The sequence below is a fragment of the Emydura macquarii genome, unplaced genomic scaffold (genome assembly GCF_026122565.2).
Source record: "Emydura macquarii macquarii isolate MOO-44397 ecotype Brisbane River unplaced genomic scaffold, CSIRO-AGI_Emac_v2 contig_3671, whole genome shotgun sequence".
Lineage (NCBI taxonomy): Eukaryota > Metazoa > Chordata > Testudines > Chelidae > Emydura > Emydura macquarii.
This window is the reverse complement of record NW_027133808.1, coordinates 5,615,230-5,687,318: the sequence shown is the minus strand read 5'-3', so window position 1 is coordinate 5,687,318 and position 72,089 is coordinate 5,615,230. Positions and strand designations below refer to the sequence as shown.

The following is a 72,089-nucleotide window of genomic DNA, read 5'->3' as shown; positions in this document are numbered from 1 at the left end:
AGAGTATAATGAGCCAGATTCTGATACCCCAGCGCACATTGTTTTCAATTTGAGTAGCTGCTTCGCAGGGGGAGCAAGGAGTTTGTGATGCGGCCCACCATGATTAAAGGCATCAGTGTCCCCGAATTACATTGTGAGTGTTTCTGTTTTTGATTATGTAGAAAAAGATTATCTGAGTATAAAGTGAATACATTATATTGGATGAGCTGATTTCTCGTCAGTTGTTTTTACTGAGCAGAACCTGCACTGCACATCTTTCATCTAAAGGATCAATCAGCTTAAAGTTTAATTTTTTCTTTAACTGTTCTGTGCACTCACCTAAAAATGGCTGTGTTCATTAAGTCCATGAATAATTCTTTAACAAACACTGCAGCATGGTCCATAGTTAAAACATTGATCCACATATTGGAGAGCATACCTCAGAGCTGCTGAGTAAGTGATTAGATGGATATGATTCCCAACAGACCATGTGCCTGATCTAAGTCTCCCACTGACTCCAATGGGTTTAATTCAGGACTTGTCTGTCTTGAAGGCACTCTCCTTACATATTAAAGCCATGTCTACACAAGCACTTATGTTGGCAAAATTTGTCACTCGGGGTGTGAAACTCCCCTCCCAAGCGACATAAATTTTGCCAGCCTAAGTGCTCATGTGCACAGCTCTATGTCGGTGGGAGATGCTCTCCTACCAACATAGCTACTGCTACTCATTGAGCTGGCTTTATTACGTCGATGAGAGAGCTCTCTCCCATCGGCATAACACAGTTACATGAGCATTCTTTCAGAGGCACAGCTTTATCAGTACAGCTATGCCATTGTAAGCTTATGTGGCCTAATCTATTTTTATAGGTGACAGTGATTTCAAAAAAGGAGTTAAAGTTGGTGTTTAGGGCTTGTCTACACAAGGAGTTGTTCTGGAACAGCTATACCTGATTAATTCTGTGTGGGGACACTCTTATTCTGGAGTAAGAGTGCCTTATTGAATATTAGTGTAACCCATTTTAAAATAATTCTGAATAAGGCACCCTTATTCCAGAATAAGTGTACACATATGGCGTTGATCAGGAATAGTTAATCTGCTTTAAATTCATACGCTATCTTATTCTGTATTAACTTTCATGTGTATACAAGCTCATAGGTGCTTTGGAAAATTTTACCTTAAGTCTTTCATTTTTGAAGTAGTCTTCTTTGTATGGCTGACATAAATGTAGAGCAACAGCTATAATTTTACATTCAGATGGTTAAGCCAGATAAATGCATCTGGCGTAGCAGAGTATATTCCTGCGATGCATCCTTTGTATTTGTGCATTGAGTTATTACACGTTCCATTTTTTTGTTCTAGGTGACCACAGTCTCACACTGGAGAGTATTTAATTTTCCATTTGTGCAGCAACTATTCACATCTGCCATGGTTTGTGCAGATGCAGTTTAGGGTTCCCTATAAGCTTCATGGGAGATTGAAGCCAGGGATCTTCTGTGTTGGGTCTTTTACGAGGTGCTTATTTGTAACTTCTTGTAAACTCCATTCAGTTTTGCCAAGCTTCATCAGGTTTGAAGTTGCATTGTTGAAGATTAAATGTGTGGATCCAAAAGGTCTTACGCATCTTCCTTCAAGTGGTGGTGAGGGATATTGTTAAGGTCCTGGTGAATGGGGAGATGTTTGTTTTCCATGATCCTCTGGAATTCCCAAAGGGTTGTGGCATCGCGGAGAATGGATGGGGGAGCAACGTGAGACAGCACTATCAGCCAAAGTATTGGGGTTGACTTGAGGGTTCCAGTGAAGTAGTTAGGAGTTGAAATTCTGTCCATGAATTAAGAGTGAAAACAGCTGGTGGCTTCACCAGTATCCTCATATTTACATTTTACACACTTGGTCATGATTTGCTATCCCTGCTTTGGAGAAGCCCTGATCAAACCCGTAAAGGTCAATACAGAGGTGCACCAGCAGGTACCTGCACAGGCCTCACTGTGAGAGCTGTTTGAAAAACGTGTTTTATTTCCTATCAAAACATCCAACAAAAGCAAAAAAATTCATTTCTTCAACTTCTTTTGCTGATTTTTTTTTTTTTTGGGGGGGGGGGGGGAGGATTTTATGAAAGGAAAATTTTTGAAGAAAATGAAAAATTTTCACAACAATTTGTTTAATCAAAAAGCTATTTTTCAAAAAAGAAGTCTTGACCAACTTTACTCACTGCATTATGTCTGGTTTGTGTTCATAGCTATTAGATTTTCATAATAGAAAGGGCAAAGAGACTTTCTGACTTGAACGTGATAGTCCCCCTATGAGAGCTTTTGCATATATTTAATCTGATCACTCTGAGATTCTGTCATCCTCTGCATCACTTGTATGGCAGGACAGTGATCATTTGTGGGTGTCTTTTAATCCTAATTTTAATTTTTTCAGGATAAATCCATCTAAAACCCATAAAAACCTGTAACAAGAGGAACTGCTGATAGCACTACATGAACCAATACATTGTACAGTATGTGTATTTGGAGCCACACTCAATTAACCTCTTTATATAGAAAATCACTTCAAACAGTTTTACTATAAAAAGCAAAAAGGGCTGGATGTGGGACAGAAGAGAGAAGCTGTGTGCACAAAGGTGAGTTTACCTTTCTTTCTCTCCAACTTGGCCCACTGCAGCACTGGGACAGTCCCTAGCATAAATCAGAATAGTTCAGGGCTGGTCAAAATTATACCCAGTTTCCCACCTCTCCAACGGGTCTTTCTGATAGCTGGGAATCACTGGAGCACAGCATCCCTCTTAACATGCCCCAGCCCCACACACCCCTTTTGCCAAGGACTGAGGGAAGCGGCATACAGCCCAGCTGCATGCTGGTTCCAGGATATAGTTCTTAAAGGAAAATGTCCTAACACAGTAGGTACTGTTTTATAACACACTAAAGAAATGGCATATCTTGGAAAAATGCGTAATGCTGACAATGAATCTTCTTGTCTTTCTTGTTCATTAATTACTTGATAAATTCTCAAGAGCCTAAGTATGAAAGCAGCCGACAGGTAATGCATGGCCAGCATAATTTTCATTATTGCTTAAGCATAACTCACTGATCTCCAGGGTTTTTTATGATTAGTTGGTTTCTTCAACATGCTTTTCAAGGCAGTTCAGCGATGACTTGGCAAAAAGCATTTAATTCACCATTTATGTTTCTGTCCAGCACAAAATGTTTTCATATTACATTTTGTAAACCTGAGCGGGTCACTTGGTGTTTTGTGTGTCTCTCAAATTTGACTATAAAAATAAAACAAACTTACAAACCCAGATACCTGTCTGGTTCTTTTAATCTTTTACATTTCTGAACATCAATATATCAGTGCATCCATTGTGAAGGGATAGTATGAATAAATTTAGCGAAGGCAAACTGTTCTGGTCTATTTTAGCTCATATTTATTGCAAAAATTTATCTGATCTCTGTAAAATACTAGTTACAGTTGCTTTAAATATTAATTCTTCACAGAATGAGGCATTCAGCAACTATCACAGCTCCAGGCAGTTTTTCCACATTTAAATGCTAGGGAGAAACGGGGGATTTATTTTCTGAAGCAGAGCACATTTCAGAGTCCAGTTTTAAGAAAATCCTTGTACCCTGTTATTTGGGCAAATATCATGCAATGTATTTTCTGTTGAAATATCTATTTCTGCATTGTAGCATCATTTTTTATTCTTCTGTTGAAAATATACCAAATTTACTGCATGCATGTTTAACTGCTGCTTATCTAAAATACTACTGACTAGCTTGTTTGTTTTTTTTCTATTCAGATTGTAGCTGTTAAGTGCAATTAGTTAGATAAGGTATCTGTGGCAGAGTAGAGGGTGATTAGCCCCTCAGGGCCTGTGCCACCCCCAACCCAGCTGCCTGGGCTGGGGTACAGTGGGCCAGCAGGGCCCCTGATTGCAAGCAAGGAAGCCATAGCTGACTGCTCTGATTAGAGCAAGCCAGAACCTCTCCTAAGGAGGCAATGGAGGACAGCTATTTCCTGTGTGTGTGTGTGTGGGGGGGGGGGGGGGAGGAGTACATAACCCAGACAGGAAGCAACTGAGAGAGAGAGAGGCATGTCCAGGGAGGAGGGTGGTGGATGCCCTGCTACGCAGTTTGTCCTGTTCTTCCTCTCCCCCCTCCCACCCCATTGCCAAGGAAGGGTGAGCAACCCAAAGCCTCATGGCCAAGTGGGCCTGGTTTGGGAGTAGGGTTTGCATTTGTACACTGTAAATAAACAAGCACAAGTGATTGTTTGTTTCAGAGGGGGAGACTGCTGAGAAGACCCAGAAAAACAGGGGGCCTCTGGCAATTTGCTACAGTGTCCCAGCATGCTAAAGTCCAGTGTAGAAGCCCTAATAACGTGGTTTAATTACCAAGACTATTGGCCATGTATGAAACTAGAGGGTGAGAGAAGAGGCTTGATAGTTCTGGATCTCAACATGACCCGTAGTAAGGTTGTTTCTGGGACAGTACTACCTCTTAGAACAAGCCAAATAAACCAGCATTATCTAATCACCATAACAATAACTTTAGGAGTTTCTTTTTTTTTTTTTTTTTTTTTGGTCCTGACACTGCATCTGTCCTCATCATTTGCTGGTGCATGTGTTCATATTCTATCCAGTGTTTTATCCTTTGGAAGTATATAAGGCATGGGCTGTGTCAGCACTTGGACCAACACCCATTTTTCACCTAATAGGGTAAAGAGGCAAATACTTGTAGTTAATGTACAGAAGCCATTACTGTGATTGTTATAAATATACCTGGGAACCAAAGGGAAAACCTAAGAGGGAACTCTTTTAGATGCTGTTAGGGCCAAAGTGGAATTTCATTAGGTACTGCTTCAAAGTTCTTATCTATTAAGGAAGTTTAAATTATATCGCATGAGCTGCTCTGGCCAGCTGCACTACTACATTATGTGAGGTTTTGGAGAACAACGCACTCCACAGTGTTCAGTGATTTGTAATTTTGTGCTAAACTTGGCAATGTTTTACTATAATTTAATGTATGATCATTTTGCATATTTATATTGCCTTATGCAGTTGCGATGATATGTTGAGATGAGAATAAAGAATGCTTCTATAATATTATATTATCTGTAAAGTAACACAGAGTCACATCACCCACAGTATGAAGTTTGCTTTGTACTCTTACATTTGCTTGGTAATTTATTAAATTTCCCCCTGTTGTGTGAACGGATCAATTTGGTAACTTTATTGATTGACTTTCTGCTGGCTAGATCCTTTTATTTCCCTTAAGGAGAGTAGCAAGGTTGTGGAGGAATGGGGGATGATCTTAAATATCTTTCATTAGGAAGAAATGACTATTTACACATATATTATCAGGCCATGGCCAACTACCACCAGATCACTGTACGTGTATTTTGTGTCCCCTTCTCCTGTCCCAATCCTGATTCTGAGCTGTACCATTCTGGAGGGGGGCAAGGATGATTATGCCATCCTTGTGCTTCTGGGATTTCTATGTTGCTAGAGGCCAGCACAGTTCCTGACATACAATGTGACACAATCCCAAGGGCTGTTCTAACATGCCCCAGCTGCCAAAGTGCTCAGAGGACTGCCTAGCATCCCAGAATAGTTGGAACACCGAACAGCTGGAACATACCTGGCCTCATCCTCTCCCATAATCCCACCTGTCCCCTCCTGACCCCATGCCAACCTGTACTATGCCCCTTTGTAAGTAAGACAAGCAAGACTCCTTCCTATATCTTTTTGCCTAAACAGTAGGTGTTCTCGTTGCATAGGCTAGTTGTTATACCTGCAATGTGCCAAGTACAGCACAAATATAAAAAAAGCACACGCTCTACCATAAAAGCTCACACCCTAGAAGGACAAAAACAGAGCAGTGGAACTGTGGCCCTGATTCTGAATCCAGGGGCTTTGAATGGGGCCAGTATAGCACTGGTGAAGTAACAGCTATGTGAAGATACACCCCTGCACCACAATAGGTCACAGGTGGGAAGAGTCAGCTATTTTGTGACTCATTTATACACCTGGAGCATCATAAAGAGGCCAGAACACAGAGCAGAACCTGGGCCATACTTCTCCATCTTTGTTCTTTAGAGTGTGAGCTTTTTATGGTAGGGACTGTGCCTTTTTGTATTTGTGCAGCACGTTGCAGGCATGATAACTCGAAAATAGGACACTGATTGTTTTGGCAAAAAGATACAGGGAGCAATATTGCTTGTTTTACTTACAGAGGTAGGTCCTTTAAAGTCTATGGGCCCACGTGTGTGAGTTAGAGAGAGAGCAGGTTTTGGCCCATTCTTGCATAGATTTGTTCTATGTTTAATTAAATACACTTGGCCAACCCCTGGGGTTCTGCTAAAATGCCCAGAGCACAAGGGAGGTGAGTGATGGGAACTGTTCTGATCCTGGTGCTGCTCTATGCATTTCTTCTACTATGCAATGTCCAGAAGCAGCCTGAAGAGGCTACAAGGGCCAAAACATTAACCCAGGACCAAGAAGGCACAGGGACATCCCATTCCTCCCTCCCACGTCAGACATCCTCAAACTTTTTCTACTATGCTCACACCGTCGAGTGTGTGTAGTATGAGCCCCTATGTCAACTATATACCACTGCAGGATCAACCTTACACTGGGCTGATTCTCTGTGGGTCAATTGCAAAATTTTTGTGGCCAAACGTTGCAGGTGGTATTGCTCAAAGCAAGACGCAAGACACTCAGGAAGCCGGATCATTGTGTTTACAGTGTGCCAATATTTACTCTGTTTACAACATTGCCGAAGTATTCAGTTTCATGTTACTAAATATGCTGTATAAAGCAAACATAACACAGTAATGCTGAAAATAGAGGAGACTTTCTAAGCTAACTATTATGAGCCAGAACATCTTTTATGGGGGAGGGAAAAAGCTCTCCTAGGAGAAAAGAAACGGTGAGTTCTAATTCATGGAGTTCCCCCTACACCATTCCATCACAGGTCTGGGCAAAGAGTTTTGCTCTACCCCTGTGGAACTGACAGGATCAGGGGGTCATGAGATCTGGGTGTCATGAGAGATTAGTGGAGTCCTGGGCCTTCTATGCTGAGACCCTGGGCTACAGAACTGTTTTCCTGACTCCCCTGGACTCCATGGCAGCATTCTATTTCCTGAGGCCATGATCCCACATTGTGGCCTAGGAATCTCCCATTCAGGAACATGTTTGAGCCACGCAAATACGATCATGGTGTAGAGGTCAATATGATTCTTTCTTGGGTAAAATCTGTGGATTAATTACATGGCCACTTCACCAGCTAAGCACCTCCTGCCCCTAACCCACCTCCTCACAAACAGGTGCCTGTCCCCATAGTGCAACTATAGAGCTGCTTCTGTGGAGTGAGCGGAGTGGGCAATGATGCCACAGAAGAAACACTCCTTGCCCTTCCATTCCTCCCAGACCGGATCATTACTTGTATTCAGTTACATATATTAATGTAGATGATGTGCATATGTATGTGAACAATCACCATCACTGCACGGATGATTCTTTTTATGCTGCTGTGGGGGCAAACAATGTAATTTTTAAAAAAAATTTTTAAAACTAGACTTCTCTCATGGAGCTACTGACTGTAACACAGTGAAGGGGAGAGGAAGCTGCAGGCAGATCAGAACATCATAAAAAATATTCTCCAACTTGCAAGACTGACTGACCCACTGAGAAAGGCTCAATAGGAGCAGTAAAATAAGCCTCTTTCCTCCCTCTCTTTTGAGGCAGTTGGGAAACAATACAGTATACATTTTCTCCTGAGAATTCTATTCTTTGTGACTTCTCATTCCTTTGACTACAGGATGTCACAGTTTTTGCATATCAGTCTAATACATAAATAGAAAGCTTTATTTAATGGATTTTTTATTTTAAGGGTTATTTTATTTTACTGGGTTTTTGTTGCTGTACATAGCCTCCCAATAAATTAAAGATTTTGTAGAGAACTAACTACTCTACAGCCAGAAGTTAAATATCTTTGCCTGCCAGGCACGTGAGCTAGCCCTCTGCTTGATCTCTAAGAATCAAGGTAGAATATATGAACAATAGAATATCAATAGATATTCTTTTGTATGAGGACTCGTCAGTGTGGGTCAAATACCCAGAGACTAGACTTTGAAATGCATGTATATTGAAAACAAAAAATATAAATTATCCCAGTGCCTTGGCAACTGACTTTTACCTCAGAACCTCTGCTCCCTGCTGGAGTTTTGGCAGTGTCACTTCAAGTTGCCTGGGGAGCATACAGATCACAGAATTCAAGCTTCTCTTCACAGCTAATGTCAGAGGCTGAGTAATAGGGTTTTGGAGAGTGAGAAACCCAGAGGGAAAATGAGAGGCAGGAAACTATTAGGATTAGAACAACGGGTGGACAAAAATTCAGTGACTCTACTTGTATCACCTCCTCAGTTTGGTAGGGACTGTATTATGCAAATTGGAGTCTTTGGCATAGATAAATATGGGTCAGGTGGATAAGAAAGAGCTTATTCTCACACTGTTTAGGGCTCCCTACTAAAAAGTACCATCAAACATATGCTCACTTATATACATAATAGCATAGTTACCACTGAGCAACCAAGAAGATTTTGACACAATAGTTTACATTATGGTTCATATGTCTGAGGAACATTTCTAAGATTTTCTGAGTGCAATATTATTAAAGCAACTTTTTAATCCTCTAAAAGAAGGAGGGAGAGAAGAATAAAATTGGATACAGATGCACCACAAGCAAAATAAAGCAAAGAAGGGAAAAAAGGAAGTCTATATTACCTGATAAACTGAGTTGTCTGTGAATCACATCTGTGAATTATAGTAGCATTTGGGGTTTGAAAGAGGCCTGTAGACAATCTAGATCTATCTACCTCCACCATGCTAGTGATATTTGTCTCTTGAAATGTTTTTCCTTTTAAGTGTTAGCTCGTTTTTTCTGAATATACAGATGGGAGATCCAAGTTGCATTTTCAGTAGTTCTGTCCTCCATCCTAAATCACCCTTGGCATAAAGACATTTCTCCTAAACTACTTTAGTGTTTGGTCATTTCTTAGTGTTAAATTTTGCCTCCTCATTTTTAAGATTGAGGCAGCAGCCTTTCAAAGTGTTGCATATCTTAATCACATCTCTTCCTAGTCTCTTTTTTAGTGTGAATATAAAACTAAATTTCCCACTCGCTCCCCCTTGTAACACTGAAAACGATCATCTTTGTTACTTTCTTCTGTGTGCTTTCTGTATCTTTCCTGTAGCAAAGTAACCTGAACAATGCATGATACTCGTTAAGTAACTAGCCCCTCTTACAGTCTGATGAAAAAAGATTCTGCCATCCTTACTCATTTTGGGTCAGATTGTGACCCCCTTCTTCCCATTTGAGAGGGCTATTTGGTGAGTAACTCCTTTGAGCTTCAGTGAGACTGCTTGGGTGAGTAACTCCTCACAAATGGGAGGAAGGGATTTCACAGTCTGTCCCTTTGGATAATAATTAATTTCTCAACTAGTCCCACTGAAGTGAATGGGACTGTGGGAGGAACAAAGTACCACTCACTTTGAGCAAAGGTGGTAGAATCTGGCCCATGTTTAGTCATTTCAGTGCCATCCGTAGCCAGATACCATAGACTCAGACTTTAAGGTCATAAGGAACTTTCTGGGCTCTTCCAGTCAAAACCATGAGATAATGTCTTGATTTGTGTTGATCTTGTAATTCTGAGGAAAATAGAATATAACAATCCTACAGCCTGTGAATTATTGTATGTTTTTCTGGACTCAAGTGGGGTTTTTATCAATTAAATATTTATACGCTGACTTCCTTTCTCCTTCAGTTTACTTCATCTTGATTTACTCTCGTGTAAGTGAGAGGAGCATCAGACCCATTGTTTTCATGTGACTAAGAATGTGTTTGTTATATTATAGTTTGTTCATGGCATACACAGAGACATTTGATAAAAATATACATATACCTGCTGGAAGATTGCAACTTACTACTACTTTATTTCTTAGAATTCAGAATGAATACACACAAGAACCCAAAAACAGAGAGAGAAAAAACAGGCTGCTCCCTAAGGTTGTGAGGCACAACTTATTACACCTTGCTTTAAGCTGGCTCTTTCCTGTGTGGCTGACACTGATCAAACAAACACTTTCCTACAGACCCCCCTGGCTTGCAAGCATAACCTGGCATCACCCCCCACACTCTTAAAGTGACAGTTTGCAATTCCAAAACAGTCCTCAATATACCACATATTTAAATCCTGTTTTTATTATATTAATCAGTCCCATGAATACCTTTGCAGAAGGGAGCATGTCATCAGTTGTTGTCTGCTGCAAAACAGATACCACTTTAATTAGCCCATATTCATTTGGTCTGAAATATGCTCTGAAATAATAAACTGATGTTTTGATGTCTTGCATCTAGGAATAATTCTGAGTCAGTCACAATGACTCAGTTTCACGAGTACCAAAGAGTGTCAAAGTTCCAACCATTGCTTGGCTTTATGTAGTGTTATTCATTCCCAGTTTTTAAGAGGGGAAAAAACTCAAGGAGAAATCAGTTAAAATTAAATATTAATACAAAAGTTTTCATTAATTATACAACATGATTCTGTCTTAGTTCTTTTTGACCTACAGTTAATACTGGTGATACAGAGTTTCAAAGGTGTTTGGGCACTTAGATGCAGATAGACTCTTAATGAAACTTTCAACTCCTACCTGTTTAGGCACTTTTGAAAATCCCACCTAGCTGCATATTTAGGCACCAAAGCACTTCTGAAAATCTTGCTCTTGGTACATATGAAGAGGATAACAGGTAGTTTCTGCTTGTGTCCTATCTCTAGGAATGGCATCCCCAAATGCCGGCTTTGATTCAGCAAGGCCAGGCTGTAACTTTCTTTTAATGATTTTATTAGGAATGTTAAATGGGGAACAAACAATCTGAAATAAAGCTATCTTTCGTGGAGTAAAAGCATACCGATTATTCACTCACTGCACATAGGATATAGTGGAGCAGAGTCAGCAAAAGCAACTGCAGTTTTAATTTTTTTAAAGTAATAAAAAGTAATTGCACTGCTTGAATAAACTACTAATATGTATATATAAAAAAATCCCCCCAGTTACTGTGTTTAATCATTGTTAGGCTTAGCAGAATTCAATTTAAAAAATAATTTTGACACAATGTTTATTTTTAGAGCCCTCCACGGATAAAAAACGTGAATCTGCCTCCAATCCATTGGAATAAACTTTTACCAACCCACAATCCACCCTTTTTTAGATTTAATCATATATGCATATCAGCTGTTTTGGAGCCAGCAGCCACCCATCAGCTGTTGAACCCCTATAACCTCAAACAGCTGATGAGCTGTTGAGCCATGCCCACCTGCCTAACAGCTGATCAATCCCTCCTACCCACCTAACAGCTGATCAGCTGTTCTGGCTGCACCTCTGGCTGGCAGCTGCTCCAGCCCTACCCCAGAAGTCATGGAAGTCCCAACCTCCTTGACCATCCCATCTGCAATCTGCAAGAAATGGTCTGCAGATATCCGCATCCACATTTGGGGATGCGGATATCTGTGGATATAAAGTGGATATCCGTAGATTTGCAGGGGTCTATTTATTTTAAAGCATATTTTAAAGATTTTTTTCCCCCATTTAAATGTTCACAATTGTGCAAAATTCTGGGTTGTAAGCGTTTGATCAATAAAAATAAAATTTTTCACACTTGCGGGAAATTATGGGAAGGGGTTGACAATTATTGAATGACCATAGTTATTGAGATTCAAAAAAGAAAGCTTTATAAACCCTTAAGACACAAATTGTCTACATCACACGTCAAAATATGCAAAATAAAAACCCTTAAGTTAAACTCTAATAAATTCTCAAGCAACATTTTTCTTACTTTGCCTATCTGCAAATGTCAATCATTGATGGAAATATTTTTTCATCAGTTTGTGTGTACAGTGAAATTGATGTTTTCCGACATTTATTGATACAAATCTAATCCTTACAAGTTTAATCATCATAAATGAAGACTGCATCCCACTGTGCCTGAATACTGCCCAAATTAAAGTGACATCTAGAGTGTGGATATGATACATAAATGCAGATTATTATTGGAACAGAGTGCTTATTTTTCAAAAATTCTTTTTGTTCCTTTCCTTGCTCACCCACTCAGACTTTCTTTTCTGGCCATTTGCGTCTGGTAGATACTATAGCATGATACCAAAGTCCTATGTCTGTATAACAGAGAGAAAGTTTGATCTAGAGCTGAGGCCAATACTATTTCCTGGATTGACTTATAACTACATTACTGTACTCTTCCTTCCCAGAAACGATAAGCATTTCTTTCCTACTAGGATTCATTTGTCTTCTCAGAACCTAGAAAGTTGAATTAACTCTTGAATTTGGTGCTCTGACATGCATATTACATTGCTAAATATCACTGAGGTCCCTAATGGTTGCTTGCTAAATATTGAATACAATCAAATGTAGCATTAGTCATTTAAATCACTTCTTACATTTGGAGATGGTAATCTCTACAAATCAGGTTTGACATACTGTCTTATCATTGTGTTTTATCTACAGTTGCAGCACTATAATTACATGCAGCACTATAATTACATCCCACAAAGCAGAGGTATCTTTTGTATATGTCTTATGCCAACCAAAGCCATCAGAGCCAGGGACACAAATGTGATGTCAGAATTCCAGCTGGAAGCACCAGTGTCTACCTGCTGCAGCATTTTCACACGTGAATATTTGTTTATCAAGCAGGACCAGACTGACACATACCAGCAGTTCAGAAGGTACCTTTTAAGGAACCCATAGGGTAATTTTTGACAAGGAGAATAAAGCCCTTCTTGGGAAGGTTTGGGAATATTCTTCCCCAGGAAGTGTTTTTGAAAATATCTGCCATTGACTGAAATCCAAAGGTAAAAATACTTGCTTTTTATCAGCCAATGATAAAAGTTCTCTTACAGGGATGGTTTAACAGTATCTAGGTGGGGCAGGAATGAATAGGAATATTGACATTGCCAGTTCAGATTAGACCAATGATCCTCTAATCCTATGGTTTCCAAACTTTTTAGTTCTGTGACTCCCTTACTGATACTTTCAAATTTGGTGGATTTATTTGCCATGTCCAGACACAGACTTAGATTTTAGTGAGAAGAATGCAGTTCAAAACAGGCTCCCAGTTGCACAAGGTTTGGCTGAATCTGATAGCACCAGGCGTAAGTCATTTTCCAAGTTTAAACAGTTTCTATGTTTAGTTTTCAGATTTTGTTGCTGCAAATCCAGACTCTCAGAGATAACTGGAAGCAAATGGAAGCAGGCCTTTCATAGCTTCATCACTGAGTTTTTCGTACTCTCCTTTTACAGAAATCTAGAATTCCAGGTTGGTTATATTTGAAAACTGATCTTTGGCATGTGATCGCTTGATAATTCTAAGAGATTTTCTTGAGCAGAGATACTTAAGATTGGAATAGAGTCAACTGTTACTGAGAACGAGTTTCAGATCCAATCAGGATCTGGAGATTCATGTTCAATTCCAGGAAAATAACCATCACTATGGGAATACAATCCAGACAGATATTATAAACCAAATATTAAACTCTTTTTTAAAAAAAGTCTGATAACACTGGAAACATGTCAGTTACTCCTATTTCAATGTGGCATCTCCAAAGAAAGCTTCTTCATAAATCCCCCAATTTTAATTTTCCTATCTTGTACAGTATATTTGTATTCTACCTTGAAGTATTAGGTTCAATGCCTTCAGTTTGCCAAATAAGTTCACCAGGTAAGCTAATGCAGTCAAGAAGCCCAGATTACCTATGAAATCTACAAGGTTTGTTTTCCCAAGGAGAAAAATTCTAATTTTGTCACACAAGTCAAAGATGCGTTGTAATACTTTCCCATATGATAGCCCCCGACTTCACTGTGAAACAGAAGGTGAGCATGGTCAGAGCCCTTCTCTTTGCAAAGCATAATAAAACAGTGTGTGTTCGCTGCTTGAGATTTTATAAAATTAACAATTTTAATAACAATATTGAGGGCCTTATGTATGTCAGGTTGCAACTTCTTTGATGTCAAAACTTGGTGATGGATCATGTAGTGTGTCCAAGTTGCTGCTGGTGCCACTCTCTTTACTTGTGCTGCAACACCACTATTTTTTCTGGTTATAGCTTCTGCCCTATCAGTGCACAACTCCCCCGCTCCCACAGATAGCCCAGTTAAGACCTCCATCCACTATGAATTTATCAAGGATCTAGAATATTTCCTTATCGATTGTTTGGGTTGGGATTTTTTTGCAAAATAAAAGTTCTTCAACAATTGCACCTGCTTTGACAAATCTCATGCAACATAGAAGCTGATCCAGGTTGGCTATGTCCGTGGATTAATCAAGCTGCAGTGCAAAATATTGACTTTCATTAACTTGTTCCTGGACATTTTATGGAAGGTCGTCAGAGCACCTGTGGATAGTACTACTTGACATAGGAATGGTTTTCAGTGCTATGGCTGCTTGTTCCCCATTCATAATTCTACATCTCTACTGCTGATGGAAGCAGAAGAGTCTCACCAGTGCTGTGTGCTTGTTTACATTTTGCAATTCACATGATCATAACAAAAGATGCTATTAAGGCTTTTTGAGGAACAGCTGTTCCTTTAGACCTGCCTTTTTTCTGCTTTAATTCTTTTGGATTCAGAAGGAAAATATTGTGACCTTTGTTCACAAATTCAGGGTGTTTGATTTCTAAATGTCTCTGTAGTTTCCCTGGCCTTATACTTCATCCACTTAAAAGCAAATAATACACAAAACCCCCCAGACATAACATAGCTATCTGTAAGACGGGCTCCTGCCCGGTCTAGTCCTGGTGGCCCTTCCTCGGGCCCAGGCTCGGAGGAAGGCTACTGCACCTTCCTATATCAAAGGGGAATGTTAGCATTTGCAGGCTTCCATCCCGGCCCCCAGGCGCTGCGGGCGAGCAAGGAGTCTTCCGCCCCGGCCCCCAGGTGCGGCGGGCGAGCAAGGAGTCTTCCGCCCCGGCCCCCAGGCGCGGCGGGCGAGCAAGGAGTCTTCCGCCCCGGCCCCCAGGCGCGGCGGGCGGTAGACGCTATTCGCTCTTTGGGGTTGGCAAGGATCAGGGGGAGGGGAGGGGGATGCAGGCCCCCCCAACTCCACTGCATCCCAGCCCAGGGTCCTAGCAGTGGCAAGGGCATTGCCACTCAGTCGGCGGGGCTCCTGCCACAACATGCCAACTGGGCTTACCCGTTACAAGCCTATGGCTGTCCCTGGGCTCCTTCCTCCCTGTGTTCCCCAGTACCTGCATCCGCCGGTTCCTCCGGGTCACCGGGATACACCGCCCAGGGTAGACCAGTCAGTCCTTCTTCATCCACAGGGGGTAGAGCGGGAAGCTCCTCGGCGAGGGGCAGCTCCTCCAGATCGCAGGGCTGGGGGTAGGGTTCAGCCTCCGGCAACTCCTCCAGGTCTGGTCCTGCCTCCAGGGGTTGAGCGTCTGGCAGCTCCTCCAAGCCCGGGCCAGCTTCCGGGCAGAACTCCCAGCTCTCCAGTTCAGTGGGCTCGTCCCAGTTGCTGTGCCCTGAGGCCGGGACCAGTGTTTCGGGCCTGTAGGCCTCGGCCAGTCAAGTGGGCCCGGAGGCTCGATCCAGGCCTTAGAGGCAGACCACCGGGGTCGCTCCTGGGGCCTCAAGGCTGGGAGAGGGTTGCCTAGCGTGGAGGCCTGGTGCGGTTCAGCCCTTCACTGCAGCCGGCAAAACAGTACATCTGCCTCCAGTGGCAGCCTTTCTCCTTCTGAGCTACAGGGCCTGCTTTTTATGGCTGCCGTCCTCCCTGAGGCCCCGCCCCCCTGATGCCGGGTTGGCCGTCTGGCAGGACCTATCAGTGGCCAGCTGCCTGGTTGCCAGGCAGACTGTGCTGCCGGCCTGTCTAGGATCTGATCGGGTGCTTGCGGCCCTTCCTTGGGCCCAGGCTCAGAGGAAGGCCACTGCGCCTTCCTACACTATCATTCTATTGTTTGTTTCTTTTGTTTAACTTTATTAAAATGGTCTTCTTCTGCCAAGTGTTTGCTAAATGTAGGCTTAGCAGTTGGTGGTTATTATAAAGATCACTTGTTTCTTCCTCAACCCTCTTCCCCTATTTGCTGGTGCTGGGAGCCTATCTTTACCCTCAGCTTTCAGCTGAGACTTCCTGATGAATGTTTCTCCAAGCAGAAAGTCTCTGCTGAAGGACCCCCTGCAGCAGTGAAGGGCACAGACAGGTTTCCAGGCCATGGAAGTAGCAGCAGCATAAAACACAGACCCATAGATATACAAGGTTTAAAAATCACCTGTTTTAATAGTCTTTTAATTAGAAAAAAACAAACAGGCTTATCAATTAAAATTTCTCCTCATACACTTAGCACTCTCCCATGAGCCCTTCGTAGCTCCCTAAGGGAGCAATGACTCCATTTGGAAAATACTATTCTTATCCACTAATTCATCTCCAATAATGGAGACCAGAGACAGAAAAATAGCCCCATGGATATTTGCAAACATCATCTACATATAACTGTAACTGACCTGTCTACGATTTGAAAATAAGCCAAATCCAAACAGAACATAATATATGGCTAAAAGTCTCACAGGTTTCTTTTATTCTGCCATGCTAGACTGTGCAATGGTTTCACAAAGCCACCCAGCAGAGTCCAAAGGTAAAGCTGTGACAACCAAATGCAACTTCCATGACCTCAGTAAGATTTATACCCCTATCACCAGGAGGAGAAGGTTATTTCCAGAATGATTTTATTGCTCCCAACACCACAAATCATTTTATGAAATAGCTGTATAAAAATAACTTAGCCAAGGAACAGGTTTAAAATAATGTGTAACTATGGAGAGGGAACGAAGAGTTTCTCTCTCTCCTTTCACTCCTGTGCAGGAGTCAGCCACAAAAGGTGGGATTTTCAATAAGTTCTGTGTGTTGATATTGATGGTAAGACTCCCATTGATGCCAGTGGGAGACTTAGGTCAGCACTGAGTGCTTTTGAGAATCCTACCTATTGTTCTGTGCTGGTGCTGCTGATTGCACAAGCCTTCCTGATCAAAGAGGGCAGGACTATGACTGTGCTCTCCCTCCATTCCAGCTAGGAAAAGTGGCCAGCTGCAGCATTTTTGCACCATGTACCCAGTTAAAAAGCGGCAGAGCTTCTTCTGCCGTTTGAGTAAGCCAGATATCCTCTTGGGGCTCCAATTGCAACACAGCCCCATCACAAATAAATCTGTCAAAGCAGGAGCCAGGGCAGTGCCTTTAAAATACAATCTAGCACTTAATGTCATTTCTCTTCTTGAATAGTAGTCATTCCTGAACCAAAGATGCAGGGATTATAAAAGATGGAAGAAATTCAAACAGTGAATCTGTATGGTAGAACATGCAGAAGGTGACCTCTATTTGAAATGTAGTTTGCTTGAGAACAGTGGTGGGTGTGACACTTCTCGGGCGTACCCAGTGTTGAGGCACCTTGCTAGCACCTGCCCTTCCTGTGAGGAAATCTTGTCTGTCCCTGCCCTGCGTCAGCTCCCCAGCTCCACTGGTCATGGACAACACAAATGCTTTCCTCTAGGCCTTGCTGGCCCTGCTGTCACTTCTACAGGTTAGTGATTGGCACACCCAGTCCTTGAGCCCTCCCCATGTCTCCTGGAGTGTCCACTGAACACTTGCAGTATTCACAGATTTGCTGCTTCCAAAGAAACAGTAAACCCCAGCTTACCAGTTCTATCTCAGATCACCACTCTGCTTCACACACAGTTCTTAGTTATGTGCATAGTGATATCAGGTATACGTTTATTTAACAAAGCCTAGGGACTGGAGCAATAGCAAGCAGAAGTACAGTACTGGAAACAAATGCTTACATATAAAATAAAACCATAACACGCGTTCCAGAGAACAGACTTAATTCACAAAATGCTTTCATGTCTTTAGAGTATTGCTCTCCCAAAATCCTTGCAGCTCTTTCCCAGCCAAGCTTGGCTGTGACCTTCCCAGGCCCACTGCCATCAATTCCGGGCTTCAGGGCAGAACAGTCAATGGCCCCCTAGAAAGGGATGGCTGAGGTCTGAGTGGGCTTCTGCCAGAAGTTTTTACTTATTTATTATGCACCATGCAGGTTCCCAGGTGGCTGAGGCGGTGGTATCTGCTACTCAGCTTCCTGGGTCCCTTGGACTCCCCAGGGAGATTACTGATGAACCCGGGAAGCTGAGTAGCAAATACCACCTCCTCAGATGCCTGGGAATCTGCATGGTGCATAATAAATAAGCTCAGCTTGAGAGGAGTGGAGAGCGCGAGTGGTGGGGGCCTCAAGGGCAGGGGTGTATGGAAGAGAAGAGGTTACATATCTATCCTCCCATCCGTCCGGGCCCTTTTAAATCGCCAGGCCCCTGGGAAATTGCCCGAATCCCCCACATCGGTGGGCCTGGATCCTTTTTTCAAGAGACAAGCATAATATCAGCTTGTTTCTTATGTGAAGGACCGTATGTGTTTCCTTGCACCCCAAGATATACTAGAACAAGCCTCTATCTTTATTCATAAGTAGGACACCCCCTGATGTCTGTGAAATCTACAAGAGAATAAATGTACAGGATGAAGCAATCTCATCTTTTGCCTGTGGCTCTGTATGCAAATGGGCATACAATACACCCATGGCCAGACAGGAAGCTAGGAGTCTGCTACCTCCTGCCTGAAAGGAACATATTCTAGCTATGGCACCTCTTGGTGACCCACCTAAACTCTACTATCTTAAGAACATAATTTTTAGAATAGATACATAACTCCTTAAATAGTATCCATACATGCATTTCACAATGATTATGACGACCAGTGGGCTCCCGACTCTCAGAAAAGACCTCACATGCCACCCTTTAGTGAACTATTATGCATATATCTGACCTAAGGGATCCCTCTAAAATCCTATGCACTCTTTGTGCCCTCTGCCAGTTGGCACCAATGGGGCCCCTGGGCCACAGTGGGGGTAAATTCATTTTTGTGAAAACAGGTAGGCAGATATAGTTTTGGTTGCTTCCAAAAGATAGTCATGTGATGTTCACCAGCACAAGAAGAATTGGCATAATACATACTGTGGGATTTACACCCTACTTTGGAGTGGAAACACTCAACAAGGAAACATTTAATAGGGAGCCACTAGAGTGCCTCCAAGATGAAATGGATAAGAACATGTGGAAGTTTGGGATGTACGCTGCTAAAGAATATTTTGAAGTGTATCTGGTCACTTGAGCGTATTGGAAATGTTACTTAAGAAGGATGGCCCTCCAGAGGGTGACTGTCGTTCAGTGGAAAAATAATGCCAAGAACTAAACTGCAATGTGATTGAGAAAATTACATATTGATTTAGGAAAGGGTCTGATGTGCAGTGTTATTAAACTCAATTCAGTGGTGTTAATCCTAGGTTTCACACTCTCTCAGAAGATTACACCAATTAATGCCACATTATTTTAGCTTCAAGCACCAGATATATGATCCTTCACACAGAGAATCTTATGAAAACTGTGATTAAAGATAAGAAAAAAATTGTCCTGTAACACAGATTAATACTACTTTTCCTAGTACAATATAGAAGGCCTGGGTCTAATTTCACTGTACAGTTTTACACTATGGCTATTGCATGGACTGCAGTGTAGTTACTCCTGATTTAATTGGTGTGAGGTCAGAATCATCAAGGGACCATAGAATTTAAACAGTTGGAGTAACTCTGAGAGTAAGAGCTGTATTTGAATCTGTTTCCTGATTTGAAACCTCTGACATCTGTTGTGTTCTATTATTTCATTACATAAAATTACATTTTCATTTTACTTCTAGTATATGTCCTTTTAATCGGACATGCTTACTAGAACAGCAATGGGCCTCATGCACTGCTGCCATAACATGGCTCAAATGCAGTTAACTCTGGTGTAAATCCAAAGTGATTCAGTTGAATAATAATCCAGTGGATTTAAAATTTAGAGAATAATTTGGCCCAGAGGAGTTACATCCACTTATAGCAGTGGATATTTTATCCCATTGTCTCCCCCTTTCAGTGCTGGTATTCCAAAATAAACAGGTAGATGAAAAATGTAAGACCACACTTTGGTCTTGCCTCCAATTCCATTCATAAAGAAACAACAGACTGCTTAGGAGTTGGCTTCCATGGCTACGATGGTGAGTAAGAAAGCAGAGTTATACTCAGATGCTGGTTCTCCTCCATTTCCACAGATCATTCAGACGTGTGTCTTTGTTGCCAAGATGACACTGGAATTAGGAAGGGCTTTCAGTGCTGTGTCTATATTGCTTTCCAGTTTGTCTCATCAATGCTAGAATATTTACAGATTCCTATCATTCCAAAAGCCAATATAAATTCAGGTATTAGAATTCCCAATCTCTGAAAGCAAATGTTGTTTTGGAAGCAGAGACAAGCTTGAGAGAAATACAAAGTAAGGGACTATTAGCAATACAGGTGACAAACTTCAGTTTTCTGTTTTGTTTTACATATGCAATGTGACCTACAGAGACAAGAGTGGGGTGAGAAAAAGATGGCATTTTTCATGCTAAATCAGTCCCAAGGTGCTCTTGTGCCAAGATTGCTAACTGAACCACATTTTCTAATAATCGTTAGGTGGTACTGTTTAGTTTTTGACTAATTCTCTGTATACTGGGAGCTGAAGTGAGACCATATGCTTCATGTATTGTAATAAACTTCTCATAAAATCCAAATTGGTGCTGGATTTAAACACTCTGTTTAAAGAAAATAGAAATTAAAGAGACAGATTTTTAAAAGAAATAAATTAAACTACTAACCATTAGGAAAACTGTTGCATAGTTAAAAGACCAAATTGTGAATTGCACTATAGCTGTGCTGGTCCCAGGATCTGAGAGACACAAGGTAGGGGAGGCGATGTCTTTTATGGAACCAACTTCTGCTGGTGGAAGTTGCAAGCTTTCAAGCTACATAGAGCTCTTCTTCAGGTCTGGAGAAAGAAGTCAGAGCGAAAACAGAATTGGTCCAGTAAAAGACATTACCTCACCTACTTTGTCTATCCAATTGAGAATGTCAGCTGATGGTTTAAATATGATATGTTAATAAATGTGCTACTACTCTGTATAACGAGAACATATTGGTGCAAAGAAACTAGTAATATATAGGCATATCTGTCCTTTACAAAAAAAGATAAATGCTCAGTATAATAATTCTAGCATAAGCACTCAGGCTTTTGTTAATTTTCTTTAAAAAAATTCCCCCAATTCCCCATGCTGGATGCATGTTAATAAGTGCCTGGAGTCACCAGGGATCCCAAAAAAACACCTATATATATTTCTGATTCTCTATTGATCTACATTTTTTTCCAGAAAACATCAAACATTTTGTCTCCCTAAACCTAGTTTTATATCACAGCTTTCATTCTCCCTCTATGTCTGGTGCAGGTGATTTCCTTACTAGTCTGTGAGCTGTTGAACCCAGCTCACTCTCCCTCAGTGCTTGGCCTCTCGAGGCAGTGCGTTCAGCATTCTGACTCAGACATAGAATAGAGTTACTAATTTACAAAAGAACTGCCCAGCCATCACATCCCCCACTCTAGTCACTCAGCGGTAGAGCTGAGCAAATACTTGATTTTGCCATTTGGTGACCAAACCAAAAATCTCCCCAAAATGTGGTTCTTTTCAAAATGAAACAGTTAGTTTGAAAGTGAAACGTTGAAACAAAGTGTTGATTTGAAGCATCTGGGAGCAAAACAGCTCACTGCAAAACAAAATGTCAAAATAGTTTGTTTAAAAAAAATCCAGATTTTTATTCAGCCAAAACTATTGAATTTGACCTGAATAGATTCAGTTGCCCCAAAACAGCTTTTGTAATCAAATTTACTATTTTAGTGAAGTGCTTTTCCCAGCTCTACACATGGGTGGTATGAATGTCTCTTCTACTGTGACTCCTCCTCTTAAACTCTTTGCTGCAGCAAGCACCAGTTAGCAGGCATGGTGCAAGCTTTGTTTCTCTGCCTTCTTTCCCATGATCTGACAAGAGGAGAAGAGATGGCTTCAGGTAGACTTTAGTGCTTTTGCACCCCAAAATTTTGGCTTTTTAAAATCAGACTACCACAGTATTTATGTATGATTTTTCTTATGAATGGAGATGCTGCTCAACTATATAATTGAACAGTGGGATGGTATGACATTCCCCTCTGCAATCTGGACTGATATATCGCTATCACCCCAATCCCCCCCCTCCTGGGGCCATCTTACACTTGCCCTGCTGTGTGAACTCCCACTCCTGGTCAACCCACATACAGCCACCTGCAAGCAAGCAGTCCCTGATTTAGTGATGAGTGTTCTGGCCAGCCACTCATGGGATTATGCAGTGGTGTGACCACCCCCCACCGCCCCCCAACTCAATATCCCCAGTCCTAGATGCAATCCTTGGAATTGCCATTTTACAGAGTTCAGTGCTGCCCACTAGACTCTGCAAACTCATTGGTTGGTGAATGTATCAAAGAAATTGATATGCACCAGCTCTGTCACTCTAAATGAGGTCTCTACACATACTCAAACCACATGCACTGCTTTAGATAAAACAAACAAATAAGTTTATTAAGTACAGAAAGATTTTAAGTGATTATAAACCAGAAGAATATAAATCAGATTTGATTAAAAGTAAATAAAAGCAAATCACATCCTAAACTAAACTAAACACTTCAATAGCCTTACAGTCTTTAGATAATGCTCACCACAGGCTGGTTGGTCAGCCTCCAACCAGGCGCGCCTCCTCCCCGTTGTGGGCAGTCTTTTTTGATGTTGCCTTATAGACGGATTGCAAGAGAGCTCAAGAGACCAAAATGTCTCCCCTTTCAACATGTTCCTGCGCCCATCGCTGGGGCCTCACCTCCCCCCTACCCTTAAGGGTCAGGTAACAAAAGTATCTGTGCATGGTTTTCTCCATGTTCAGAGTCGATGAGCATCCCCTTATCAGATATTTAGGTCAGTCTATTGTTCCTGTAAGCATGCCTCAGCGAGGCATGAATTCTCACTCTGCAGTCAGTGTTTGCCTGGATCTGCTCCAAACAATGTGAGCCACATATTTCGTAATGTTCAGTATGTCATGAGCATTCCAAAAACACCTTACATGACATACCTTGCATTAAACAGTACACAGTTGCACTATAAGGGTGAACATGAATGATACACAATCACACCATAAGGGTGTACATGGGGTACATTGTGTCACTGGTGGGGACTACCTTTACTTTGACCAATGACAGTTTATTAATGCCATCTCCCGTGATGCAGCTGATCACAGTCTGCCAGCATAATATTAGTAACATACATGAGTAGTCAGTCCCGTTGACTTCAATGAAGCAATGAGTTACGCACATGCTTAAATCTTCAAAGGATCAGGGTCTTAGATGCCTAAAGTTGAGTACCTAATTTTGAACACTTTGGCTACATGTATCGATGCATCTCCTTGTGTCATTTTCTAATGTTTGTATATTTCACTGTTATAAGTTATAACAAAGGGAAAAAATGAGAAGACTATAACTATTAGGGTTGTTTTACAACATAACCCCCCGTCCTTTTAAAACCATTTAAAGAGCAAATTTATGGCTCAGGAAAGTTGTTGGTTTGACAGCTTTTAAAACTGAAGTGCCTTTTCCCAAAGATCAGACACAGTATGGACAGTAATAATGTAATATTGTCCAAATCAACCCTACTCCCATAGTGCCTCATTCCTGAGGAAGAACTACTTTAAGGAGCAAGAGAGCAGCTCACTCTCCTTCTGTCTCTCATAGATCACCAACAAGGGCATAAAGGGTGATCTTCGTACTGCAGATATGCATCAACTAGGAACTGGACTGAAACCATGAAGTCATTGATTAGTGTAAAATAATAACGATTTTCAGTCACAACTGATGGGGCTGGTTTTGAACCAGTGACCTAGACAGGAAGGGCACTGCTACCCATTAATTGTCCCCGAGCCAATTTTTCTTGCACTTGTCTAGTTGAGTTTACCTTCCCACTATTCTTCCTATTGCTTCACACAACAGTTTATGTCTGAGTTAATTTCTGAACCCTATGTCATACGGGCAAAGGGTCCTTTATCTCTCATGTATGTGTAATCAGTTGCTATAAACCCATAGTAAATGATGTATTAAATTAAAATACCTATTTTCCAAACCTGTTGACTGAACAACTGTAAGTTCTAGACAATGGGTAGCTCAGCTTCTTGATGTTTACTTTTAAACTACTGAATTGTTAAAAGCATCCCTTTTTCAGGCAACTGACTTAATACAATGATGAATCATCCATCAGCATTCAAACTTTTCAGTAATGGATATTTCCTAGGTGGAGAACAATGTGAAAATCTGTTTTTAGCTATTAAGACACCTGACATTTTATTCTAAAACCATAATCATTTTGCATGTTCATATATAAACTGGCTGATAATTTATTAAAAGCCAAATCAAGACCCCTGTTCTGCAAGCCCAAAACCTCCAGAATACTCATTATTAAAATAAAGGGAGCAGTGCTTCAGCAGAGCTTGCGGCATCAGTCACTAAAGCTTTATTTAAATAGGATTCTTGGGGATTCTCCCTCATAACTAATTATCTGGATAACATGAGCATAACAACAAGAACAGGATTTATAGTTGACAATTACCATTGAACATCATCTTCCATCATGTTTTCCCTTCTAGTTTTAGTTGTTTTCACTTCTTTCCTTACTTCCTTTTGTAATGGTACTGGCACTGGTAAAAAGCACAGTGCATTGTACACCAAACTGTCCAACAGTGTGGAATTCTGGTTCTTTTGAATGAAGTGAGTTACATAGGTGTATTATAAATATTTCTACCTCCCTCACAAAACACGCACTTTGATTTCTGTAGACTAGGTGCACTTGATTTCCATAAGACTACTAAGTATCTTCTTATGGCATATGATCCAAATGATAGAAATTGTATTGTCATATGTAATTTCTTTTCCCCTTGTTTCTTTGAAATCTGCAGGGTGTTTTCTAATTACAGGATTTGAAGATTGCACTTGTTTGGCTCAGGGAAGCTTCCATTTTCCCTATTTGACCGATATTTTAGGGGAAAAATTGATATAATGAGAGTAGAGCAGAAGAATAGTAAATTAACACCCATGTTCCCATGACAATAATGTTTTCAGGTAACAAAAATGCATCAAGTAATAATGGTAATTTTTGGTTTATGATGCTGGTCTCCGCCACCACACATAATGGTGTGAAAAGGGATTTAAAGAGAATCTGGCCCTTAGATTCTGTTTATTTACGTCTACATGTAGACTACTCAGCCCATTAAGGATGAAGAGACCTCTGTGTCTCAGGGCCTGATACTGATTTCACAACAGTTTCCCAAAATGTGATTTTATAGATTGCAGTGGAGTTACTCCATTTTTCATTGGCATGAGAGCAGAATTTGGCCCATTGGTTTCAATGGAGTTTCTCCTACATTGGAATAACTGAGATTAGAATGTTTGATTTTGAATCAGGCTATAGGAGGTTTATGGGTTTGTGTATGCTTGTACGCTTATGGACATAGGGCCCAATTCTGCAATTCAGTGAGAGTTGAGGAAAATGTATCAGCCTTTACTGGTAAATTAAAAAAATCTTGGATGAGGAGAATTATGGGTAGTATGTAAATGAATTTCTGCTAAACTGGATGAAAGAAGCTGCTTCTTTATTTACACTGTCAGAGCGTAAACTAACTTTGGATCCCACCTTAAATTTCTCCCCGTAATTGATACCTTTTCCTGCAAGTGTACCTATTCCTCTAAAGTGTTCTGTCAAAGGCTGTGAACATCTGACTCACCAGCCTACCTGGCCCCTGCTGGCTTGGCAGGCCCTTCTCCCTGCTCTGGCCCTGCAGTGATCTGCTTCTACTTACAACTTAGCCCTGCAGCTGGGTCACATAAACCAGTAGTCCAACAAACAATTGTCCTTTGACCTCCAGGCTCCAGACTCTCTAGTCCTTACCCATGGTATCAAAGGGGTTCAAAAGTACTTATCCCTGGTCAGGGGATTTTTACTTCACCTTCCAGGGTGAGCCGGTAGGGGAACCCAGGCTGTCCCTCTCCCCGGGGTTCCAGTTCAGGGATCCAGTAATAAGCAGTCAAGGCCTGACTATGCGTATCTCTTGTTGCCTTCCTGTACCACTGCCTACCTTGCCACAGCCTGTTCCCAGGCTCAAGGTGTATCAACTCCTCCCTCTCCAACCCTCCTCCCCAAGCTCACTGCAGACCTTCTTAGCACTTTCTGCCAACCCCCTTAGTTCTGTTGCAAGAGAGGTTTCTCTGTTCCTCTGGCAGGGCATTTCCTGACTCAGCTGCAGTCTTCCTGCTCTCTGCAGCCCCCCACACCAGCATAGAGAATCACTTACTTCCACTTTCCTTCCCAACTGCATTGGGCTCCCTGTTGCCGGGCTACCTTCCTTCAGGGAGGCTCTGTCTGCCAGCAGTTCCACTCTGCATCCTGACTCCAGCCAGGCTTCTCTCACAGAGTGAGAGCCAGCAATCTGCTCTTCTCACTGGTCAGCTCTCAACAGAGCCGGGTTCAGTCCTTTTAATACCTCCCTCCAGGCTTTACACCTAATGCAGGTGTAGAAGAGTGAGGCTGATTGAGTGCACAGGCTCTCATTAACTCCTTCTGGCCCAGCGTGGGGCCTATACACCCCATCACACAGGCTCTGTGTGGCACACATGCAAATAAGTCATGTTGCCTCCTCAGTTCCACCATTCCTTAGGTCTTTCATTTTAAATATGGTCCTGAATGTCAAAGTGTTAAGTTAAGCATCCTCAGCCTTCCTGTACTAGAGGTAGGGAGCATTCAATTCCTCTTTAAAAAAGTGGGGGGAGGGGAGGAGTGGGACTGATCCATTCAACCGCACTGAAACTGATACCTCATTGCAAGATTATAAAAAAAATTAATACAGCTACCTAGAGTGTGTTTTCTAGTTGCTTAGGCCTCCATTTAGGACACATTAAGAGAAGGCATGACATAATTTCCATATTCATTTTCAGAGTGGATGAGTATAAAGGATTCAAGGTTGAGGTGAAAAAAGATCAGATCTTAGAGATGACCTTCTACAAAGCTCTGTACATATAATTCCAGAGCATTGCAGAAAACTGAAGACTACAATAAATTAACCAGATAAGAAGAAGAAAAAAAGGCAGGTTCATGGGATTAATTTAGCAATTCACATTTACTGAATGTTTAATTTACTAAATCTCTAACAAATTCTTGGCGTATTTACAGTCTGTGCAAATTCATTAAAGTCAGTGAGGCTTGCACTCAGATCTAATAGATTTTGGACCCAGGAAATTGATTTCAGTGTTTGTAAAGACAGATTTGGACATGAATAAATATTCTTTAATAGTCAGAGTATTTAGGCACAGTGCATATTAGATCTTTTTTCAGAAATGAGATGTTTTTAATACCTCACAATATGTCATAGCTACATGAATTAGCCTGTCATTTAGGGCCCAATATTGCATTTGAACCATTTGTGCAGCACCCTGAGTGTGTGTGTGTGTGTGCGCTCACAGACAAAGCTCTATAAATTATATACCTTGGCTTGCTCTTGTTTCTAATAACTTCTGTTGGCAAAATTCAGATTAACTTTAGAGTTAACAGAGTAGGGTCTGTTGTTATTGTTAATGGAGCAAAATCTACTGCAGTTTGTAGTGCAAGGTAAGATTGCAGTACTGAAGTGTTATATCCAGGCAAACTTTGCATGCCAGCACTTTACAGTCTGTGTACTATATTTAGCCATAATACATATTCATTGAGAAGATTTGCAATACATTTATATTGTTTAAAATAGCCATGTGTTTTTAAACCTTCTTTTACTTTAAAAAAGAAAGACTCTGGTGTGGTGCTTATTGCAAACACTAGCTATTGACTAGAATGTTTTTTTTATTAAACATTTTTAAAATTATGGGAGAAAAATATTATCAATTGTTTCTACAGTGGCTTTTAAAATTTATTTTACAATGACATTCTCTCCCTGCCAAGAATAGGCCAAGCTTTTCCTCCACGGGAATTTTTTATTGTGTATGTGACCATGTAAACCCATTAAAATTGGTGTAACATACCTACTGAGCACTGTTAAATTAAGTGTCTTAGTTTAATCATATAGAGCTTGATCCTGCCAACTTTACTCATATGAGTAATCCTATGAAAGTCTATTACTACTCATGTGTTTAAAGTTTGCAAGTCTGGAGCCATAATTATTGAGCTAATCAAAATATATTATCTATAAATTTTATATTGTAACATTCCACTTTGGGATGTAACTTTATAATTCTGTATATGTATTAGTCCTTCGTTAATAACCATAATACATTGTGTGGCTAGAGTATGATAATTACATCTTTTGGGCATTGTAAAATGTGAGATAGACATGCTAATTCCATGAGGTTATGATTAGTCCTTGGTAACCATTCTTCCTTGAGTAATCTTTTTGCTATTATTGTAAGTCTGGTCTCTATTGTAGATAAGTGCTCACTTTGTCCTAATAGAAAGAGACAACGCTGGCAGTTCCAAATGTTAAGCAAAAGTTTTATGTAAGAAGTATAGACAAAATAATGTAACCCATTGCATGCTCTGCTTCTCTGTACCACTGTCTCGAGTATCATCCCTTTTAAAACCAAGCCCTTTTTGAACAGAATAACATGATAAAGTGGTCTATTGGAGCAGTACAGATGAGGGCAAATTCAACCTTGACATACATAAGCATAACCTTACTAACTTCATCTGATCATTTTATACGAGTTTTTAAGTTGGTCCATAGTGCACAACCTAAGACTCTTAGGGTGAGATTTTCAGAGATATTTAGGCACCTAAAGATGCAGATAGGCACCAAGTGGGATTTTCAAAGTACCTCGGTGCCTAGTTCCCATTGTGGGAGTTAGGCACCTCGGTGCTTTTGAAAATCCCACTTGGTACCTAACTACACATTTAGGCACCTAAATCCCTTTAAAAGTTTGGTCTTTAATATACCACTTATATTTTTCCATCTGAAAACCAGAAACCTAAAGCCATTATCTTAACTAGCTCTATGTGTAGGTTGATGGTAACGCCAGTCCTTTATCAGTGGAAATGATCTCAGTATACAGTCAGTGGTGGAAACAGTTTTTTGGCTTGTAGGAAAAGGTGTGTAGCAGATTAGAGAGCCCGAGAGTGAGTTGCTGCAGCAGCTTCAGATTAGGTCAGTTTGGGAATATTGACCCAGCTCCCCTTCTTCTCCCCCGCCCCCGGTCTTCCTCCAACTGACTGGAAGAGAGGGGCGACTATTTAGGTCCATTCTGGTTCAGGAAAAGCCCTCATTTAGCCCAGGCAGAGCAGCACCCACCCTCCCACTGATGGAAGTAGTGAAATACCAGGTTTTGTCAATCTGCTGTGGGCATTATGCTAGTCGCTCTTTTCTGGGGAGACGGGGGGATGGGAAGCAGTTTTCCCTCACCACCATACTGGCCAAGGAGAGGTGGTGGTGGGGGAGGGGGGGTTTGCCTTCCCTACAGCAGGTTTGTGGTGTAGTGGGAGTGAACATGAAACAGGGGTTAGACTATGACATTGCAGCTCATTATGTAAGCGTGGGGCAAACGTCCAGTGCAGGTACCTAGTAGGTATCACATCAGGGTGATCAGATAAAATGGATTGGGAAAGGATTTAAAGGAGGCATTTTTAAAGGATTGGAAATGGGGAGGTTCAGGGCTCCTATGTCTGGTACGGCAGTGAGTCAACTCTCCTCTTTTATAGCCCCCCTTAACCCACATTCAAGGGGGGATGGCAAGGTCCCAGCAGCAGGCTGGTGGGGGACCAGGATGGGTAAAGACTGACAGCAGCACCCCTCCAGGTATATGTAAACAAGTATGGAATTACCTGCACTATATGCTTTTATCTGCAAGGTACTACCTGACTTTTAGTAATAAACTTACAGCCTAATTAAACCACAGCCAGGCTCTCCTGTGCTTCATCTGCCATAGCTGGACAAGGGAGTTTAAAGGGAAAAAAATCTTTTCACAATTAGTTTAGACATAGGACATGAACAGAAATATCAAAGCAATGAACCTGATTCTGATCTAATGTGTACCAGTTTTACACTTGAGTAACTCCACTGATTAAAGGAATTACAAATGATTTGCACCAGGGTGATCAACACTGGTGACCTGCCAAAGTATACAAGATTAATTATGTAAAGTAGGTCTCAGGCTGGAGGATCAGATTGCACCGGAACATAACATGAGAGAGTATTTTAATGGGTTTGCTTATTCTTTATTTATTAACTGATTTGGAAATAAGCTTACAAATAAGTTAGTGCAAGAGGACAAATAGTTTGGGTTCAGATCCTGCAATCACTACTCCAGCTCAACTCCCATTGAAATGAAAAGGAGGCTTACTGGAATAAGGAATGAAGTTAGCAGGAATCTTTCCATTGACTTCAATGGGATTTGTACCTGGTCCTTAAGCAGCAGGTCCAATAACTATGCAATAATGTAATGAGCAGCAGGAGTCACAGTACCTATTGGGGCTCAGCCACCATGGTTTTAATCGGGGCCACCGATGGTATTAATGATTTGAGAAGCCTAGATCAGAGGACAATTCTACTGTCACAATTCCATCAAATCATCAGCTATGTATGGCCTTTCTCATGGCAATGGGGCAATGAATAGCTTAGTTATTTAAAATAACTCAGACCACTACTTTGTTTTGGTGGCAACAGTAATAATAATTGAACAACAAAAATAAATAGTGTCATAGGTTTTACACTTGGGTGGGTGATGGAGGTCTTACAGAGAGCAGAATATCATCTTCATTATTTCCTAATTTGGATCGCTTTATGGTACGGTGTCTGGGATACCTGTCAAAGTTAATGTTTTGTTATAGTATTTAAATGTCTTTCAATTAAATTTTAGGGTGCCAAAAGCCTAAGATAGAGGCTTTTCTATTTCTTTCAATTTCTACAAATAAGACACAAAAGAATCCTACTAATATTATAGAGTTGAACACTACATGAAGGTAGTACATTAAACAGCAGATAAAACAATTCAGTAGCGGACAAAAGGCATGGGACACTTTGAAAAAGTCTTAATTATTGTAGGAATTCATGTCTGCAGGAGACCTGATACCATGCAGATATCAGACTTATACTGTAGGACTTTAAGAGCAGTGATGAATAAGTCAAGAAAAATATCGCAATGTATTTAATCCTTTAACAATTACATAAATGAATTCTAGATTTGTTCAGAATTATTGAATTTTGTCAATAGCCTGATGAAGCATAGATTCCCATTTTCTCAGTCTCAAGAAGAATGTTTTACCAAAAAGTTAAATCTGGAGACACAGAGAGGATGAAATTCTGGGCAGCCAAGAGAAAAACTGTCTAGGCAGTTTGTGCTCAGTTATCTTTGCAATTTAAACCATGACTACCATCAGCTCATCTGCCCCCTTTCTTTGTTGACATCCATTGTCAGCATTCACAACAAGAGTTCTGTGGCACTTTAAAGACTAACAAATTTAATTTCAGCAGGCATAAGCTTTCGTGAGCCTCAGCTCACTTCCTCAGATGCAGTATTATCATAGTGTAAACAGGGCTTAAGACAGAAAACTATTGAAAAGAGATTGCAGCAAATGTGAAGTTCCCCTCCTTGCAGTGACTTACATGCTGTATAAACTTCTGAAGCTATGATCCAGTTAAGTCAGGAGCTGCTTCAACTATTATCGCAAATTTCTTGCAAATTATAGAGATTTCAGACAGTAGCTGACCGTGTGCCTCTGCTACACTACAAATAATAATATCCATTAATTATATGTATTTGCTTTGTGTTAGCCTGATTTTCAAATAGTTTCATAATCAGTTACCATTGCTCCATAATTCCTGTTTTGCAGCATAATTCAGTGCAGTTCTGCTGTATAAACTGGATACATTTAATTTTAATGTACCACTTATTAGAAGAGGCCTTACTTACATGGAAAAATCAGTAGGTAGGTAGGTAGCTGTAGTATTCAAGGCATCCATTATGATCTCTACAAAGAAGACAACCACCACAAAACACACTCAAAAGACAGCCCATGGAAATTAATTTCTAATAAGTCTATTGAGGTCAGTGGATTTATTTCTGTTTTACACCTATGAGAGGGGAGAATCAGAGTGTAAAATTCTTTGGATTCATCTGTTGTAGTCTGCTTAGGCACTACTATGGCTTAGTGCAGATTTAAGAATAGGAAAGCCATATTTTTCCATTTCCCTCAGTTGTATCCCACCTGTTTTGTCCTTGATTTTTTAAAAATGTTATACAGTATATTCAAGAGTTTCATCTCCCTGTGTGAAATGATTTGCCTTCATCAAAATGGTTATTTGACTGTTTACAGTCTTCCTTCCCTGCCATCTCCCATCACCAGTTTCTTCCATTTCTCTTATTTTCTTCACTGTGAAATATAGTAAATAATTATAATTATACAGGATCTCAAAAATATCAGGTTCTCCACTTACCCAAACATCTGCTCTCCACTATTAAAGAGGAAAACAGTTTTTTTTTTCTATTAAACATTTTTTTGCAATTGGTTTTCCAACTAAATTGTGCACCAGGCTCACTGTTTTAGGGGATGACACATTTTTTAAGATTCACTAAAAAATTCCAGCAGAAAAACCACTGTACAAACTTGGTGAGACACTGCTTTCTGATTTGGCAGAAAATGGTTTGCAAACGTAAAAGCCTTACTGAAGTAAATGCAGGATTAAAGGGAGTATTACCTGGTCCAGCATCAGGAGCGGTCTACCGCTTCAGTTTCCCCCCACTCCACACCATAGTTTGTCCTCTGGCTGAATTATTGATTTGGGGTTTGTTGGTGATTTGACCTTGGCCAAAGTAAGAGTCCTCCTTGCCCAGGGCAAATCAAAAGAACCCAGACAAAAACCAAAACAGTCCTCTATCAGCTCTCCTCAAAAACTCCTGAGTTCTTTTCCCTAGATGCAGTGCATCCGTTTCATCTCTGTAGGTAGCACGGTTGAGACACCCTCTGCTACAGGCTCTAGCCCTGGACTCCTAAATGGTGGCCAGCAGTCTGCTCTCAGTCTACAACTGCCTTTTCCATAGTCTCCCAGGGCCATTTCCTACAGTGCCTATTGCTGGTCAGGCTTTCTTTGCCTCATTTCCTGGCTTCTTCCACTCACTATCTTGGGTTCTTTCACTTGATCCCCCTCAGCAAGAAGCCACATCCAGTCCTTCACCAGTTCCAGGACAGCTTCCCAGTGTAGTGCTGTTCCTGTTAGTTCTCTCTCTGCTAAAAACAGACTGCCTCTTATATTTCCCAGCAGGCCTGGTTTGAAATCATCTGCTCTCTAAATTATGTCATCAAGAGGAGGTGGGAACCAGGCACAGGTCAGAGCTGGGACCTGAACCTCTTAAAGACCAAATTCCCCTTGTGATACAGCAGGATATAGGCCTTTAGTGGCATGTCCTGTCACCGTTACCTCCATGGAATAGTGTCTAGAACCCCTGATGTCAATAGGACCATTCATCAAGAAAAGTGCCACTCCATGGAGGTGGCAGAATCTGGCCCTTAGTGAAGAAGAAGATATTCAAGAATATGATAGATGAACGAAGTAGGCACTAATAACTAATTACAATGAGTGCTGACGTGAATTTTGTAAAACGAATTATTTATTTCAGCCTCATAAAGAACCCTTAGGTACATATTGTGTAAAATTAGATGTATTATTATTCCAAAGTTTAAATATCATTCATAATGCCTGCAATAGCTGAACAACATCTTGACAATTGCGTGTTTATGAGGAAAATGAAGAGCTTGTTAAAAACCTTGGAAACACTAGCACAAACTTTTTGTTCTGCATTCTATACTCAGGACAGTTAATAAGTCAGTTAACATGTTAATACGTTTAGAATTTCTTATCTAAATTGATCTGGCTCAATGGATTGTTGTTGAGACATCAGTCATTTGTATTGCTCCAGAGAACATGTACTGTCAGAATTGTACTTGTATTCATTAATTCCCTTCCACTTCACACATAACTATGCTACTTGACACACTGTCCTTGGTGATGTATAATAGTAATCTGTTTCTGACCTCAAGGTCCCTTTCATTTTTATGTGTGCTACAAACTGAGAATTCAGGAAGCTCATATGCATGCTTATCATGGAACTAGTTCTGTCTAACAACCTCTGTTGCTGCATAATAGTTAATTACTTCTCAGATTATCTTTTGTTCTAAAGATCTAAAGCACTTCCAAAGGAAGGATCGAAGAGTATAGTTTTTAGAGGGGCATGCATATAAAACTCCTAGATTTTAAAGGCAGAAGGGAAGGAGGGAGAGAGAGACTATGCTTCCTCATACATATTCTGAAACACGTCATGCTTAGTTCAAGCTATTAATGTCATTTTAAAGATCTGCAGCACTAGCTGCTGTATACTTAGAAGGTTAGTGTTTTATAAGTGATAAGGGTAGAAGTGAGAAGCTGTTTGAGAAGAAGCAGCTTGTTGAAAGCAAATTAAAAAACCTCTGTTTTAAATACAGAATGGTGACTTGATATTTAATATAACCACTGCTATTATACATAAGGATATGACATAGCATTCTCCCTCATACGGGCAATACAGTAAATTGTCCCTGGCCCCTGCATAAATTTGCAAGGCAGTGACGACCCAGGGAACTTCCTCTCTTGCATTGAAGTCCTAGCACCCAAAAATGATGAGACAAAAGGAGAGCTATATCTGTGCCCATATCTCTAACCCCACCCATGAACAGGAGCATATGTTGCACCCCCTCAAGCATGGTGCAGTTGTTATTCCATCTACTTTCCTGGATGCATTGTATAGTGCTTATAGCAGGTCCCACTAAAGTGTTGGTTTCTGCACTGCCCCACCCCAAGCCCCCAGAGATACTACCAAAAACAAGTATGTATCAAAGTCTAGTGGTGGAGTTTAATAGCAATTAATAGCAAAAGATTGTGAAGGCACAGTTAATGTTCTAATTCTTCAAGAGATCATTTTTCTACCAGTTACATTTAACCATGACTAAGGAAAATCCTTCCTTAATGTAAGTACAAAGTTTTACTAAGTTTAACTCTGATGAACGTAAGGACCCTCATCCATTTTGGGTGCTAGGACTATAATGAGTGCAAGGACCCCACTGCAAGAGGGGAAGTTCTTTATGAACTCACACCTCCCTACATACTAAGCGAGTGGATCTCAGACTATGACTTCAGTAGTTCATGGACCTGCAGCAACGGAGTCTTTAAGCAGTGATATTTCCTACTAGTTTTAAACAAGTCCAGAAACATCTCCCTATGACCTAAATCTTAATCCACCTCATGAATCTTCATGGTCACCTACCGCTTACATCCCAAGTGCTCCCTGGCGCCTCTTCAGATCCTGTGGGACTCTATGCTGACTCCTGAGTCATCTCAGGAGGTGCCTTAATAATTTTAGAGAAGTCTCATTCAAACTACTTTCTTCAGAAGAACAGTGGCTTGGGATACTTGGTCATGGCAGAGCATGGTGTGAGGTCAGGAGATTCCTTCCCATCTTGCACCTTAGAGTGTAAGTAGGAGACATAGTGTTGAGAAACCTGAGACACATCATTGGTGCTCTGTACCTGCCATACATAATAGATGGCACAGAACCTTAGCAGGCAGTTCTGGGGTAAGCTTCTCAAATACATGGGACAGAACACTAGCCCTGGCCGGTGTTTAAAGTTATGAATTCAGTAACCTAAAATCAAAAAGAATTAATAAAGAGACTGTTTTTAGGGTTACTTGTTTGTTCTTTCCTGTTTATCTCTGAGAGCCCCACAGCCTTCAGAAAACTCCTTGGTGACGAATAAAGGTGATTTCTGTCGTGAGGGGAACTAACCCCACAACAGCTGAAAGGCAAATATGTGCAAACTTGTTCAGCTAGTTCTATATGTTTTCCCATTGTACGTTTTGGGCTTCTGACCCATCCTGGTCTTCTGTGATTCTGATTTATAAGCCTGGGAAGTTATGGCAGTTTATATTAGGAAGAAAAACTTCAAAATATTTTCAGTAAACAAAATATTTCTAATATGTTGATAATGATTCCAATAAAAATCTGCATAAAAATTCCTGAAAATTAAAAGAAAACAAAAAAACATCGCTGCAAATTTGAAAAAAAAGATGTTCTGAATTTTTTAGTGAAATATTTTTCCTCAATCAGGCAGTCTACTGCAGCAGTTTGGGTTCACATTGGCAAAAAAACCCAACAAACTCTGAAATGATGAGAAATCATTAGTATTTAACCAAAACTCTGCAAAATAATCCAGACATATCTTTATCATCAGAGAGAAGCAAGATACACGGCTCAGTGCTGGGTCATAGATGGCAGGCAGCCCAAAACTACAGAGTACTCCACATTAAAAGTGGGGAGGTGATAAAGGGGCTCCCTATCCACTTTCAAAGTCCTGACAAATCACCCATTTAAAAAATGTATTCTTCTCTTCAGCCACCCAAATACCAGCTACCATTCTTTTGATAAAAGGAAGAGAGGATGAGACTCCAGCTGTTCTTTCATTGATTGAAGAGTCACCATGGAGCACTCTTGAGGTATATCTATACTGCAGCTGAGTGTGTGGCCTCTCTATTCAGGTAGACGGACTAGGGCTAGCTCTGCTAGAACTAGTGTGCTACAATTAGCAGCAAGGTCATTGCAGGTCTGGCTCTCACTCTAGCCACTCAAGCTCAGAGTCAGGGGGTCAGGGCAGGCTTGGACTTTGGGAGGCTGAAATGGCCACACTGCTATTTTCAGAGCACTAGCTCTAGGAGAGGTAGCATGTGTCGGTCTGCCTGGACTGGGGGAGGAGGGACATGCTACCAGCTGCAGTATAGACCTACCCTTCAACTTCAGGGGAAGGAAAGCAGCTCCACACTGTATGACCGAGATGGCTTGAGACCACTTATGTTCTGTACCTCTCATTCAGAGAGCAGAGGGGACACAGAGCTCATCCTTTCTGCAGCACCTAAGTGGAATCACAGTCTAGCTGCAACCCCTGGAACTTGGTAGAAAACTGAATCACTTAAGAAACTGATTCTTCGGCGGTTCATTTCCCTTTCCTATTTAAATCTGAATATAGTGTGTAAGTAAGCGACTCACTAGCAGGCATGTCACCTTGCAGCTGGGCACGGCCTAACAAGCGCTTCTCCTTTAGTGTCCACTGCTGACAGCTGCTCTGGCCCTGTAGGGGTTGCTTCTCCTTGCAACTCGGTCCTCCAGCCAGGTCATGTGTAGTTCCACCCCTTCATTGACTTCATGGTAGAACTTTGGTCTGACTCCTGACTTGCCTCTGGTATCATGGGGTTTCAATAGGCCTTGCCACTCGCTAGGAGGTTTCAGCTCCCCTTTCTTCAGTAGGGGAACAGAGGCTCTCCCTCTCCACTGAGTTCTGGTCCAGGGACCCTTTAATAAGCAGTCAAGGCCTGACTACACAGACCCCTTGCTGCCTCCCTGGACCGCTTCCTACCTTGCCCTACCTTGTGCCTTTGCCACAGCCTCCTCTTGGGCTCACAGTGTATCAGCTCCTCTTTCTTTAAATCTCCTCCCCAGGCTCAGTTCAGAACTCCTTAGTGCTTCCTACCACCCCGTGAATTCTGCTGCAGGAGAGGTTTCTCTGTTCCCCTGGCAGCAGTCCCTGACTCAGCAAGACTCTTCCTGCTCCCTGCAGTCCTCCCCCCAGAATGGGGAATCCTAGGTGGACTCACTTCCTCCCACTCTCCTTCTCAACTGCATTGGGCTCCTTGTTGCCGGGCTACCTTCCTTCAGGGAGGCTCTGTCTGCCAGCCGTCCCACTCTGCATCGTGACTCCAGCCAGGCTTCTCTCACACAGTGAGAGTCAGCAATCTGCTCTCCGCACTGGTCAGCCCTCAACAGAGCTGGGTTCAGTCCTTTTAACTCACCCCCTCCAGGCTTGACACCTACTGCAGATGTAGCAGGGCAAGGCTGACTGAACCTACAGGTTCTCATTAACCCTTTCTGGCCCAGCATGGGATTGGTCCCCCCTCCAAACACAAACATCAATGAACATTCTTGGTTGAATTGTCCAACTTCTACAGAAAAACCACCCCCAAAGAACAAACAATGCGATTTCTTTGGTGTGACGATCTAACAGAGAAATGCTGGCAATAGTTGACTTTCTTGTTAATTGCTGGATGTTACTATTATACAATAATGTTGTAGGAAGCAGAGAAGATAATTTTCATTGAGAATTGAACACATTACTGTCTGATTCCTGCTTTATCTTGATGTTGATGGTGATGTTTTGGACAGAGGCCTCAGGATCAAACAGCAAATCCCCAAGAACTGGAACATAGAACAAAATTAGAACCACAGCACCCAAAAAATTTCAAAAAGTTTCCTGCAGAAAAAGTCTCTAGAGTTGATCAGAACATTTTTGATCAAACGTTGTGTCAGAAAATGCAGTTTTAGTTGAAACTGAAACTTTTTGTGGAGATTGACGACCTATTTAATGGAAAGGGTTCTGAGGTGGGATTCTCTGGTTGGTGAGGAGGAGGCGGCCCCAAACAGAAAACCTCAATTTTCAATCTGAAATGAGTGTTTCAACAACATTCTGTTTTGTGAAAACTTTCAAAAGGTTTGGTTTTTGTTCCAATGCAGAATGAAGACAAATTTTGAAACCTTGAAGTCTTCATGAAACAGACCTGTTTGACTCTGGCCAATTCTAGTCTCTACCTTTTTCTGACTGTGACCTAAATCCAGCATATCCCAGGTACCCCCTGAACCCTCCCCTTATCCCCAATATCCCAGTTGCCACCCTCATCTACTCCTTTTATCCCATAGGGACTCCTCTGTGACCCCACAGGAAGTGCCATTATTCTGAAGGTGACTCATCTCATGCTATTTTTTCAGAAGATGTTGGTTTGGGATACAGGGTCTGCAGGGGAGAACTGGAGAAGTTGCCAGTGTTTTAGCAGGGATCTGATGGTTCCCTTTTAACATCTGAGAAAACTCCACCTGGGTTCCTCAATGAGTTGCATTCCTATAGATTCAGAGATACAAAACTGCACACAGTATAAGACATCTTGTAATCAATGGGAACTTTGCCACTGATTTTAAAGGGCACTGCATCTGACTACTATTTATTTATATCTCACTATTTTACTGGTAGGGCTTCTGACTATTCCTGAGTTCTGTGATTTTAAGCTTTGGCACTATGACAGTTTATATTAAGAATGCAGAAACCCAAAAAGTTTGGAGGTTTGCATTAGATGCTTTCCAAAATCTTCTCTAAACTATCTGAGCCTCTTGGGTTTGTAAAATTGGGATGGAAATCTCAACAAAGTAGCATTGCTTGAGAAATGTTTTCCCGGTTGTGTGTCCATCTCTACTTTTCATGACAAATATTGTCAGAGCTAATGGAGATTCTCCTTTAGCTCAGCTGGTAGAGGCTTGTGCTTATGGAAAAGGACCTGAATTCGATAAAGGTTATGAACATTATGTCTTTTGTAGTCATTAATCCATTACACCAGCACTGTAACAACAGTTGATGTCATTGTTCATTTTTGCCTGTTACTGCTACACAAAATGAGATAAAAGCTTACCACAGGAAGCAGCAGGACATGGCACATCGTGCTGGGTAATGCCTGCATACTCTCTCCACCTCCTCAGTGGTGACACTGGCAACTGTATGGACTGATAGAATCATGGAAGTATAGGACTGGAAGGGACCTCCAGAGAGGTTTTCTAGTCCAGTCCCCTGCACTCATGGCAGGACTAAATATTATCTAGACCATCCTTGATAGGTGTTTGGTGTTCTGATTCTAATGGTAAGGACATGAAAGCAGGTCAGAACCACAGCATAAAGACAAAAATGGCCTGTTTCTTCTTAGTGTCACTAATCCTTGCTACCCTGGGGACTCCTGCATGATCACTCATGCATCCCAGAAGCCTCTCCACCCCTGCTGTCACATGTTTCTTGGAGAGCTCTGTTCTAACCTTATCCTTAAGCAGCTTTCATTGAGAGCAGTCTGCTCTCATCTCACATGAACTTTGTAAGCCTGATCTCTTTCTAAATGGTATGTTATTAATGCATGCATAGGAGGGAGGGAAAGGTTAAATTCTTGCCTGGAATAGATGATAATGACTGATAGAATCATATACGTTAAAGTTACAAAGAGTCTATTGTTAAGTTATCTATGCCAAGGCAGTCCAGCCTGTGAACCAAGAGCCACTTGTAGCTCTCAAGCCTCTAAACTGTGGCCCTTGAAGGTGACTGTTTTCAGAAGAAAATGTGTATCTGATTATGAAGTTAACAGTGTTATCTGAGCGGCACCCTGTGGTTTTTAAATGGAAATGCTTGAACCAGGGGAGTAGGTAAAGGGTACCACCTCTCCATTTGCCTCCCACCACCACATCTGCAGCTCAAGGAGCAGTTCTTTCCTGCTGCAGCTGCTCACCCAGTGCATTTCAGGGAGTAACTCTAGGTGGTTTTTTTGCCTGCTTCCCTGCTGAGCGGTGAGAACCCCATGAATAGAAGGATAGGTGCTCGACTCACTCTCACTGCGTCTAGGAGAGTGCCTAACAATGGATGGTTCCCTGCTCCAAACAGCCACCAGGGAAGCCCAGGGAGGGTGTGGTCAGGAGATGAGAATCTGAGAATCAGCAATCAGTTATGGTTCCCTGATTCTTTGCCCCGATATGGTTTAGAGCAGGCCAATGGTGCTTCTAGTTTGTGCTAACTGACAATGTTCTCCAAGAGACAGCGCAAGGTAGAGGAGTTTGCTTTAACCTGTGCTGGGGTTGTAACTGGTTGCTGGTTCTCAGCTTGCAATCTAAATGTAATTGTCATACAAGGGTTGATATGCAGACAGCACCATGGAAGTGAAGGACGCACGCGTGCACTCACAGCTGTAGGCACATGTAGATGGCATTGACACACACAGACAAGGAAACACATCTGGATTTAAACTTGAAGTCATTACTTACCACTCTGCAACAAACCCATGGCTTCCTTTTGTACTAGGCTGTTTTCCATATGTTGGAACAGGAAGTCTAGAGGTACAATAAAAACAATTAATGTCACATAACTTTTCATATCTTTCCAGTGATAATGTCTAATATTTTGTTTTGCCACCAAACTCCTAGATAATGAAATGGATGTCTGGAAAGTGGTTTATTTCAATGAGATAATAGCTATAGTGTCCTAAGACACGACTTCTCTGGGAGCAGATTGTGGCATTAAGGGGTAGTGTAGTGGGAGTAACAAGAGCTGTTAAAAATCTTATGTGTTTCCTCTATTTTTGCTTAACTCTAGTGTTAAGTTCTTCAAGTGATGAAATCAAGGCTTTTGGAATGAAGGGATTAGTTCTTGCTTCTGTAGGAAATATTCCTGAACTGGTTAAGATTGGTGATGGAAGCTGAAGGAGATCAAATAACCTAGTATTTACCTATGAATATGCCCGCAGCTCTTCTTGAAGTCTCCCTTGGGCTTCTTAGATACTCTTGGGCCTGGTGTAAGAAGCTCCATAGTCTTCCTGGGTACTGTTCAACCTGGAAAAAAACAAAGAAGAATCTCAGATTCGTGTGGTGTGAACATCCCTTTAGTGCTTATATTACATAAAGCTTTGCCTAGAGTCTTCTGACAAACCATCCTTTCCAAACAAAAGTGAAGCTTTTTAAGCATCTAGAGTCACAGCCTGGATTACCCCCAAAGAGTGGAAATACCAGATGATGATGGTATGAAATTTCATGAGCCTTGCCAGGTGATGCTGAAGAAGATGGAAGTCCCGCACAATTTAATAATGAAGCATGTTTGTTATTTTTCTTTCCCTCCCACACCACTTAAACAACATCCAGAATGAGGGAAATCCCAAAATTCCCTTACAAGGTGCTCACAGATAGTGTCCCAAGACTCCTGATTGTCATTTAAGGTCCATCCTAAGAAGACTTTACACTCCTGTAAGGTGTCTGTACAACTCTACAAAACAAGATGAGACAAGGAGGGTTTCCAGAGTTAACAGAGAGGAGTACTGATAATATCAAATAGTTGACATCTGAGAATTGAAATCCAGTTGAAACGCATGTTAAAGGGAGAGTTCAATGGGCCATATACGTTTCCCCCTGACCCTTAACATCTTTCTGTTTATAGCAATCATAGGGAAGTAGTCTGTTAGGGGCCATATCGTTGTCTGAGCTATTCATGTCCCTCTCTTCCTGGTAATGGAGTAGATTCTTAATCTTCACTTCAATATTGACCTGTACAGAGCATATGATAACATGAAAAAGGTGAGAAGATGTGTTGGAAAGTCTGAGGATCAGGCTTGTAGTGTTTTATTGTGGAATTAATTGCAGTGGCATTCACCTTGATCACATCAGAATGCTGTTGCTGCAGATTCAGCAGGAGTGGGACCATACTGCTGAGGACCTGCTCCTGCATGAGGGATTTATCTTTCCCATTCAGGGCCTTGAGCAGATCCCCAAATAGCTCAGTTGCAGAACCGCATATTTTGTCCCTTTCCTGCGAATGACAAAGGAAAGAACCTCGCTAAAGAGCATTTTCATGCAATTTATTGAGTGATCACAGCATAACACAAACCACAGACAGAGAGAGAAGTGTTTTTTAACTTATCAAAAGCCAGACTATTGAACATTTCTATTGATTAAATGGGTTAAAGAAAGGCCTGGCCTAATGAGTTATAAAGTGAGAGTCAAGAACTCCTGTTTGTTTCTATTGCATGTGTGTAGGAGTACAACTCATAGTATTTAGGTCTCAAAATACATCAAATAAGAGAGGCATAAGAGTCCAGTTTAAAGTGTTCTTCACTTTCCCTCTCCTAGGGTTTGGCCACTTATACGTTGAGGTTTTTATAACTCATAGCATGACCTTGGTTGTGCAAGTCATTGAACATCTGTGTCCCAGTTTTCCCTTCTCCACAAACGAAGATAACATTTAACTACAGCACAGGGGTTCTTTGAAGTTTAATTAGTTAAAGTTTGTAAAGCACTTTGAAGATGAAAAGCTCTCTGCCCTGTAAGTGCTGAATGTTAGTGAACTAAGACAATGGTAGTATCTCCAGCATGTGCAGTATCAGTGACAGATGCATGCAGGAGATGCTCCACTCTCAGCTTAGGCATCTGCACACCCTGTCAAGTAACACTGCACCAGATATGTGTGTGTGCACATATAACACCAGGTCTGCACACCATGTCTTATAATTTTGTGGTCTGTGTATGACAATTATAGCATGCCCTGTAGTGCATTATTGCTTGCACACTCTGGGCTTGATTCTGCCCTCACACAGATTTCAAGCTGATGTAACTCCATTAGCTTCAGTGAATTATTCCTCATTTGCACCAGTGAGAGTGCAAACTCAGGCCCTCTGTATTGCTTGAATCCAATCAGATAGAATTTTAGCATGTCAGTGGTTAGTCTTAGTCTCCTGTCCTTATGGGAGCAAATCCAATTTTTTTTTTCTATCAGAAATTGCAGGTCCTGTTAGATAAGAATAGACAGGAGCGTGCTGTTGCAACCACTAACTATTTGCTATACAGTAACAGACAAGAGTAGTAATAATGTTTGCTATAGAATCAGATTTTGCTTCTATTTTTGTTTCACACACTCACACGCATGCACATTTAACAACTCCCCCTAAAGCTTTAACCACACTCACTTCAACAGTCTCTCTCAGCATTTTGTCTTACATCAGCCAGGAATGGGTGAAGCTGTTTGGCAATTTTCACAAATTCTGTGCCAAGATGGCCCTTGTGCTTGTGGCGGGTGACAATTTTGGTAGCAGCCTCAAAAGCCATCAGAATTACCTTCTCCTCAGGGTCATTAAAAGTCTCAAGGATCTCAGTAAGCAGAGCTTTTACCTCTTTCTTCTGCAAGAAACAATCATTTGTTTTTGTATATAGAAATATAACAACAATCTCACAATCCCATAGCTATTTACTTTAAACTAGATGGAGAGGAAGATACCAAGAGCACAGCAAAAGTGCTCATTCTCCTGTAGCTGGGGAAGAGGTTATTAAAGACACTGAGGGCCAGTTATTTTTCTTCTTCTTGAAGATTCATGGGTACCTGCTGTGGCTGTGCCATGTGTCTCTCACTGAGTCCTGACCCCCTCCTGCACTTCTTGTTCTATTTTGGCAGAGCTATGGTTTATGTCATTGCTCTCATTATAGGTTTAAATATTGTTGACATTTCTCTAGAGTTTGGTTTCATGCTTAAACAATCACCACTCACCTTCTGCAGGTGAAGTGCAGCATTTCCAAGTCCGAGAAGACCAAGCCAACGGACAGTAGGACTTGGGTCAACGTGCCAGTTCTTCAGATGGCCCAGGATATATTGCTTTTTTAATGTTATATAGGTGGACTCAGTAGCAAGAAGCTAAAGAGGCAGAACATATCATAAGTAGCTGACAAGCAAATAGAGAGATTTTCCTATGGATCATCAGTAAGACCCTACTTGAATCACGGGACATGAAAAACCATGAAAAAGTAATAATGGACTTTTATTAATAGCAGTAATTTGGAAAACCAGAATAGACCTATATATTTAAGAAAAATTTGCTGGAATGATATAAACCTCAAAATGTATGCAAAATTGTGGACTGTGCAAAGTAAGCTAATTAAAATAAAAATTGCTATGGAAGCCTAATATTGTTGGATCTGCAATTTCCACAATATCTCAAATGAAGTAGGGCTTTAGTCATCAGATATGATTCTCGATTCTCTGTTGCTGTGCACCTTGCGAGGTCATTTTAGGCCAGAGCAAAGTGGATGTAAATCACAGCAAATCAGAATGGCAATGTTTTACGCCCATTTTGCTCTGGTATAAATGAGTGTACAAGGTGCAGGGCAACAGAGATATTCTACCCTGGAGTTAGCTGAGATGTTGATGCAAATGACCCATTCCTTGACTGAGCTAGCCTGGCAGTGAGCAGTTCTCAAGCAGATAAGAGTCTTACCCCAGAGAACAAAGCCATTGCAGTCAGTTTCTGTTTGTCATCCCCATGGTGCAGGAGAGGGGCTACTTTGGTAAAGACAGCAAAATCAAGGCTCTGAGGGTGCTTTACAATGGCTCTGTAGAACACATATGAATACTTTTATTACTGGGAGAGAAAGAGTAAACATGCCAGAGATTAGAGGATACTCCAAACAGAAATCACATTGGCCACTACAGCCAGATGAACTCAACGCCCTGATCACTTACCTAGCCAGAAGAAGGACTCCTTCCATGTAAGTCTCTGGCATGGATAAAAGGTCCCAGCCTCCTGCCAGACTCATGGATTGCATCAAAGAGGATTTCTCCCTTTTAATCACAGCTTTCAGAGCCTCCACTGCACAGCTAAATTCAGAACAAGAGAGTGATAGATAACTGACATTCGCCCCAGTCCCAGTGTCTGCACAGATTCACCAACACGTAGACCTTTTTATGCAAGGCAGTTGAGGGGCTAATCTTGTGTTTTTAATTTCTGTTTTTAAAATTTGTATCTGTTTTTAGGGGTTGTGTCAATTTAAAAATGTTTATTTATTGTATTATGTGCAATGGCTTGTAACTAAGATACTAAATTAATTAACTTAAACTAATATAATTAAGACATCAATAATGCCCTCATGCACCATCTTTTATTATAAATGAGACTTTGATACCACCACCTTTTTTACTACATGGTGTATTGTACTGGATAGCGTGAGAATTATGAGACTGGTTCTCATAGACTTAGTCAAATGTTTACCAGTATATGTTATCCTAGAAAGGACTGGCTGGACTGGTCAAGAAATATGGCTAATGGGAGACTCTCTTTGGCTCCAATAGGAGTGTCCTGTATTTTGGAGCCAAAGTTTCTGGGTTCCATGCCTTCACATGACGTGTGTGTGCAGCATAGCTAACACTGATGTTTACATGTTAGCATGTTTGTTACATCTTTACAGCCAGATCAAGCCTATAAACATCACCATACAAAACTGCAGAAGTGTTGTGCAAAACCCACCTGTCTAGGTACATGGGGGATTTGCTGCCCTTTGAGATTTACTTAGAATTTTTAGTACACCCAAACTTGAACCCCCAAGTTCTTCCCACACTCATTAAGCTAAAGAGGGATGTTGCGGATGAATGTATTTTTTTATGCCAGTTTAATGGCATTTTGGTTCATCTGAACCTAAAACCCCAAATGAAATTCAGAGGGGGGAGAACGACCAAAACCTGCAATGGGAAGAAAGAACCAGTGTTTATTGCAAACTCAGTGAAACAAGATCTATTGTGGGTCATATTCACCTCCCTAGATTATCCCTGGCCTGGCACACAACATTAGAAACTTTTTTCATTTCAGTTCCTTTAATGCAGCTTCTTATGGCTTTTAAATGTTTTTGTTACTTAATTGCTGGCATCCAGTACACAAGGCCTTTTAAGCAAATAAACAAGCAGAGAAGGCAGTGGGTACAGGTACCAAAACGGGAAGAAACAGGAGACACAAAGAAGGAGAGATGGCTTATCTGCATTTAAAAACCATACATAGAATTAACCTCCTTCCACCCCATCCTCCAAAGAACATTAATTAAATATTGATACTGTTTCTTGTGCATTAATTAAAGCCTCTTATCCCAAACCTATCACGGAGAATTATTCTAGGAGATTGCGCTAACATAAATATTCTTCCAGAGAATTGGCCTGACTGGGGATCTATCTAAGTGGAGTGTCCTAAAAACTCTCCTCAGAATTTCCCTATTTAGATCACCCATGGGAGAGTTTCTAAATTAGGAAGTTCCTCTAGTGCAGTGGTTCTCAAGCTATGGGTCTGTGGATTACCGCTGAGATTTTGATAATGGTGAGTCACAGAAATAATATTATCCACCTAATTAGCATCTTATCAGTAATTACCTCACAAAGCTGGATGTTTGGAGCCTGTCCTCCCAGCCACACACAACTTCTGGGAGGCTCACCAAGTAATGCAGTTGAATGACCAGGAAGATTAACACAGATACATAAAAGTCACCCATGTGTATTGTGCATACTTTATTACTGAATATTATGGACAGGGCCTTTGTTGCCTGAAAAAGATAAAAATTAGACACCAATTTAACTCTAAAATCCTCATGTCTCTCCAATTTTTCTTTATCTCAAATATGCTTTGTTCCTCTCCTGACTCACATTAAATCACAGAAGGTTGAACTGTGCCCTCTGAATATCATCATTAGAGCAGCCATTACACTGTACTGCCATGCTACAGAGGCCCAAGTTTGATTTGCGTCCTGGTTACTTGTTACATAAACTGCAGGGCCTGGCTGTACTGAGGCAGCAGAGCACCCTGTCTCAAAAGAGAGGGCATAACATTTCATACTCAGTATGAGAGGCCTAAAAAGAGAAATGCCAGAACGTAGTTCTGGAACAGTCATGCCCAAGTGATACTACCAGAAGTACCAGAATGCTCCTCTAAAATGCCAAAATAGCCTTCTGAAGCTTTCCAGTACAACTCAAGTCCTACTCAGACTGCTCCGCAGTGATCCCTTTGCTGAACAAGTAGCTGATGTCATGACCTGCAAAGGATTCGTGTTCAACTCTCCTGTAAGAAGGTTAATGGTTTGGGTGAGGAGGGAGGCAAAGCAGGAAAAGATGAGGAAGCTGTCATGGCTTTGGCAAGGACATGATGGACCTCTCTCCTGTCTCCCTGTGCCAGGGATCTCTCTCTCCAAACTGAGGTGTGCAGTGCTGAGCACAATATTGCACATTTCTCTTTATTGGTGGAGGGAGACCTTACCTTGCTGCGGTAGTAACATGAGTCTCTAAGAGTTGCGAGGGGAGGGTGGCCAAGTGATCACACTGTAGTCTGTGGCCAGCAGGGGGGTTACAGGGAGGGGATCTTTAATGTCCAGGACTCACCAGCAGGAGGAAGGGGTATGGAGGCTATCAGCCTCTTCTGCTGCCAGTCCTGGGGTTGGGGTAGGCAGGCCAGCCACCAGGGAAGGCTCTTCGGGGAAGGAGGGCAGTAGTGCTCAACTCAGTACCTGCTTCAGCACTGCTGGGGCTGCAGATCAGTTTCCTTCCAGCTCTGCCCACAGAATGGGCCAATCCCCTCTCTTTTGAGTGCTCCACCTGATGGAGCGTTTGCTGCAGGTATGCCGGGGTAATGCTGGCTGGGCTCAGAATGATCTCTTAACCCCTGGTTTCCCAGTGTGGAGCTTGTATACCCCATCAGAGGGCCCTTCTTCTGTGTCCTTGGCCTGTGGGTTTGTTTGGCTCTCCAGCAAAAGAAAGACCAGGCCTACTGCAGGAGCATTTTGCTGGTGTACATACTAGTGTATACTAAACCAGCAATGAGCTCCTAATGGGGATGCAGCTTATTACAGCCCTCCCAAGAGAAATAAATGATACTGGCAAAAGTACAGTTTTACAATTATAATTGCATCGACCCATGGGGCTTTTGCTCGTACAGCTATGTCAGTTAGAGATAACAGCTCAGCGTACCCCTAGCTGACATAATTATGTCAGCAAAAGGTTAAATTCCACCCCTTTCAACAAACACAATCCGGCCCTTGCAGAAAAAGTACAAGGGAGGGAGGAAATGAGGAGGTAAAGGGGAGATTTTGCCCAGCCTCTATTACAAGTTGAGGCCCTAAATGGAAGCAGATGATACCCACTCATAGCTTCCAGCTTGCACTGCTTCTCTGTCCAAGGTCACTTCCTTTACCCAAAAGTACTTTCGATCACTAAGGACCCCAAACAAAGTCCCAAAATGCAAAGTAGACCAATTTCCTGTACTCTGGCTTTTGCCTTCCTCAGCTCTGGAAAGGCTCCTGTAGCTGCTGCCCCATTCAAGGCTCTTCCTGGAGAGACCCAGCACCAGATCATGCTCTCTAGGTCTCTCCCTCTTCCAAGGGATGAGCGCTCCCTACGCAGGTTGTCATGCAATTGATAACTCCTAGGTAACATAGACAAGTGCCAGAAACTTGGGGCCAGGATGGTAATATCTGGGTTATTACTTACCGCTAGAGGCAAAAGAAAGGCACTAGCCTCAAAGCTACTTCTTGACTCACAGGTTTCACTCTTCTTGAAGCATGGTCTTCTTTTTAGCATTTCAAGGAGCTCAGCAAGCACCTGGAGGCTCACAGTTTTTTTGGCTTTGCCTAGGGCCTCCCAGAGTTGACTGACATGACTGCAGATTAAAAAAAACACAGTCATATGTGATTAACAGATCTCTTCACAGTCTTAACGTGCTAGCAAGCTGAGCTATGCCCATGAGTGGAGGTCAGTGAAGGAACTGGAGTAGCACAGTGGGGAGCTGAGACACCGGTCTAGTAACTGGGATCATGTAGTCTTCCGTAGAAAGAACTGCTGTCCTTCAAAAGGGTGTGGGGACATATCCTCATAGCAGAAGGCACTCTGAATCTGCATTATTACAGAGTTAACAGGGATTATCAGACTTCTACTGCTCTATTTCGGTTTTCTTGTTTTTAATTTAAAAAACATTACTTTACTTATAAAAGAGTCCTAGGGATTAACTCTATTATATTCAGAATCCTGCTCCTCCTATCTCAGGAATCATGGCTTGAGACAAGATTCCTTCCCTGTCCTCAGCTTTGGAACCATGAAGGAGAGCAGTGCAGCAATTTACCTATCACATGGGAGCGAGAGTCTCAGTAGGGCTGAGACCACTTCTCTTGTGTGCTTTTCAGCTAGTAAACACACAGCCCCCATAGCTGCCTGTCTGGCACTGGCCTGCTGGGTAGCCTGCAGGTGGAAATAAATGATATCCATGATCTCTGGCACCTGTAAAAAAAAAAAAAAAAAAAAAAAAAACAGTTTAGAGACTCTTTCTTTTGTGGTTTCATTCCCCTTCCAGTTTGTGTCTGAATGTAGCAATGATAACTGTCTGGGTGGGACACCACACTACAGAATACTCACTCCCTACTGAATAACAAATAAAGCAACTCCAGGGGTCAGAAGAACTAAGGGCCTTATGCTACAAGGTGATCAGCACATCCTGTGCATCCTCAACTTCTATCAGTTTCAATAGGAGTTGAGGGCACTAAGCATTTTGCAAGATTAGGCTCTGACAGAGAAATAAACAAAGGGTATATATGGGAAGATTTGCTAATCCAGTTCAGCAAGTGTCACCATTGTAACTGCTGGGCTTCTGAGTAATCCTGATCTCATATGACAACTCGTGTAAGGATTACCCAATGACAATTTATAATTAGTGAAAGTTGAACCTTTAAGGGTTCAGATATTTGTATCAGATACGCATCCAAAATGTGGACACTCATTCAGTCTATCTGAACCTCCTGTTCTGCCAAATTGGATTTAAAAGCTTGAAAATTGAGTTCACTCCAGGATTTCTGGTACTTCCTGCTCCTGTTGAGCCTAGAAATACCAGAAATATGGCTTTTCTTGCATGATATTGGCACTTCTATCTCTAGTCCCATCCTGATCTAGAAAATGCAAAGATGTATTGAAAATGAAAAACAATGAAAATAAATAAAAGTCAACCAAACTGTCTTAATTCCTTAAAAATGCTTGCTTTAAGGTTTGGGCAGTCAACTTGCTGACCCCAATCTACATTTGGTATTTCAGAAGCATTTTCTTGTTTGAAGGCTGCTTTTGTACAAACAGGTTAAAAATTCTCATACAAAGACATAGAAGAGTTTGCTCATCTACCTCTTTAAGCAGAACAAGAGGGGACTGCACAGTTGTTGAAGAAAGAGTTTCATTTCCAGATTATCTTTTTAAAAGATGGTTCTGAGCCTGCGCTCTGGGCTGGAAACTTGTAAAGAGACAGACAATTCAGTGACTTTAAAGAAGGCAAATTCCATCTCCTAGATCCAGAAAAGGGAACTCTAACTTTCACAGCCTCTTACCTTTTCCTTCATATTGTTCCTCTGCTCTTTCAGGATTGATGTCAACATTATAGCAGCTGCCTGAGCATTGGTTTTCACGGTGTCTCTCAGACCAGCCACAGCTACAAGGATCTGGCTGGTAACTGAAACTGGGGGATCAGATTTCTCATAGATCTAAAAGGAACAGGGAAAAGCCTTTTGTAGATAAGAACATAAGATGGCCATTGGGTCAGCCCAATGGTCTGTTTAGCCCAGTATTCTGTCTTCTGACATTGACCAATGCCAGATATTTCAAAGGGAATGAACAGAACAGGGCACTTATGAAGTGATCCATTCCCTGTCATTCAGTCCTAAGCATCTGGCAGTCAGAGGCTTATGGACACCCCCAGAGTATGGGGTTGCATCCCTGACCATCTTGGCTGATAGCCATTAATGGACCTATCCTCCATTAATTGATCTAATTCTTTTTTGAATCCAGTTATAGCTTTGCTCTTTACAACATCCCCTGGCAATGAGTTCCATTGTCTGAAAAAATACTTCCTTTTGTTTGTTTTAAATCTTCTGCATCTTAATTTCATTGGGTGACCCCTGGTTCTTGTGTTATGTGAAGGAGTAAATAACACTCCCTTATTCACTTTTTCCACACAATTCATGATTTTATAGACCTCTATCATATCCCCCATTTGTTGTCTCTTTTCCAAGCTGTATAGTCCCAGTCTTTTTAACCTCTCCTTATATAGAAGCTTATATATACCCCTAATCATTTTTGTTGGCCTTCTCTGTATCTTTTCAATTTCTAATATATCTTTTTTGGTCTGGGGTGAGCAGAACTGCATGCAGTATTCAAGGTGTGGGCATGCCATGCATTTATATAGTGGCATTATAATATTTACTATCTTATCTATCCCTTTCCTAATGGTTACTAACATTCTGTTAGCTTTTTTGACTGCCACTGCACATTGAGTGGATGTTTTCAAACTATTCACAATGACTCCAAGATCTCTTTCTTAAATGGTAACAGCTAATTTAGATTCCATCATTATGTCTATGTAGTTGGGATTATGTTTTCCAATGTGCCTCACTTTGCATTTATCAACATTGAGTTTCATCTGTCATGTTGTTGCCCAGTCACATGTTATTGTGAGATTCTTTTTTAATTCTTTGCAGTCTGCTTTGGACTTAACCGTCATGAGTAATTTTGTATCATCTTTGCCATCTCACTGTTTATCCCTTTTTCCAGATCTCTTATGAATATGTTGAACAGCACTGATCCCAGTACAGATCCCTGGGGGACACCACCATTTACCTCTCTCCATTGTGAAAACTGACTATTTATTAATACCCCGTGTTTCTTGTCTTTTTACCAGTTACTGATCCATGAGAAGAGTTTCCTCTTATCCCATAACTCCTTTACGAGCCTTTCGTAAGGGACCTTTTCAAAGGGCTTTCTGAAAGTCCAATTGCATTCTGTCCACAGGATCACCCCTGTCCACATGATTGTTGACCCCCTCAAAGAATTCGAATAGATTGGTGAATCATGATTTCGCTTTACAAAAACCATGCTGACTCTTCCCCAACAAATCATGTTCATTGGTGTGTCTGATAATTCTGTTCTTTCCTATAGTTTCAACCAATTTTCCTGGTACTGAAGGTAGGCTACCAACCTGTAATTGCCAGGATCACCTACGGATCCCTTTTTAAAAATTGACGTCTCATTAGCTATCCTCCAGTCATCTGGCACAGAAATTGACATAAGTGATAGGTTATATAGCACAGTTTGGAGTTCTGCAATTTCATATTTGAGTTCCCTCAGATGACAGACATCACCTGCATTCAAAAGACTGATACTACCAAGAGTCTAGTTAAAGCCCTGAGTTGGAGAGGAAGTTTCCTGCCTGGTGTCAGGTGAGTTAGTAAAACCTCACAGCAGGTTTTCTTATTCTTTAATATCATAGTTTATAAAATGGCCTGAACTGTATGACATAGGTGTGCAAAAAGAAGGCCCAGAGCATGCAGGATAAGTGTGTGGAGGGAGAATGGGCCATTAGCATGCAGACGAAGGCCAGAAATCTGCAGGAATAGATGTGTGAAGATAAGGACCAGAGCATGCAGGGAAATGTGTGCGTAGAGTAGACCTTGTTGTATGTATGGATAAGTGGACAGAGAAAATTGACCAGGAGCATACAAGTAAAATGCCCTGAGTGTGTGGAAATAAACAGGCCAAATGATGGCATGGCGCATACAGAGAGAGGGCCGGAGCATGAGAAGGAAAGAAGCCATGATTTGCATAATAAATGGTGAATGTTTGTACCTTCTCCTGCTGCTGTGTGGAGACATCTGTATTAAAACCAAGATGTATCTTTGCGATTTCTCCTTCTGCACTGATATTCTCCTTTTCCTCCTCCTGCTGCAGGGTGATGACCTCTGCCTCCTCCATTGTAATAACAGGCTCAGGCTCTAGTTCACCAGCTAGAACCTTTTGCTGCACCACTGTGCATCTGATTTTCCTTTTTAGCACATAACATCCCTCCTCCCCATGTGCAATGTGCTGAGATGTTTCAGAAAGAGCATGCTGCTGTTGGTTTACAGTGTTTGCCTCATTCCCCAAGCACAGTTGTATATTTTCATCTGTGAAGATGATCTCTGGTTCTCTGGTGGGAACCTTCTCCAGCTCCAAATAGAAAATGTAGGTTGTTTTTATGAATTTCTTTATTGCTAAAGCCATCCTACAAGCAAGACAGAAAGAAAATTCACCCATTTTTATTCTTACAACAGAGAGACAGTGTGGTTCAGTGAAAGTAGTATGAGACTGGGTGCCAGAAGCTCCTTCTAGCTCTGCCATTGCCTTACTGTGTGTAGCCTTTGATGAGTCCTTTTGCCAGAATTTCCAAACTTGGGGGCCATTGACGTCAATGAAAATTGTGGATACTTAACATCTCTGAATCAGACCACTTGTTTAGCAATGTAAAAACATAGGAAATGTCAGACTCAGAGACATGTAACTCTTGATGGTGGGGAACGGGGCCACAATTGAAAGGTTCTTGGGGGGCACATGACCATCCCATGCATCGCCTCTGGGCTGAGGAGCTGCAGCAGAACCACAAGCGCCAGGGCAGTAGTGAGTGAGCACCTTGGGGAGCATCTCATAGCAGCCAGACACCGCAGCTAGGGGCTGGCTCCAGGGGGCATCACTGGCTGGTGCCAGGCTCCTTTGGGGGAGAGGCAAGAGCAAGCATGTTAGGGGCTCAGTTTGGAGATGTGCTGCCTGCTCTGCCTGGGTCACCCGACCATGCAGAGGCAATCAACTCATGGAGCAGGGCAGGGAGGGCTGCCAGGCAGCCAGCCAGTGCCCCAGCTCCCACAGTGCAGACAGTCAGTGGTCTGAACAGGCTGGATGGCTCCCACCAACTTCCATCGATCAGTGTCTGGCAGAAGGTGACATTTGGAAAACCTATGTGCTAAATGGAAGGCAGAAATCTGGGGTGGGGACAAATGACCCTGCATGACCTGCCACGCGTCGCCTCTGTTCCAACTACTCCATATCCCAGGTTCCATATCCTAGGTTCCAACTACTCCATATCCTGTGTCTGGCAATGGTCAGCACCAGCTGCCTCAGAGGAAGGTGCAAAAATCCTGTGGTAGGCAAATGTAGGATAAATTGGCCCCCACATTATGTCTCATCCTCATCTCTAATAGTTAGAGATCGGTTAAAACCCTGAAGCAAGGTTTTCTATCCCTTCCAATGTGTTCATCATCATCAATTATGATAACTCTGGAAAACTTCAGGCATTCAAGTTTGAAATGTTGGCCCTAAACTATTGATGCCTCAGTTTCCCATTTGTAAGATGGAGATGATAATTCTTACCTACTTACGTTGCAGGAGTGTTAATTGATGTTTGTTTAACTATGTGTTGTAAATATAAACCTCTCTCTTTTTAGGTTGGTAGCCTGCATTTTTGTACCAGCAGGTATACTTTGGCCATGGGGAGAATGTCTTTGTTTCTAAATATTAATTTATATTAATTAACTGTTGATACACCCGGACAATCTTGATGTAAAAAAATAAATTCCTATTTGTTTCAAACTCAAAGGGACACACTGACTAATGTGCCAAGGAGATAAGATTGTACAGGAGTTTCCAAAAATATTAAAAGCTGCCGTTAACGATTAGCATTTTATTTTGCTTTGGAACAGTTGAACTCACAGATATCTGTTTAATGCTTCCAGTGCCAAAATGAGCTACCATATAACAAACACTTCTTCATCCAGAAAAGAACTAGACTTTCAGTAATTCAAATTCCCATTTCACTAATCATGTAGTTCAAAACTCTAAGCTTAAAATCTATTTCTTTTTAACTGCCATTCCCAGGGGACACTACTGTCTGATTAAATATTGGATATATTCAGGTGAAGAATTTTCCCAGTTATATCCTCTGTAAGAATTTTACTTCAGATTTTATGTTCTGAGAGCTACCTCAGAAAATCTGGCATTCAAAAAAGTCTTAGCCTGGGGAAGGCTGGCTGCTGCTGGCGAACAACCTTGAGGATGGCATCAACCTGGTAAATACCACCTGGAAATTACAGAACTGAGGGAAGCAGCCAAGTGAAAATTGCCTGACTGGTCACGCATCAGAGCAGATAACAGATTAGATTGGATTAGAATAAAAGAGTTAGAGGTAGTAAAAACCATCAATCTGTATTGGATAGTAGTGCAGAGCTCCAAGGTCAAGGCATAATGGACAGGAAAGTCACTCACAGGTAGCGAGGTTACCCAGAAAGCACATTCTTTTTTTAAAATTAAATGAAAAACATTGTGAAACCAGCTCCACAAGATGACCCTGCAACCTCCTATTAAAAGTGTGGTATGTGTCCCTGCTCTGGGCCCTATCCACAGAGGATATAAGTCCTCGAGTTGAAACAGTAACTCTTAGCTTAGCTTTCAGATCTGTGCAATACCACTCACAATCAAGATGGTGGCCATCTTGCTACAAAAGGCAGGGAAAGCAACATGGAAAAGGCCAGAGAGATTCTGCATGATATTCATAAGCTGACAATAATTGCAGAGAGCAGCTGGGCAAATGCTGGCTGATGGGACTAGCAGAGTGAATGCTGTATGGGGAAGCAGAAAGTGTGAAGAAGCATCTGGGCAAATGGGAACATTCACTTACATGTCTGAGATGATGGGATGCTGAGTAATATTGTGTGCCTCCAGTTTGAGTTCTGCAGTTGTGAAAGCAACATCTGGCTTAATGGATGTAAAGCAATCACTTGGGTGTGGGCTAGGGAAGGACCTCACTAGTGGTTAAGAGGCAGGAGCAGGGCAAAATGGACTCGCGTGTCACAAGTGCTCTGGTTACCGTGGCAACGGCCAGGTGATTGTTACTGAGGGTGTGACACTCTCCTCAGGATAACTAGAACCATAAGCCACTGTATTACCCCTCTGCCTCAGCAAGAGAGTTCTTTGCTGGAGCTTCAACTGTGTGTCAGTTGCCTGCCACACCTTTCTGTCCACCTCACCAGCAAACTCTTCGAGACTCTGCCAGCCTTACCCCACCTAGTGGTTACTATTTGTCTCTCCTCCTCAGTAGCTTTTTTGACTCCATCCTCCACAGCTCTGGATCCCCACCATTGCTGCTGTCTCTGCTGGATTGCCCAGGGAACCATCTGCTTGGTCTCCTGCATGCCCTGTAGGAGAAAAAGTGACCCCTGATGGTCCCCAGTTTGGAGCAGGTGCCCCATCCTGCCTCATTGCATATGGGTGCTGCATGGTCACCAGCTTCAATTGCTTCTGATCCGCTGCTGACAGACCTTACGATGCACACAGCTCTTCAAAATGCTTCTTCGTGCGCTCAGCAGCTGCTTCTTTGCTCATCCTGCCCTTGCTGTTGTTTTATTTACCTTATGCTTTCCTTTTTGTTTTATTTCCTTTACCCAAAATAAACAAATAGAAAACAACCAACTGTAACCTTTTCCAATGGTTCCTGGCCTTCTCACTCTGAATCAGTTAAGAATCTAATTCACTCGTGCTTGAAGTGTGGACCTCAGTCAACCAGCAAGCTGTGTATAAATACTGCAAATGACTATGCTCTCCTGGGGCCCGCAGAACCATAAGCCATTGTGTTACCCCTCTGCCTCAACAAGAAAGAGCTTTTCTGGAGCTTCAACTGTGTGACAGCTCCCTGCCACACCGGTCTGTCCATCTCAGCACCAAACTCCTTCAGACTCTGCCAGTCTAAACCTGGCCTTGCAGGTAACTCGGTGAACCCCAGTCCTTGAGTTCCCTAAAGATGTCTCTCTGCAGTGTCCAATATCTCTTGCTGGACTTTCAGAAATTAAGCACACTGTCTCCAAAGAGACAGAATACACACCAGCCTGTTAGCTCACTGAGGACGCACTCTTTACCTTAACACACAGCACACTACAGTTTGTAGTAAAACTAAGCATAAGTTTAGTAATAAAGAACATAGATTTAAGTGATACTAAACAAGAGTAACAGAGAGAGAAATGGTTACAAATAAAACAAAAGTAAAAAAATGCTTTCTATATCTAAAATTTAACAGATTATAATCTCAGGCAATTGCACAACATCTTCAACCCACATGGCTGAAAGATCTTTCACAGATTCCAGGAGCACCAGCCTCTTTTGTCTCTTAAGTGATGGATGCCAAAATAGCTTTTAACTTCTCCTTACTTTATTCAAAACTCATTGTTTTGTCCCCAGAGTCAGGATGATCCCTTGTTGTTTTTCTCCTCCTATTGTCTTTTCACCCCCCTGATGAATTTGTATGTAAATAGGGTTTCCATTGTTTTGGTTGCACAATGCTTAATTTACATTAAAGACAGGGAAATAGCTACCTTCCTTCCTGTCTGGGAGAAAATCTGTTTTTCGCTTTTTTGGTCAGAGATTTTAAAGCATAATATCAGTAAGTATCCATAACTCTTCATACAGAGTTAATGCATACATTTCACAATGAGATTAGTCACTGGCTTTCATAAAAGACTTTACTCGATCCACTTTTATAGTACAATGATATTGTATACAATCAGTTGGTTTCAACTGCTTGTTCTTTAGGGTTCAGATTCCCTGTTCTCCCCTGGGGTGTCTGGTTTACCCTGATTGTCACAGAGGGGCTCTTGGCTCAGGCTATGATCCTGCTCCCAATGAAGTCATTGGCAAAACTCATGGTGCAGGATCAGGTCACAGATAAAGGTTGAAATTAATTTTCCTGTTACTGATGCTCTAACTCTTAGAAGAGTTATTATTTCCCTATGTGTAATTTTCAGGGACCTTGGAATTCATGAAGGAGTTTGGTGGACCAGGGGATCTCAAAGTGCTTTACCTTCTTCTCCCTTTCCCTCTCCTGCTTAAGGAAAACATCCCTTCCCCTTGATATCATCTTTGGTTTCTTTTAATTTATAAGAGCAGAAATGCCAAAGTTAGATAAAGTCTGCAACAGCAAAGTTATATAGCCACGGCTAACTCTCAAACACTGAGCTACACGATGAGTGAGGTGAGTGACAGGTCAAACAGAAGCAAGAAACTGAAAATTTTTTCTTGAAAACTCAGAGAGCTTAATCTGAGAACTGTCCATTCAATAAGTGAGAAAGAGAGTGAATAAAAAAGCTTTAGGAGAGCCATCTCTGATCCTGAATCAATCAGTGTAGCTATCTTCTTGTATTCTTTAGACTATACACCCTTAAGGCAGCGATTGGCTCTATTCTGTGTTTGTACCCAGAACCCAGGACAATGGGGTCTGAAGTCTGATTGGGCATCATCAGAATCAAATTTGGTACCAATCAGTATAAGATCATAAATAATGACATTCCAAAAAGTGAAAAAAGGGGATGTTTCCTGATGCCTGAGATGACTCACCTGTCCTCATCCAGGAAAGAAGCAAGAAGAGAAAATATACTGTCTGAGACTCATAACTTGGCCAAATTTGGGCTGATTTTAATGCAGACATGCATGGGCACATACCTCACACCAGGATGACCCCTGCTAATTTCAAGTCCTTGGTCCAAGAATGGACATGGTAGAGCTGCTCAATTAAATAGATTTAGGAATTTTTAGCATGGGTAAAACAATGTAATTTTCCTTAATCTCACTCCTAGAAACAGTGGAACCATTTCAGCAGAAATTTTCCAGAAATAATTCAGCCTAAGACAGACACCCAGCAGGGAAAATTTTAGCTCAAGTGGTTAAAGTTTGGCAGAGTTACAAGCAACTGAAAACAGGCTGTTATGGAAAGTTTTGGACAACCTTAACTGTAGGCGTCACTATAGTGAAGTGCCTATAATGACTTTTTTTTAAGCTCAGAAGCCATTTTCTCAATAAACAGAAATGTCCTTGAATAAAAACAACATAGTTTCTTTAAAATATGGGGGGGGGGGGGGGGGGGGAAGCACTGCAACCTCAACCTAGATTTGTAAAGTCCAATAACAGTTCACAAGTCTTGGAAAAAGCAGAAAAATACACAAGATTTGTCTTTCCCACATGGGCACCACTCTCCCTTCTGAGTCATTAATGAACCAATACTCAGCCTGATCACAGGGAATGCTCTGTTGCATGAAATACCAGTTTTGATTTAAATGTAAAACCAAAGTTTAACCAGTTGTGTTCATTAAAGAATCCAGGTCTCATTTTACAAAGACTGTGCCAGCTCTGGTGTTCTGCCCAAATCCAAGTTTCACTGGGTACATTTTTTCCACTCCTGAAATTTCAAATGAATTCTTTTTCATTTCCTGTCCTAACTGTAGTATATGTAATGCTGCTGCACACTGTTAATCAGCTCAAAGATTTTCCCTAAGAATTAGCTGCATTACAAGGTGAGTTAAATTACTTCTGCACTGTAGATGTAAAATTGAAAAGCATTTTAGGATTCTTCAGTATAGAAATGTAACAACAGAAATATTATGGAAAGGATGAAGCATAATTGTAGGATTTGTTCAACAGCCCTTGACAGATATGAATCCGAGTGGGTGGACATGAAACATTTCAAACAGTACCTTAATATTTTGTCTGTGTGAGAAACACTGGGATCATAATTACACCTGTAGACATCAGTTCTATAAATAGAGTGAGACAAAAGAAAATGAGATGTGAATGAGAATTTATAATAATGTTTTGTATGAAGTCCCTGTCATTTGCATCCATCTGGACAGAGCTGATTAAGTCTCTCAGCACAGGTGCAGACTTCACCAGGCAGGGGATGTAAAGATGAAAGGATATTTGACAGTAGAGAACCCAGGAAGTTGAACCATCAGTGGAATTAGTGCATGAACACTGACAAGCTGTAGATTGCTCTAATTTTCTGTTATTTAATTTGTTACTGGTACCTCATGAAACGTTACCATATGAATGGTTCAAAACTACATTATTTTCAATGAGGATGTCTCTTTTTACTTTAAATTACTTTCCAGATATCCTCCTTGTGTGGCACAACTACACCCAGCCCCATACCATGGGCTTGGTTCAATCTGTCCCCAAGTTTAGGTCAAGGAAACATAGAGACTAATCACGGTCAAAGTAGATGGGCATGCCTTAAAAGAATAGCTAGAAACGTGCACTCTACAGACAAGTAGAACAGACAGACAGAATATCATATGCACACTAGCATATTGGATTGAAAGAAACCCTTAGTGTTCATTATAATCTTTTTGAATTAAAGGGTTAAAGGGAATAAACAGTTTCAATATTTTAATGAGTCTACAAAGTCACTAAGCACTCTCTTTTGCATACAAATGTTTAACTCACTAAGTCTATGTCTACCCTTAAAACGCTAACATCTCTGGCCCTGCAGATCCGCTTCAGTGTAGACACTCACAACAGTGACAGGCAGGGTTCTCCCATTGCTGTATTTAATCCACCTTTCCAAGAGGCAGTTGCTAGGTTGATGGAAGAATTCATCTGTCGAGCTAGTGCTGGCATAACTGTTTCTCAGGGGTGTGGATTTTTCACACTTCTGAGAGCCATAGTTATGCTGATGTAAGTTTCCAGTGTAGACAGAGAATTAGGCACCTAATTGGTATTTGTGCCTTTGAAAATCTCTCCCTAAAATCTTAGTTAAAAGTCTAATAGTCAGATGCAAAAGTTAATGGAGCTTATCCATCCTGAGTTACACAGAATTGACTTAAATATCAGATAGGCAATTTGTCTGGTCTTCGTCAGTATGGAACTCTAACCACCAACACCATGTCTACAATCAGAAGAGGTGTATTTATTTTTCTGCATGGCTGAAGGTCCACCTGTGCTACCAATGTTGAAAAATACCTATTTTTCCATTGTATATACATTCTATTAAAGCTAAGAGATACTACCTATTGTTCAAGTCCCTAGACCATTGACATTTTTTTTAAAGATATACTACATGAAGGGTTTTCATATTTACCACATCTTAATAGAGAGAATTGTCTTAATAAAATCAAATGATCCTACAGAATCTACATCTTTGAAAAGCTAAAGGCTGGGGACTATATTCACCTCCACTATGGCCCCTTTGTACCCTTCCAGTGGTGCAAAAGGGCCATAAAGCTTCCCTGACAAGGATCTGAGTTTCCCCCAGTTACCACAGTGTTTCCTGTTCTAAATCTATAGAAAATATTGGTAACTATTAACATATTCTGGGCTAGATTCTATGATATGGAGTGGTGAAAAGTAGCTATAAAACAAGCTTAAATGAGCCTTGTAGAATACCTTTATCATAGGGGGATTCTCTAAGTTGTATAGAGATAGTGTGAAAGTGGGCTCTACTCCCTGGGATTGTATGTATGTTGGTGATAGACCGTGCGGGGTGGAGGATGTATTTTCAGCTGGCACAGTTTAGACGAACCCTAGGGCTGCTCTCATTTGTATTGGGCAGGCTCCAACTGTTGCCAGGATTAGTGAGGTGCAAAGGAAGGCAGAATCTGGCTTTCTAGCTTTTTAATGTGGACTGCTATATTGCTTTTGGGATGCATATGAAAAATTGGGACCCCGGTATATCCTAAATTGGGAGTCATTGCTGAGTTCTACCATTTATATGTCAGCTGTACTTAATTATAGGGATTAATGTTCTAATGATGTATTTTAACAGAGGAATGTTTACAGCAAAATATATCAGGAAAATGAACCACTTAAAATGATATCACTGTAAATATCTCCAGAGCAAGAGTGCTTTGAAGATGTATAGTAGAAGGTTTTGTTGATCTCAGGGTGGGGGCCAGATGTTTCTGTGAGCAAGAAGTATCCTGAAGCCATTTTTTTCGTACATAAAAAACAAAATTTGCTCATAGAGGATTCTATCAAGAAGCAGCCCCTATATATGCTCACCATGAGACACCCAGGCAGAACTATGTTATGGTGTATTACGATATATACAATTAAAAATTCAAAGGGAAGGTCCCTTGGCTTTGCTAACTGTGCTTTGAATCCACTTAAATGGTGGTTATTACCTGCAGGTTGTTTTTTACCCACAGTTCTTCCTTTTGAAAATCACATCTGCTATGAAATCCATATCTCCTTTGTGATTTTTCCCAGTGTTTTCCTGTCAGTCTGAAAAGCTGTACAACTAGAAAAGTTGCAAGAGAAATGTTTTACTGCATTATGAGTATTGTGAGATAAATTCCCACTTACTAATCAGTCAGAAATTCCTGTCTGATCTGAGCAGCAAAATAAGATAAAAAGACATATTTGTGCCAGCATATAACAAAATAACTTTGAACTGTGCTTCCCTGTCAGACTTCATAAACATTAGGCCTGACATTATAACTGAGCTGCCGAACCACAGACAAGACTGCAGCAAAGTATTTATTTGATATGCTTATGATATAAACTTCGTGTTTGATTTTTCTCTCTCTTATAGAGTAGTATTGATAGGAGGAAATAACTGTAATATACAAAACATATTTATCATCTATGGCTGTATAATCACCATGCCTTTGGCCTCCTCTTTTTTGATGGATGAGTGATCGATTTTGCTTATTTTGCTTCAGCAAAGAAAAAGCTAATTATATTCACGTCTGCAAGTATGGTTCCTAAGAGTGAGAGAAATGGCTCTGAATAAAATACTGAACCCCCTATGCATGAGGATTGTTACTATTATTAGTAAAAAGACACAGTCTCTCTGCTGTAAGTGTGGTTATACTTGAAATAATCTGGCTTCTGATAGTCATAGTAGAGGGCAAGTAAAAAGTGAAAAGTATATGTATCAAATTACTATACTTCATACAGATGTTTGCTTCACAATCAGCACAACAAGCCACATGTCAGCTACTTGACTTGAGGTGGTTTGGGAGGATGATCCTTTGTAAGAAGAGTGACAGACAGTTTAAAGGCATTTTCCCCTCATTCGGTTCCTTTTATCTCTTTTCATGTTTTTGTTTTTTAGTCATTTATCCTACGGCAACGGTGATGAATGCTAATAATCTAGTACTTGGTGCAACACAGACTGTTTGGGAATAATTAATGCTGGTATGAAGTACCCATTCTTCACTTTATCAGGTAGTTGGTGTATGTGTGTTTATGAATGTGAGAGAGAGAAAGGGGGTGGGGCTCAGGAAATGCAACTTGAGATGTTTCCATTTACCGCACTTCATAAGCACATTGTTTCAGTTGAGCTCTTTTCATTTCTGAAGCAGTTATTATCCTTAGGTTCATTGAAAACTTCTGTACATATGTTTCCACTAAATTTAGTTTGATATTTGCAATATAGTTACACAACAGATTCAAACCTCTTTTATTTCTACATTACCTTTCTACATTACTCTGATGGTTATTTCCTGTGCGATAAATACAATTATATTTTTATTAAATACTATTCACAGACATTTTAATCAGCTCTGAGCAGAGTTTAAACAAGTTGAGTTCTCAAGGTGATGTCAAAGCAGTGGGCTTGTTGGTGTTTGTAATTTTCTTTCAAATGCTAATATCTCTATTGATTTATTATTTATTATTTATACAGTGCCAAAAACATAGATGGTTCTTTAATTGTGTGTTGAAAGTCAAGGGTCCTTACAATCTAAATGTAGGTTAAAGACATAACAATAGAACAATTGTCATGAGAGAATGAGAAGGTGAGAAAAAAAGAAAGATACAGATCTCAGAATCCTGCAGACAGCCAAGGGAAAAGGTGGCTGCTTCACAGATTTCTTGTGAGTTCTTTTTGACAATGTTATGTAATGAAATTTGTAAGCATATTGAGTATAAAGGAATTCTCCCTTTTAGAAAGGAAATATATGTAAAATATTCTGTATAAACCATAAGGTGTACTGATTGAAATGCCAGTATGCAAATTGTGGCCAAATATTGTTATACCTATTTTTCATATAAAGATTTAGATTATAGAAATGAAAGTTGCCCACCTATGTCATAGTACAATATAACTATTACGTTATATTCCATAAACAAAATTTGATTTCAAAGGGTTTAAGGTTGGGCAAGTCTGATAGCTCCCCCAACCCAAACTCCAAAAAAGCAATAACTGCCAAGTTATGGAACATCTATTAGCCATCCTCTAGTGTCTGCAGAGCACATTTCCATGCACAGTGGCAGAACCCACATAGAACTTCCTTCTATTTCCGATCTGTAAATACACATACTGCACATTAATCACCTTCCTAGTATCATGCAAAACGTTAATTACAGCCTCAACGTTAGCAAGTTGGGTTGACATATATGCATTAGCAAGTTGGGTTGACATATATGCCTTAGTGAAGTGTATGATGTGTTATGTGTTTGTGGGAGAAGCATCAGCCCATAATTAAAGTTTTGTATAGCTTGCCTTAAGTAGTTAAGAAGTACATCAGCCGTGTCATGGGAGCTCACCAGTTTTGACAGCTACTGTCACAGGCGTTGACATATTGCGATGCTGCATTGCTGATTAGATGTAACAAAGGTCCAGAGAAGAAAAGTGTGTGGAAGAAGTACATGTCCCTAAACAGGGCCCTAGCCAGAGAAACAAAAGTGTGAGTGGTTGTGAATGTAGTATACACAGCGAAGTAGGGGCACATCACTGTTGCTCCCCACTTCCCTTTCTATCAGGCTTAATAATTGGACCAAGGACAGGGTGATTGGACAGGGTGAATAATTGGACAGGGTCAATCGGTACTGATGCAAAATAATTAATTAATTTATTAAATCAGAGGTCACTGGGGGAGGGCAGAGAGAGTTCTTCCACAGGAATTTTCAAAACGACCAATATAATTATTTGCAATTTAAAAAGCTGATATATTTTGTTGTAACATAAACTCATCTCAGAAGAGGTAATATAGGCAAAATCTATGGAGCTGGCTCTCTTTTTTCCTTTTTCGCCTTAGAGGGAAGTTCGAGGCAGTGAGCAAAGGGAGGAGTAGGGTCACCAACTTTCTAAATGCTGAAAACCGGACACTCCTGTCCCATCTCTTCCACTCGAGGCCTGCCCCATTCACTCCTCTCCTCCCTCCCTCCATCGCTCGCTCTCCCCTCCCCTGGGACTCACCTGCTGTCTGCAGAGCAGGGCTGGGAGGAACTGACGTGGAGCCTGTCCACCTGCCCAATCAGGGCACAGTCGGGGTCAGTCCTGGAGCAGGGGCCAGGGTCTGGGTAATCGGGCCACAGTGGAGCAAGCGGGGGTCGGTTACCGGAGCGAGGGGATGGAGAAATTGGGGCACAGTGGGGTGCGGGTAGATAGGATCCCCCCCAGTGGTGGTGGCAGGGCCGGTACCTACCTCTTGGAGCCAGGTCCGGGAGCCAGCCAGTTCTCTCCATCAGGTGCCAGCAGCTGAGCAGAGCAACTCCTCCAGGCTCCAATAGCAATGGCTGCTCTTCCCACCGCCCCCAGTGGCAGAGGCTTGTTACCGCGGGTAACCAGACTTTTAATGTCCTGTCAGCACTGCAAGGTTTCCGGTCAAAAACCGGACAATGGAAACCCTAAGGGTTCTTTGTGTTTCCCTCTCCTTATAGCTGGGAATGGGAAACTAGGGAGTGGAACAGATTTTCTTTCAGATGAGAAGAGAATAGGGACCAGCTTTTTAACTGAGTTAGATGCCTAAAAAGGCAAATAGGCACCTAAGCCCAACATTTAGATGCCACTGACATTTTCAGACTGTTGCTCAGCAGCTGCATAATCTCATAGGCGTCTAAGTCCCCGAGGTGCTAAGTTTCCCCCAGACAGCATTTTCAAAGCCAGCTTAGCACTGCTGCTGACCCACAGCTATGAGCTGCTCAGAGCCCTAGCTCATGCCCAAGCTTTGGAGCCCCCGAAGGAGAATTTTTAAATGCCTGTCTCACCCGCAGAGCCTGATCTTGCAGGGGTGCTCGGAGACCAGTCAGACCCCTCCACAGGAAGGCTGGATGCTGACCACTGGCAGGTGGAAGGACAGCACAGTGCCCACACAAAAGACAGCTGGGGGCATAGGGAAACATATCATGAGCGTGAATGAGGTCGTGAACATGAGCAAGAGAGAGAGGGTTCTGGGGAGACAGAGACAAGTCATGGGCTACCTAAATTGCTGACCTGACTTAGGGGCCTTCCTCCAGGAGAGAGTTAGTAGCTGAGGGTCCCGAGCAGAGAGAGGCAGGCATCTATCTCTAGCCAATCACCCAGGAGCAACAGGTCAGCCACTTAGTTGCCTAAGTCCCTCTTCTCTCCCTGCCCTGGCACACTGCCCCATTCCCCACCCCTCTCCTCAGAATGTCACAGATATTGACGTGTCCAAGTACTGCAACAGGGGCACTTCCTGAGAGGTGAGCTTGACTGTAGCAATTGTCTTGGCCAGCCACTGCTGCGTAGGCTTCCCTGTCTCTCATGACTTCAAGGTTGCCATGTGTGGACCATGTCTCCTTCCTGGATAGCCTAGACAGCACCCTGCTCAGTCAACAGGTTTCTGAAAATCCCTTTCTTAGGAATTAACTATCCCCATGCACTCCATAGGGAGCCTACGCAGCACCTGACTTGGGGCTGAAAATTCCACTATGCAGAGGGCCACCTAGGGATTGGTTGTTGCTCTGCCCAGTCAAGAAGCACCTAAATCCCTGTTAAAAATCTGGCTGTAAGGGCTCTTAGCTGCAGCAGCTCTTCTTCCCATGTCAGATGCTCTTGCTGCTCCATCCACTGGCAGGAACACTTGGAGTCCTAGCCACTCCTCAGCCAGGCATCAGCTCCTCCTGCTACCACCAATTCAGATTCCCCTGCCTGGTGCAGCCTCTTTTTGCCAGCCTAGTGGAGGAAGAAGCAGAGATCCCCAAAGCCGAGCAAAAGAGTGGGGGCTCTCCATCTGCCTGCAGCAGAAGAGGGGGAAGCATGCTTCCACTCAGTGCCCCTTAGTTCAACCCTTGGTGGGTTGGAGCTGACAAAGAGAGATGAAAGTGAGTGAATTTCAAATGGAATATTCTGCATGCTATGAACTGCAGTGTGTCTCGCCTCCTCCCAGCCCCTGTTATGCAAAGAAATAGAAAAAGAAACTCCTGAGAACCAAGTGGAGCTCAGAACTGGTCATGACAAGTCATTACAATATGTAGATTTGTTTTCTTTTTACATAAAACCGGTATCAAAATCTTACATAAGCCTCTTCTGGCAGAATCTAAAATTGCAGGTCTGATTTTTTATGCAACAACCCCTTCCAAGAAATACTTCTGCAATTTAAATTCTGTGTGGAGCAAAGTGACAGAGGCCAATTGGTGGTTCACTACTTTGTGCCACCCACTCTTGTCAGGCCTGATATACTCACATCACTTGTGATAATCTGCATCTAAAAGGTATCATATCTAGTTTTCACTGGAAAATTAATACTTCACTGATCATTAATATTATTGAGTGATGTATGTACAGTATATGTGTAGGAGCAATTTTTGACTTAGCCATTTTGTTTATACATGTTGTTTGTCCTTCATTTTGTTTTCCCCTTCTTCTCCAGTTTTGGCGCTCTTTTGGAGCAAGGGCAGGAAACTTGGAGGCAGGAAAGGTCACATGACCTGTAGAATCTGCCCAGCAACAACAGGGTATTTAAGTGTTGTGCTGACAGTGCTCTGGTGCTGCCCGCCCTAGAGGCAGTTGTATCACATCTGTTCGTCTCATCTTGTTGTGCTTACTGAAGAAAGAAGTGATCCTGTTCCTGTGCCTTCATCATTCCTGTTCCACTGTTCCTGGTGTCCTGTGTTGGTGTTGTCATCCTGGCTGGAGATCCTGTCCCCGTGTCCTGTCTTCCATCCCTGTCTTCATGAAGGATGGGAATGTAGCCAATCTGTTCATGAGTTTATTGTTACCCACTTTGGTTTTACTTTCGCGTCCCGGCTTTATGCCACATGTTAATTAACTACCGAGCTACTATTATTATTAATGAATCATTCACTGTATTCACACTTTATATGTTACCTTATCTCTTTGTGTAGGGGGTAGGGATCACCACAGTTGAATAGATACAGTTAAGGGTGGAACCTGTGGGAGTGGGGTCATTTAAAAAGATTATCTCCCATTGAAAACCCATTATTTGGCTTGAGGGTTTTAACATGAATACAAAGAGTTATGTGCTAGAATTATGTTCTTCAAATGTGTTTGGCAAGCGATGCATAAATCCAGTCTGTTTAGACAAAGGAATGTGTATTTGTTTGTCTAACCAGCCAAATTTGTCTCTGTCTCTGTCAGGCAGAGACAATGAAAGCACATTTACATAAAATGTAAATAGATCTAGTGAGTGGGGGAGATAGCCTCTTAACTATAAAGACAAGGATCTGAACCTCAAATGAGAAGTAATTGAATCAACTGATTGTGTTCAATATTACTGTATTATAAAAGTGTATCAAATAAGGTCTTTTCTGAATGCTAATGACACAGTGGCGATTAATATCATTGTGAAATGTATTTATTACCACTATATGAGGAATTATGAATACTCCATGATATTATGCCTGAAAGTCTGTGACCAAGTACAAGGACAAACAGGTTTTTCCCCAGACAGGAGGGAAGATTGCCTTATGGAATTAAACCAGTGAAAGTTCCATTTACATACAAATCAGCAGAGGGATGGGAGGTCCACAGAAAGGAAGAACAGCATACGGTCATTTTGCCATTTGAAGCAGGGTCAATGAACTCCAAGAGATATATGGAGAAACATTTTGATATCTTTGACCTTCAAGGGAAACCAGCACCTTGGACTTCTGTGGAAGGTCCTGACTGAGAGAACCAAAGCTGTAGCTTTTTAAGTCTTAGCCACTAGAAAGCATATTTTACTTTTACAATATATTCTGCTTAATAGCAATTCTCATAATAGCAACTTCTCAGTAATGGCAACATATTGCCAGGAACCAATTCCATCCCATCAAGATCAGTGTTAATGGCATTTGGATATTAGCAATAGGCATGACATTTAATGGTATCTTTTTTAGAGGGAAGGTCCTACTTGTAATCAATTTCCTGCCTCTGAGCATGTGCAGCTGAGTGCTTCCTCTGTGTGCCATGATTTCCAAATGCGTGGACCTATCTCTTGCTGATAAAGATTGGGTCCTGGAGGACCTACGTGAGCCCAGTGCTAAGTAAGTGAGAGTAGTGGAGAGGTCTGGTATCTCAAAGTTTGTTGTTTCATGCATTCAGTAGGACTGCTTTAACATTTGACAGGAGCACAAGAACAGCACAAACAAAGGCTGCAAGTGCTAACATGAGGGAAAGGAGGCAGATGTTGGTGACGCCGTATGGCTCTGGTTTCAGCAAAATCCTGAACAAGGTGCTCGAATCTCTGGGCTGATGATGAAACAGAAAGAAAGTCAGCTGGCAGCAGAGAATGGGAAGGACTTTAATCCATCAGATGTCTGGCTCAGTCAATGGAAAGCCCAGCACAACATGGTTCAGAGTAAGGACCATGGTGAGAAACAAAACACTGACCTTCCAGCAGCTACTGAATGGTGAGCAGACACTCCACCCAGCATTCTAGAGCAGTACCAGTCACATGATACCTTCAGTGCTGATGAGACCAGTCTCTTCTGCTGGGGCTTCCCAACAGAGGCCTTGGTATACTGGAACAAGGGTTTGCAACGGGGAAAAAATCTGTTCACATCCTCACATTGCTGTGTTCTACAATCATGGATGGGACAGAGAACCTGCCTCTAATGGTTATCAGAAAGAGCAAGTGCCCTTATTGTTTCCCTAAGGACCACGCAAAGCTGCCCGTAAGCCACAGAAACTTTGGCCAATAAATGGATGGCAAGTTTGCTGTTTGAAGAGTGGCTTAAAAACTGGAACAGGGAACTGCGGTTACAAGACCGACGTGTGCCTCTTAATTGACAATTGTCCAGTTCATTCAGCTAATGTAGAGCTTTTGTACAACATGTTCAAATTTTTGCCTCTGAACACAACCTCAGTCATTCAGCCAATGGACATGGGTGTCATTAAAAACTTCAAAGATCACTACCTTGCTCATCTTAATGTGCACAATATTGCCTCTCTGAATGCCGACCACACATACAAGCCACAGATGTTGCCAAAAAACAACTCTGATTGATGCACTTCATCTTGCTAAGCGGATTTAGGCCGCTGTTCTCCCACAGACTGTTCTAAACTGCTTCAGAGAGGGAGGGTTTTTAATCAACAGAAAACGATGGTCTGGTGGATACTGACGTGCTGGCCAATGTTTCTCTTCCTAAAAATCTAACTGCAGAGGAAGCTGAGGGCAGTGTTGAGTTTGACAGTTATTTAGAGACAGAAGGGGAGATTTCTGATGCCAAACTACTGGAGACTGTAGTGGCTGTGATGAACCAATAGGCTGATGAGGAACAAGGTGATAGTGCATGTGATGATGAACCTGATGAACCTCACAGAGAAGCTACATGCAGTGGACATTTTTTGCAGTATAAGCAAATGGCTTATACATGGCTTTACAAATAGTCATGGCTTTACATGACTATGGCTTTAGAAATCTGGCTTTACAAATAGTTGTGAGGCTGCATGTAAAATTGAGAAGGTTTTACAGATGGAGGTGGCAAAATGGGGAAAACAGCCAACATTGGACAAATTTTGGTCTTAAAAACATTTTTTATGTTAATTTATTTTTATTTGTTGTAAAATCTTATGCTGTTTTAATTTGTGTGATATACAAGAAGCACTGACTGTAAGTAGAGTACTGTTCTGCATTCAGGGACTTTATACTGTAAGTGTTTTATAAGTTTCCTTCCTGGTTTTTAAAAGCCTTTTCTGTATATAGTACTTTAGAATTGTGTTCTGCTTTACAGTATTTCTTGTGCCACATAGGAAGCTGAAATTTCCTAAATTTGCTCTATGCATTGTGGTACACTATACAGTGTATCTATTACTGTGTCATTTTTTATTTTCTTTAGTACTGAAAGTTGATAAACAGTTTCACAATAACTGTTCTGTACAATTTATCATTGTTCTGCGCTCGTGTTTCCATGTATCCCCCTGAAAACAGTGTCTTCATTTTGGCAGCTTCTGGAAAGAGCAAGATTTAGCTGGGAACCAAGCGGTTGCTATTAAGCAGGAGCTGGTTTATTTGCTTGCAACCATTTTGGTCTTTATCCCTGTATGTGAACTCACTTAAAACCTATCTCCTTTTTGATTGAATAAACTTTAATCTAAACCAATCCAGTTCTGTGTTTGGATTGATGTAATTGTTAACTCCAGTTAAAGTAATAAGCTGTACTTTTGCTTCTTTGAATGATCAACAAACTTATTACTTTTCTAAGTGTTCCAGGAAAGGGCTGGATGGTTTTGGAGAAATTCAGGTCTGGGTGTGTGTTGGGATCACCCTGCAAGTAGTGACCACGGCTGGGGGAGACCAGGGTGGGGCTGTTGTGTTGTAGGCAGGCTGCTGCAGTCAGAAAGCTGAACCAGGCCTGCACAGCATAGACACTCAGGGAATGGCATACTTGTCTGCTGGCTATTGGTATGTGGGCTGTGGTAACACGACCTCTCACTGGTCTGGGTTGCACCCCAAAATGTTACAAGCAGTTACCGTTCATACTCTATGCAAAAGTCTAATGGAGGAAACTGGAATTTATCTTATTACAGTCATCAATGTGACTCTCTTCAGAGAAGCAGTGCAATGTTATATTCCTGGGTATACAAGGGCATCAAACTATTTTTTTATGGTCACATATAAACTGGGCTATAATACCATATCAAAAAAGCCTCAATTACACTCAGGAAAATACTAAAAATGAAGCTCAATAAAGTCTGCAGGCGCATGAGAGCTGTGTGGAATAGTGACATCCATCTGGTATTTTTCAGTGACTTCTCGTCAATTACTACATTTCATCATGTGTAATCCTCTTTTATCTTCA

The 72,089-nt window shown here is 41.6% G+C and overlaps 1 protein-coding gene and 1 long non-coding RNA gene across 2 annotated transcripts; both read right to left on the bottom strand.

Annotated features, from left to right (window-relative positions):
• Nucleotides 1-38,092: 38,092 nt before the first annotated feature.
• LOC137145895 (maestro heat-like repeat-containing protein family member 6) lies at nt 38,093-46,022 on the bottom strand. The gene is made up of 11 exons (XM_067536865.1): nt 46,009-46,022; nt 45,228-45,362; nt 44,983-45,097; nt 44,259-44,402; nt 43,715-43,894; nt 42,375-42,530; nt 41,898-41,990; nt 41,461-41,563; nt 41,000-41,065; nt 39,616-39,706; nt 38,093-38,356 (listed from the first exon to the last, which is right to left on the bottom strand). Exons 1-11 carry the CDS (start codon nt 46,020-46,022, stop codon nt 38,335-38,337), a joined length of 1,119 nt encoding a protein of 372 aa, XP_067392966.1. The 3' UTR covers nt 38,093-38,334.
• Nucleotides 46,023-46,919: 897 nt separating this feature from the next.
• Nucleotides 46,920-49,721, bottom strand: LOC137145908 (uncharacterized). The gene is made up of 3 exons (XR_010917791.1): nt 49,627-49,721; nt 48,999-49,167; nt 46,920-47,065 (listed from the first exon to the last, which is right to left on the bottom strand). It is a non-coding gene; the product is annotated as an uncharacterized lncRNA (long non-coding RNA).
• Nucleotides 49,722-72,089: the final 22,368 nt, after the last annotated feature.

Coding starts and splice junctions, on each gene's coding strand:
- LOC137145895 (XM_067536865.1), bottom strand. Junction 43,895..44,258: donor CTGCACTTCACCTGCAGAAG/GTGAGTGGTGAT, acceptor TGTTTCTTGCAG/AAGAAAGAGGTAAAAGCTCT. Junction 42,531..43,714: donor TTCACCCATTCCTGGCTGAT/GTAAGACAAAAT, acceptor TGTCATTCGCAG/GAAAGGGACAAAATATGCGG.